The 72,089-nt window shown below is 39.4% G+C and overlaps 1 protein-coding gene across 1 annotated transcript; it reads right to left on the reverse strand.

Annotated features, from left to right (window-relative positions):
- Positions 1-13,031: 13,031 nt before the first annotated feature.
- det1 (DET1 partner of COP1 E3 ubiquitin ligase) lies at positions 13,032-22,085 on the reverse strand. Its single transcript, XM_053505128.1, has 6 exons — positions 21,969-22,085; positions 19,598-20,364; positions 19,018-19,371; positions 18,725-18,915; positions 17,978-18,169; positions 13,032-13,371 (listed from the first exon to the last, which is right to left on the reverse strand). The coding sequence occupies exons 2-6, from the start codon at positions 20,324-20,326 to the stop codon at positions 13,182-13,184; spliced, it is 1,656 nt and encodes a 551-aa protein (XP_053361103.1). The 5' UTR covers positions 20,327-20,364; positions 21,969-22,085; the 3' UTR covers positions 13,032-13,181.
- Between the last annotated feature and the right edge of the window lie 50,004 nt (positions 22,086-72,089).

Genomic DNA, 72,089 nt, shown 5'->3' on the forward strand with positions numbered 1-72,089 from the left:
TGCTGTTGTATGATTTGTTTTACACGACTGTGAACTCATTAGGGATCATGAAGACATTTCTACGATGTCACTGTTTGTCCTCCTTTTATGATAGAAAAGATATGGCGGCTTAAAAGCAGGAGGTAAGACGTCTCTGGGTTTCTCGACATAGCACGCGATACGCTGCAAAGATAAAGTCTTCATCAATCTATCATGTCATCCCTGTTTTTGCCGTATACATCCTCATCTCAGTGTGTGTTATCTATATCACTGTTTTGTAACCAGTCCATATTGCTCTTCTTCGACTCAGTAGGCTCTCTGTTCTTCGCAATAAAAAGAACGCTGTTCTTCAGTACGTATACGCGGAACAACCTGCTGTGTGTGGTGCTGCTGGGGTAAAACAACCAACAACATGGCGATGAGATGAGACAGAGTTACTCTAAAGTTGAGGATTTTTCTACATTTTACACTTGAGCATTTGGCAGACGCCCTCATCCAGAGTGATTTACTTTTTTTTTTTTTACATCTGAACAATTGAGGGTAAAGGGCCTTGCTCAAGGGCCAAACCACTGACTTGGTGGTGCTGGAGTTTGATCCTGGGACCTTCCGATCACAGGAGTCCAATCCCTGCACTACCCCTGAGCCCTATTTTTATGTTCAGCTCATCTAGAACATCTATCTATTAATCAATTTTTTATCTATGAATTAATTTATCTATCTATCTATCTATCTATCTATCTATCTATCTAATCTCCACATTAGAACCCATCAGGAGTAAGATAGCATTTAACCATATAGTAAAAAAAAATAATAATAATTAGAACTTTATTAATTCCAGAGGGAAATTGCTTCTTCGCATATCCCAGCGTAACTAGGGTCAGAGCGCGGGGTCAGCCATGATACGGCGCCCCTGGAGCAGTTTGGGGTTAAGGGCCTCGCTCAAGGGCCCAACAGCGGCAACCTGGTGATATATTATTTAACCTTCTCACTTGGGACACCCTTAGGGAAATGATTTACTAGCCTTCTAAACGTCTTCTTTTAGTAAAACCTTACAAAATAGTATGTTCTTATTAATAAAGATTTTATGTAAAAGCCTTATGGAAGTGAATTACCTGCAATTATCCAACATATCCCTATAGAACCCCTGAAGAGCCCTGTGTGTGTGTGTGTGGTTCTTTAAGGGTTTGTTTGATAAGTGACGGTCCTTCATGGACAGAAAATGTTCCCAGTTCATTCAGACAGTCATAAAAGAAGTTTGTTCTTTAAGCGGTCTTTAACCCCTCAGCACTTTGAGTCACTGTATCTTAATGAAAAATGTTTTCAGCTTACAATCTTTACCATTCCGTTGAGGTATTTTGTGCTAAGGACCAAATACTAGTTGTTGTGTCTTTAAATACTGTAGTATTAGTTTTAATTAGTTTGTAGCATATGATGAGAAATAAAGTGGAATTAATATCCAAAATGTTGCTCAATTACACAAAACATTAACATTTTATGTGACCTTTGTATTAGTAAATGTATTGATGTCTTTTACCATAAAGAAGGTGACAAAACATTATTATTTAACGCTTTTCTTTCTTAGTGAGGAAGTGAAAGAGTTAAAGTTCTACTGAATAATTAAAAGATTCTTAGCTTATAAAAATGGTTCCAAATTCATACACACACTCATACAGATTTTTCAAAGGTTCTTTGAGGTTTCATTGGATAATTAGGAAGTTCTTCGACTTTCAGAAAGGTTCTTCTTGGAATATATTCTGCTAGGAAAAACATTATTATTATAGGGATTAAAAAGTTATTTTTAGGATCACATTTTGATTTACATTCAGAGCTGGTTTAAATTCAGATCAGATTCCTAAAGATGTCTTTTCATCCTGGATGTTCTATCTGCTAAAATCAGATGTGAAACTGTCCATTACAACACTCACAAGACGAGGAGGAAGTTCAGGTCCATGGTATAGGACATAAAATAAAAACATTCTAATGTTGTATAAAGTGAAGTTGGCCTCACATTAACCTTGTGTCCATGAAGATCAGCTTAACCACAGTATGGAAATGACAAGACATGTAGATTAGGTTAATTGGCATATCCATGTTCCCAATAGTGTGTGTGTGTGTGTGTGTGTGTGTGTGTGTGTGTGTGTGTACTTTTGTGCCCTTCAATGCATTGGCACTTGTCCAGGTCCAGGTTGTCCCCTGGCTTGTGCCCCGAGTCCCCTGGTAGTTCCCGCGACCTAGTACAGGGTATAGTGCTATATACAGTGTGTGTGTGTGTGTGTGTGTGTGTGTGGTGTGCGTGAGTGAGTGAGCTTGTGTTTTAACTGTAAGTAATCAAGCAAGAATGTGATAGAAACTCAACTAAAATATTTTCTTTTTAGGGGTACATTTTTCAATGGATTGATTGTGCCTAAAGAGCAATGAAGGTTATGCTGCTTTTGTCTGAGGCTCCGTACCAGGACCGGGTTCTGCTGCGTATCATTCTCTGATTTGGATGAAAAATATCTTCCAAAGGAACGCGTAAAAAGTTTTAATGATGTTGAAATGCTGTTTTCAGAAGGTCACAGAGGCATTTGGTTTTTTGATATGAAAAATAACCCTATGATTAGCTTCCATGCTCGCTCGCTCGCCGTCCATCTGAGTATGTCAGGCAGAACCAATCAAAGTTCTCTCGTTCATCAAATAACATCCAGTTCATAAATGACTGTCATTTGTACAATTTCTGTGTCCTGTTCTCTCAGTGCCACGCATGTACTGGCGCTTGATTGGTGCACTTACCCTCGGAGCATGCTTTAGAAGGAGCGCACGGGCGAGTCTGAAGCGTTCATCCTCAGCTTAATAGTGGCGAGTCTCGGTAATGAGGACATAATGATTTTACAGCACGCGGCGAGGACCGGAGGTGGAGCGCTCGGCATTAACTCTCACGGCGATGTGAGGAGCGCAGGATGGAGCTAATCAGAGAAAAGAGGAAGCTTCACCAGAGAAGGATGAAGATGTTGACATGATACAACAGGTTTCTCATGACCATCTCAGCTTTGAAGATGTTTATAATGTCCACTGATGGAGCTTCTTACCAGAACCTTCTGATACAAAGCTGGGATACAAAACTTATTTTTCAGTTCCTAGAGAAACCTGTGTATGATGGGTTGCGAAAAAAGAAAGTTAATATTTGATTTCATTCTGACGTTTATTGGAAACATCCCATCTTTCCTTGATGTAGAGTGCTGTGAATAAATATTTACCCCTTCCTATTAGTCAAACTCGGTTGAGATCATCAAACAAGTTTTAATATCACACAAAGATAACCCGAGTAAATACAAAATGCAGTTTTAAAACATGATTTCATTTATTAAGGGGAAAAATCTGTCCAAATCTACCTGGGGGAAAACAGCGCCGTGCAAAAGTATTTATACCCCTTTAACTTTTCCACATTTTGTCATGTTACAAACCACAAACATAAATGTATTTAGACACAGAATCTCAGTTGGATTTAGGTCTGGGCTTTGGGCTCTAAAACATGAACATGCTTTGATCTAAACCATTCCACTGTAGCTTTGGTTGTGTGTTTAGGGTCGTTGTCCTGCTTGAAGGGAAACCTCAAGTCTCAAGACTTTTGCAGGTTTTCTTCTAAGATTGTCCTGTATTTGGTACTATCCATCTTCCCATCGACTCTGACCAGCGTCTCCGATTAATGCTCTCCTCGCCCGGCAGGGTTCTCATTTTAAAAGATGCTGAACTTTCTGAAAGTTGGGAATTTGAAGCAAAGGATGTCGACTGATTACCAAACCTTCCCAGCATTGGCTCATCTGCAGGTGATGAAGGTCTGGTGTCTACAACAGTGAGGTCTAATGATGACACTCGTTCAGTGTGTAAAGGCCAGTTCTTAATTTCAGGATTTTTGCTACAGATTTCACCAACTTGTGACACAAACTTCTAATCACAAACTTGTGAGGGGTCATGGGTGGTCAGGAGGTACGACTGTGGCTTCCCCTGGTATGTCAGGGCGACATGGTGTTTCTCAGTTTGGCAGGGGCTATACATTTTTTCATATACATAAAAAAACACTTTATGACAAGCTACTGTTCATGGCCTATCTGTGATCACATGTGGCCTTCTGTAGTCAATCTCAGGCACTACAGCAGCCCCGTGTTTACTTTAGTACTTGTATGTACATCAATCAGCCATCTACACACCAGTAAACTGGTGATGGCACCCAAGAATCAGCCATGTCCAGTTTGATCCCACAAAAGAGCCAATGTAGCACACATCACTGAAAAAAGCCAATGCCGGCTATAATTGAAAGAAACCAGAACTCCCAGTGAGCCACAACCTACCGCACACGGGGTCCAGAAGGCACAAAGTCCTAATTCCCTACATTCCAATCTTATTGAGCTTCCATGGGATGCACTAGACAAACAAGTCCCCACAATTCACGGAACCCAAACGATCCGCTGCCAGCATCCTGTGGAGCCACGCCCCAAGAGGCCAGAGCTGCCCTGTGGCACGAAGGGAACCCAAAACAGATTTAATGTTATGGTTGATCAGTGTAAAAATGATTTTTAATATTATTAGATAATATTTATGCAGGGTTCCTGAATTGTGCCCAAAGTCGCCTATAACGGCTCCTGACCCTCCGTGACCCTGTACAGGATAAGAGCTATAGAAAAGAAATGGATTAATCTAATATCTATCAGGACAGAGGAGTTTACACATTATGGTTTCTTGATAACATGACAATTGGTCTTTTTTGTCTTATTAACTTCTAGAATGAATTTATTTTAAAAAGAGAGCCTGAGAAAATGACTGTATTTGGTTGCTATAATGTAAGCTTATATAATTTAACTTAAGTTAAATATAAATGTATACAAAGTTCAACATGATGTTCTGTACTGTAATTTATTAGAAGTATAATACTTCTGAAAAAGCTGTGCGGTAAGTGGAATGAAACACTGCTTTATTCCTTACATGTTACAGTATCGTGACCCCGTATGACCCTGTAGGAACTCGGACGGTGGAATAACATCCAGACGGAAACCTGCAGACCTGACGAGTCGTGTGAATCATCATCCATACTCAAGTGTCAGATCAGACCTTCTCTGCTTCACATTACCGCTCCCGTTCCATAGTAAACACCTAGCAGGTGTCACTCGGCCTAAAATTAGAGCGGGCGCACGAGGTCGAGCGTGTTGTCTCGCCTCCTTTTAGCTCCAGAAACCCCAAACCAGGCAGAAAGAAAGAAAGAAAGGTCACATGACTACGCAGATCAAACCGAAGGTCGGTTTTCTGTGTCCCAGGATTAGGATTGCATGGTGCTCCTGGTTGCCTTGACAACGGCCGTCAGCGAGGGAAAACCGAGTTACCAGGCAGACGGTGATTGTGCCATGCTGTCGCTATGGCGACCGGGGTCAGGGCTCAGAAGAAAGGCGACGTTTAGGCCCGGTGCGTTCATAAACACACATTAACTCCATTTATGTTGCTCGGCGTGTCAGTGTGCGACACTTTTAACCGCGTAACGTCTTGATTTTATTTACGCTGCTCTTATTCACATATACCCTAGGTTATGTCTGGCTTCCAGTACGGTAATTCAGTTACACTTACATTGTTAGAGATTATTTTTTATTTTAAATGCAGCTTTATAAAAATGGGTTCTGGGTATAATAAAAATAATAATAAAAAAAAACAGAATTATTTTGGAAGAAAGTAGATATGATATGGCATAAGCATAATTGGGAAATGCAAACACTAAAAAAGAAAGTAGTGAGAATTTTGTAAAAACATTATGGTCCAGTCCTGATGCCTAACAAACTGGCTGTGACAAAATGCTGTGTCTTTCTATCAGAGCCAGCACCTGTTTTCTGTGCGATCGAACCGGGGGGACCTGCCTGACCTACAGTACCTGACCAGTGACCCCGGGGTGCCCAGCGACAGGGTCATGGTTTTAGGCACTACCCACAGCAGACCTGCTTTTTTAGAGACGTCCAGTCAGTGGTTTTAATGTTATGTGTGAACGGTCTGTATACATCAACCCTGCATTGTGTACGTTCTCATTGTGCCACTGGGGTTTTGAGGAACCCTGATGTTGGATTTAGGGGGGTTAGCTGTGGTGTCCGGCTGTGTGTTGTAGGGCGGGGCGTCTGATCAGTGTATATGTGCGTATACAGAGTCAGCCAAAAAATGTATACATACTTCAGAAAAAGAAAAACTTTTAATGCTAAATTTATTTCTCTACGTTATAGATTATATATACAATATATATATCATAATATAATTATTAACACTATATTAATATAATATGCATCATACTATTATTAAAAAAAAATTGGCTATATATACTGTATAATGTACACACACACACACACACACACACCTGATGTCGGAATGATTAGATATTACAAAGTGAAGAAAATCACACAATAATTAAATCACACCTTTTTCAGGTGACCTTATCAATCACTTCTACCTCCCAATTAAGGACACACACACACACACACACACACGAGCTGACCTGTTGAGCTCTGCTGCCCTGCTGTCACCTCTCCTGATTGAATGTGTTCAATTAAGCTGTGTAACCAGATTCAGGCTGGACAGTTAATCCTGCAACACCTGCAGCCTCACAGGTCGAGTCTCTCTCACACTCACACACTCACACACACACGCACACACACACTCACACACACGCTCGTGAACCTATGAAAACCTGGATGCCTAATTAACCAGTGGAATAAAAAGTCAGATGGCGGCTTCAGCTTTCCAGGTAGCTCCGGATCACACGGCAGGGCGGCGACTCGACTCGGCTCGGAGTCATTAAAGGAGAAAAGTTTAAAGAATTATAAAGTTCTAAGACTTTACATCTGTTTCAATAAAGGTTCATTTTTGGAAGCAAACCAGGACGTCTTAATCAGTTATATGGCCGTGTAGGAACGACAGCATGGAGGAAGCAGCATTTGTGTGGAATGATGGAGGAAAATCACCTGCATGACACAAACGACTTTGTGGCTAAAGTCACACAAATCTCACCATTCAATTTTTATTTTATTTTACAGGACTAATGAGTTCAAATCAAATCAAATTCAAATTTTATTTGTCACATACACAGTCATACACAGTACGAAATGTAGTGAAATGCTTATACGACCCCCAGTGACCTTAAAAAGAGAATTAAAGCTTATAATAAGTAATAAATATCAATAGAAGAAATATGATAGAAAATTTAAATAAAAAATAAAATAAAATTTAACTAGAAAAAATAGATCTAAAAATAGAAACTGAAAATAGAAATATACTGTACAAATAGAACTATAATGGTGTACAAATACAGTATGCATAGAAAAAGTGACTAAAAATTCTTATAAGCTTCTGTTTGGATAAAAATACAGAAGAATCAAAACCATGTTTACAATTCCTCCAGAAACAACTGGACAATAATAATAATATTTATAGAAAAAAAATTTTTACAGCATACATTTTTAAACAAGAGATTTAATTATTGTACTGAAACATATATTTTTTAAATCAGTACATTTATACACTTTGAATTATGTCTAAATATTGAAAAACAAAAGAACAATAAAATTTTATTTTTAGAAAAATATAATGAAAGCAGAAAACATTCACATATTCAGACTTTTTTTGTAATAAATTCAGGTTATATGAGAGTGTACGTATTACATGTAACAACAAAAAGAAGGAAAAGAGAACAACTGTAATTTCCCTGCGCTGGTAGACCAAATTTTAGAGATAAAGGTTTTTATTTATGTCTCACTGTCACCGTCATACCTACTTATACCTACTTATACCTACTTATTTGCAATTGTAATTAGTTTCCAAACCAATCGTTTTCTTCAATAATTTTACTTTTAAACCTTCTTCCTGTGCACTTCCTGATCCTGATCCTGGTCAAGGAGGCCAAGAGCTACATCTGTCCTCAAACACAGCTTTTCTTTCTTGTGACACGGTGTTCATACAGCTCACTGTTAGACCCTTTTAATCAGATCTCAAAGGGATAAAAGTTGGATTCTGCGTCTCACACAGCAGGAAATAACGGCTTTAACGCCCTACGTATTGTGCCGTCTATCCAATAAGGAGCTGTTAGGATTGACTCACACTCGCCTTTAGATGCCACCTCCATTTTTTCCTTTATTGTAGGTCCTCTATGGGCCGGTAATGGAGTTTATTTCATTAGGCTGTGGAAGCGGAGGCCGTTAGGCATGGTGGGAGCTAAAAGGGGGCATTTGCAGAGCCCAAAATAGTGCATTAATTTTAGAAAATTGCACTGTGCTTCGTGAGTGTGGAAAAAAAATCTTGTCCCACTAGGCTACATTTAAAAAAACATCAGCAGCAAACACGATGAAAAACAGGAACAATTTTGCCATTACGGCAAATCAGTCAAGACACGCCAAGTCTTCAGTTCTGTACTTTACCTCCTTTATTGGTTATGCTAACAATCTTTCATGTAAATTACTGCCACAGATGGAAAAAAGTCAAGAGACACTACACTTATAAGAAAATAAAAAAAAATTATGTGAATTGTGCCTAAATTCTTATTTACTTATTTGCTTATTTACCCAAAACCAATATCACAATACATCATTAATATTCTTTGGGTTTCAGTGCAGATACACAGCACTCACTAATGATATGGACGTGAACCTGAAAGCAGCTTTTACAAAACATCTTTAAAGAAATGAAAAAAAAAAAATAAAAATCAAACTCTTGACTGCAACAACAGCTACCACCAAACGTTATCTTTCTTCTTCCTTCCCTTTAAAAAGCAACAATAAAACCGGGAGAAACGTCAAACCGTCCCTTTCTTCTCCGAAGTGCTCTTACAGTGGCTCGTAATTAGGCTCCCGACTCGGCCCAGGAAAGGGATTTGCACCTCAGCAGGAAGATCAGGTTGACCTTTAGGACTTCCAGTCCGCCTGCGTCAATGCCGCTGGGAGAACCCACAGCGAGAACAAGTCCAATTCAGTCCGAGGCTAATGCTCAGTCCCTCACGGCCCTGTATTTCATATGAAGTGCGCTGCATAGGGGAGGAAATAATGGCTTCTGCAGCGTCTGGAGTGCTCTGGATGTCCTGTAGGGAGCTTTTGGGATTGAGTCACACTTCTTTTTTTTTTTTTTTCTTTTTTTTTGCCTTAAGGCGGTTTCTTATTCTTTGTAGAAGTAGAAAAGGGAGCCCAGATTGATTCGAGGTCTGGTTGAGCTTGTGTTCAGACTAGCGAGGGACAAAGCGACAGGCGATCGTTGGTTTTCAGAGACCGAGCTGCAATTTCAGCAACAAATGACAACTGAATAGAGATGTTCTCAGTGCTACGCTAATCCGTCAGGACTTCGTAAAGAAGGGACACATTTCACAGACCGATTCTAAAGTCACGTGTGGATCGATGCTTGGTTTTTTTTTTTTTTTTTATAGTTTAGTGTATAGAGACATTGTCAGGAGGGCTGGAGGTTCTGGGGTCATGTCCTTAGCTAGCGCAGTTAGCTCACTTTGCTAATCTGCTGTAGCTTTATGAGAGATGAATAGCCATTACCGTGTCTCTTCATAATGACACACAGGCCACGCCCACCGGCGACCGTCACAGGGGTTTATTTTAGTTTTTTTTTTTTGTCTGAGACTATTAATGGACTGTGACCTACCTATGTGCTACCCCTGTCTCTTACACACACACACACACACACACACACACACACACTGAGAGAAGGTAATAACGAATATAGCTGAATAGCTGAATAATGCAATCGTGTTTACTGTTCGATCACTGAGCGCATTTCACCCCATCGTCTCTCTCTCTCTCTCTCTCTCACCTCAACAGTTTCCTGTTTTTATCTTTCTCACACATTTTTCTTATTCCATTTATTCTATCGTTTCTTCTTCTCTCCTTATCCAATATTTTTAAATCGTCCTTTTCTTCCCCACTCTCTCATTTTCTTATCGTTCTCTTTCTCTCTCCTTTCTTCATTTTTTCTCTTTTTACATCTCTTTTTCTCTCTTCCTCGCTCCATATTCTGTTCTCTATAACTTCACATTTATTTCTTTTTGTTATTTTCCCCCTCACTTCTCAAATTCTGTTTCTCCTCTTCTGCCTTTTTCAGTTTTTTCTCTCTCGTAACTTTCTTTATTCCTGTCTTTCTTCCTTTTCATCTCCTTTTCACTTTACTTGCCCTTTTCTCTCCGTTCCTTTCTCATATACTTTATCTCTCTCCCTCTAAACAGAAGCGATTGTGATGTAAAATTAGAAGCCTGGTAGATGTTTTTCGGTTTGTTGTTTTGTTCGGAGCGCATTAGGGCTGAATGAAATGAGAGTGAAGCCCCGCGGTCGCTCGTCCGCCTACATCCAAACCTCCTGTGTGCCTAAAAGCATTTTATTCCCGATCCGCACCCTCCGCCTCGAGTCCCTGGATTTCGTTTCTCGCCTCCCAAAACACACCACCACCGCTCCCAGCCCCCCAACACCCCCTCCTACACTAACACTAACACAGGAGGCAAGGAATGTCTGTTAGGAACTAACCATACACCGCAGAAACTATTTATGAAACCTGGAGAAAATTATTCTGCATGGCCGACAGCAACTGCACTTAGCGGTATACTCCTGGAAAAAAAAAAAAAAAAAAATGAATAAATAAATAAACAAACCCTAAAATGGCATGTCTGAGAACTTTTAAAGCACAAGATGCTTTTAAAAGCAAGATTTTATATATTTTTTTTCCCAGTCCACCCTTTTCCCCGGTGGAACTAACAACCTGAAATCTGTGTCTTCAGTTTAAGGTTTATATATATAAAAAAAAAAAAAAAAAGAAAGAAAAGAATGATCGCGGCTCACAGCTTGTTCTAATCAGTGAAGAAATTTCCCCCCAAAAAAACATGCATTTCCTTCCACCTCTGCATCGTCTCATTTATTTTCAGGGCAATAGGGCAGGTATTAGTTGTTAGATCGGGTACAATAAATCTGTTTCACAATTAGCCATGGTGCGTGGAGAAAAACGCAGATTCACACGGGGGAATATGAAAATGATCAGTTCCTCCCTCTTAAAAGTGAAGCACACAAGTACAGGTGTAACATTAAAACTTTTATAATAACGTTCTTTCATATAAATATGTCTTATCCTACGGGTGGTGTAGCAACGGGCGGGGTGAGGGCGGTGCCACTGTGAGGCGTCGATCGTCGAGTTGATCCAGCTGGCAGAGGAACATCTGGCAGCACAACGAGGGGCAGATGAAACCCCGTCCTCTTCTCACTTCCTCTTTCTTCAGTCCTGCTTCACATGAGTCGAAGCCCAAAACCAGCTCCGCCCTCTCCTTCCCCATGCTGGTCTTTACCTCACACAAGTGGATGAACCGGGGGTGAGGTGTTCCGGCATGTCTAAGGAACTTGGTGACTTCATGGACCAGTGCCGCTGATGAAGGAGAAGTGTTGGTCTCAAGGTCTAACACTTTACAGGGTCCTGGTGCCCAGATCAGGCAAGGACAAACCACTGACCGGTGTCCAAAGACTGATTCAAAGCTTGGAACGCAAAGTTGAGTAAAGTCTTAATTTGTCCACACAGTGACATTTCTTGGTATATCTCAGCATCGTTGGAATCAGAGCGCAGGTCAAACATGATACGGCACCCATGGAGTGGGACGTGTCAAGGGCCCAACAGCAGCAACCAGGCTAAGCTAGGGCTCGAATCGCCAACCTTCCGATCAGTAAGTCAGAGCCGTAACACACTGAGCCACCACCGCCTCAGGAGTAGGTGAAGGTGTGATGTGTGCATGAGAAAGTATCCATGTTAGTATCCATGATTATTCAACTCCGAGGACAAAGTCATAGACAGATGTTATTCCCCACAGCTCACCTTCCACTTACTCTTATGGGTCGCAAACATGATTTGCAGGTTCCTTCATGTCCACACATGGAACTGGCATAAGTGTTTAGAATCCCTGTTAAGTGCAGTACGTGTACAAGCACAAGTCCAACAAGCCTCTACAGGTTTTTCTGTTTGAATGCTCAAGGCAGTGTAGATTAAATTCAATGTGTTCCTGACCTGCATGCAATAACGCCACACATTGGGCAACGTTACACAGGTCAAGGAAACATCCAGAACGTCAATCCCAGCTTTAATCCAGAGGGACTCGACCAGGGCTCTCTGACATCGATAATTCCCAAGAGGGGAGGGGGTGGGACTGAAGGGGAGACTAAAAAGTGTGGCACGGGTCACTCCAGGCCTGTGTATAGACCATCTCTCACCAACACAGAGAGCACAGGTTGCCAAGTTACAGAAGGATTTTTTTTTTTTCCACTTCTCTCTGCCAAGTCAATACCAAGTTCTTAGAAAACAACTATGAGACTCTTTCAGGTGTGGCTGAGCCACTTGCAAGAACACACACACACGTTTGGGATGAAATTGAGTTCAAGCTCAATCTGGCGATAATAGTGGAGTCTCACAGCGATTAGAACAGCTTAGTGGCCTCAGTCCAGTAGGTTAGTCCGGTTCTACTTGAAGAGTTCGATTGAATTCAGCACAGGATTTGACACAGGGATACTGGCCCATTCCCAGGACTCTAGTGTCCCGGCTTCTCCACTTCCGTTCGACTTTGTTTGAAGGTTTCTTAATTTTTAAGTGCGTCATGGTAAGAACCCTCTGTCTAAATGCTGCTTAGGCCATGTGGTTAATATGGTCATATGATATGAAGAGCAATGATTGGCTGAGGAACATGCCACAACTGAAGGCTGTCCTGAGATCAGCGAGCCAGACAGGATCACAAGCAACACGCAGAAGTGTGCAGTTAAACAGGTGGAAGTTCTGAACCATGGCTCCCAGACAGGTGCAACTCTAAAGTGAAAAACTGCAGCGATTGCGACCCGTCTGAGACCCAGGACCAGGAAGCAGGTCAGGTGGTTTCTGGGTCTGGCTGTTTTTTTATCACAGGTTTGTACCTCACTATTCAGACATCACCAGCCTGCTAACTGATCTCTCTCTCTCTCTCTCTCTCCTGACGCACATCTGCACACACCACATCCCTTATTACTTTCCCACACCAAAGAACTCATCTGGCCGAGTAATATGTCAAAAAGTTTTATTTACAATAAAAAAATAATTTCATGGAATAAAGTGGTCATATTGTATTTACAATAAATAGAGATTTAATACAAAAAAAGAGAAAATGATTTGTAAAAGTACAGCATGGACGTTAGTGTTCTCTGAAACAGACGATGTGCGCTTTCTCACGAGCAGCTGTGGCGCATGTGGAAGTTGACGACGTACTCTGCGTTGGTGCGCTGCACCGAGATGGCGAACGGTTCGAACGGGTGGAAGGTGAAGGCGACCAGGCGGCGCACGGTGTGGTTAATCGGCCGACCCAGGAGACCGGCCTGGATTTTAAACTTCAACAAGCCAGAGTCTCGGGCATAAAACCTACATGCATACGCGCACACACACACACACACACACACAAAGAATGAGATCATGTTGTAGTTGCAAAACAACAATGATATTTTTTTCCATATTAATTATTACATCAACTAAAAAAAGCTTTATTTCCTATTAGGTTTAATATTTTGGAAAAATTTATAAATATATAATTAAAGATCTGTGAGTTAAAAATATCCAAAAACAGGGGCAGCATGAGGAAGTGGAGTTATGATCAGCAGGAGGACTGGACAAGGTATAATAGATTATGCTACAATATACATTTCTAAAATATCATTAGTATCCTGAATTCATTTATTATTTAAATAATTAGCCCTGAACAGAACCAGTGGATCTGCTTCTTTACATAATTCTGTAGGTAATCTCTAAAAAAAAAAAAATAATAATAATATATATATTTTTTTAAATAACTAACTAACTAACTAACTAACTAACTAACACTAACATTAATTTAAAATGTCCATTCTGAGTCAAGGCGTTTTTTGTTGTTGTTGTTGAAAATGTTTGGAATATTTTAGTGACACATTTGATTTAGTTCAGCTGAAATCATCGGTTAAGATTCATTTCACAGTGAAGCCTGAGTTTAACCGAATAAAAACATAAGGTGATAATGTTAGTTTTGCATCTATTTCTCCGTAGCTCATATGTCTATTGTGTACCATAACAAGGCGTGTTTACAGTTCAACCAGTGAAGCCTATTGATGAGGACAATGCACGGGCACAACGTGTTGCTTATTCACACCCATCGCCTTATGCTGTGTTTATTCATTTGGTCTGTTAAACTACATCTCTTGTTCAGTGTAAACTTGAAAAAAATATTTTTTTTGCAGAAGATGAAAGATGAAGATGGGGTTTAAAATCGCAGAAGATGAAAGTGGATTTATGTTTCCTGCTAAAGCTTGTGGTGACTTGACGCTTTAATCGAAACTTGAAGAACAAAAGATCAATTAAATTCATAAGTGATCAAATCACTCCGTTCTATGAATTAGGGAGGACATTAGGATCTAATAACATTGTGGATATTAAGATGGCTTTATTTCATTTCTCTTTTTTTTAAATAATTAGGCCGAGGAGAATAGAGCAAATTTCAGGTCAATTTTCAGCTAATCCTTATAACTGCAAATAAGTAAGTTAATAGATAAACTAATTATTGGTGCTTGCGAAGCAAAGCATCACTTGTATTATCTTGAAGACTTACTATTTATCTTTTTTTCATTTTTCCTCCATTAAAACTTTGGCACATAACTTGTCCTGTTTGGAATTGGGGGATGAAAAGTCCTTAGACTTAACACTGAAACAACTTTACCAGATTGTAATGCAGATCAAGAATTTTGTAGACATGTACAGTATTTATACAGCCTTGTTCAAAAGTTTAGGCCCTAGATAAATTACAGATTTTAGTGATTTTTTAATTGAAAAGATGCTGACACAGTCTCTCTTGGTCATGGAAAAAAGCAAACATTGATGCAGTTATTTTTTTGTCATAAACTGAACCAAGATAAAAAAAAAAACTGAAAACATTAGTTTGGGCACCCTATATAATCAGTACTTAGTAACACCTCCTCTGATATCACAGCTTGCAAACGCTTTTTAACACCAGCTAAAAGTCTTTCAGTTCTTGTACTTGGGATTTTCTTCCATTCTTCCTCATAAAGGCGTCTAGTTCTGTAATATTCTTTGGTCGTCTTGCATGCACAGCTCTTTTAAGATCTACCCACAAATTTTGAATGATGTGTAAATCAAGGGACTGTGATGGCCGTTCCAACACCTTCAGCTTGCGTCCCCTGAGGTATTCCATGGTGGATTTCGAGGTATATTTAGGATCATTGTCCTGTTGTAGGAGCCGTCCTCATTTCAGATTTAGCTTTGCTTTTTTTTCTTTTTTTTACAGACAGTGTGATGTTCACTTCCAGAATTTGCTGGTATTTAGTGGAATCCATTCTTCCCTCCACCCGTGCAGTGTTTCCTGTGCCACTGGCTGCAACACAACGCCAAACCGTGATAGATCCACCCCCATGCTTAATAGTTGGCAAGGTGTCATTTTCATCAAATGCTGCTCCTTTTTTCTCCAAACATGCCTTTGCTGATTGCGGCCAAAGAGTTCTATTTTAACTTCATCAGTCCACAGCACTTGTTTCTAAAACGCATCAGGCGTCTGTAGATGTTCTGTTGCATACGTACTTCTTACGTTGGATTTTATGATGGGGACGCAGGTAAGGTTTTCTCCTGCTGACTCTTCCATGAAGGTCTTGTGGAACGGTGCACCACCACTCCGGAGTCTGCTAAATCCTCTAGCAGTTTTTTTGCAGTCAAATGGGGGGTTTTGATTTGTCTTTCTGACCTGCATACGAGCAGTTCTCTCTGAAGTTTTCTTGGTCTTCCAGATCTCATCTTGACCTTCACAGTTCCCCTGAACTGCCATCTCTTGATGACATTTCTCACTGTGGAAACTGCAAGCTGACAACACTTTGCTATCTTCTTGTAGCCTTCTCCTGCGTTGTAGGCATCAATAACTTTCTCACACAGCTGCTGAGGGGAACCCATGGGTGTTGAGTGTCCACAAGTGAGTGCACAAGGTTTGAGTATTCAAAGTATTTGTAAAGCTTTGAAATTGGCATTTACTAATGACAGCTGTTGCCATGCATCAGATCTAACGAGCTGATTAAGGTCTGAAACCTTGTAAAAAGAATCTGAGACTCTGGAACTCATAAGGTGCCCAAATATTTGCACAGTGCCACAATAATGTTTTTACTTTTTATTTTTGTTCAATTTATGGCGTAAGAGGTAACCATGCATCAATGTTGGCTAAAAATACTGTGCACTTTTTCCCATTTCCAAGAGAGACTGTGTTAACATCTTTTTAATTAAAAAAATCACCAAAATCTGTTATTAATCAAGGGGTGCCTAAACTTTTACATAAGACTGTGTGTGTGTGTCTGTGCGTGTGTGTGTGTATATATATATATATACACTAATTACAGTGGGTACAGAAAGCATTTAGACCCCCTTAAATTTTTCAAGACTCTTTGTTATATTGCAGCAATTTGCTAAAATCATATATACACACTTTATTTTACTCAAACAACCAATCAGTCTCTAAGGATTGTGCCACGCCCTAGCAACCACTTTAGAGCACCTTAGCAACTGATTCTGTAGACCGTCATTAGAAAAGGCCCACAGACCCGAGTCTTCCACGTAAAGCACCGCTCACATTTTCACTTTAAAAAAATCTACCTGTCTGGTTTCTCTTTTGCAACAGCAATTTTTTTATTAAAATCTATTTTAATTATTGTAAAATATAACACTATTATAAATGTATTTGTTAACAATAAAGATTTCATATGTCTTTATTATTTTTTAACACAACAATTTTATTTGCTGTAAATTAAAATAACCACCAGTGAGGTAACCATGACAACAAGAGATCTGATACCGAGGGAGGAAAATACTGTTTTGGGTATATGAGCGAAAAAAAAAAATCTATATTATAAAATATATAAAAAATAAATAAATAAATAAATGATTGGAATAGGATTAGGGAAAACGGTATTTCTTTTATTTTTTTTTTTCAATTTAGATTTTTATGAAAAAGCATCTCCAAGGTTCCCCGGTACAGAGCAGCAACTCGTTATACATCAAAAGAAAAACACGTCCTGTTCCACTTTCCAATTTCTGCGAACGAGCAGTAGGTACGAATCAGGGAAAAGTTCCTCAGCCTGCGGAGCACTCCAGATGTCTCTCTCACACATCTTCATGCACATTAAAATCAGGAAGTCCTACAGTGCGACCTTCAAAAAAAATTATATTTTCTGCTGAAATTGTCCTTTCTGAAAATGCCAAGTCAAACACTCATCTCTCAGAGGAACATTTCCATCGCATGAATGTTTTACCTTTCAGAATTCTCAGAAGGGGTTGATTAATGCTCTAGAACCGCAGCTCTAAAAGTAGGTTTAAGCTGTGTGTAACAAGCGCCTGCGTCACTACCAGGGCTGACTGACAGGTGGCGTGTTCACGTCACACCCTGACACATCGCTTTGTATCAGAAGATTAAATCGTACGACTGACGAACCTCCGCGACAATCACAATCTATCTGTGATTCTCAACCTAATCAATCGTCCCAAGACTTGTACATGGAAAGAAAGAAAGAAAGAAAAAAAGAAAAACAAAAAGAAAAAAAAAACAGATGTTAGATTGAAATAGAAAATCAATGTGAGAAAAGTATGAAAAAAAGAAACAAAGAAAAATAGAAGGAAAGAAAAGGAAAGTGAACTATAAAAAATTAGATTAAACAGAAACACCTAAAACTATATTTAGTTTAAAAATAAAAGCATGAATAAATAAAAAGGAACAAAGAAAGTGAGATTTTAGAATACAGGAGGAATATAAATGTAAGAAAGGGATCAAATACATTGAAAGTATATTGAAATAATTAATAGAAAAGAAAAAGAAAAAAAGACTGTTAAACTATGATTAAAACATTAACAAAGAAAAAAAGTAAGTAAATAGAAGAAAGAAAGAAAAAAATATATATTTTATTTGTCTGGATCAGAATCTCATTTTGTGTGTGCGTGTGTATGTGTGTGTCCTCACCGTATGGGGTGATCTCCACAGGTTTTGGGGCGCTCCATTACAGAGACCCACTTGTCGTCATAGCTGAAGAGCGAGAGGTCGAGGTACGGGCTGCTGCTGTACGACTGAGCGCTGATGGGAAGCTGCCCGAGCAAACGCCGCACCGCCTCCGTGTGACCGCCGTACTTCGCATTCACTATAGTGTCCTTAAACCTACACACACACACACACACAGAGATAGATCTCTCTCTCTGTTTTTATTGTATGTCAGTGAACATTTGTTGGTGGTGGTGAAGGTGGAGGTGGTGGAGGCTCTATTGTTTTTATTAATAATAACCATGCTTAAAAACTTTTAGTCAAAATATTTAGAACATTTTAGTTACACGTTTGAATTAGTTGAGCTGAATAATTCTTTTAGATTCAATTCATAGATAAGCCTGAGTTTAAGTGATTAAAAACTGTAACTGATAATGTTTGTTTTCCATTTATTTCTCCGTAGCTCATACGTCTATTAAAATGTTGACCACAAGAGGGCGCACTTACAGTCCAGATGGTGTGCAGTACTGAGGTATTTTTTAGCAGCATAGCTAAGAGCAGCACTCACTCCCTACTACTAACTACACATGAAGGCTCTTTTTTAATGATTGCATGGTGGTGGAGGAGGAAGAGGAGGAGGAAGAGGTGGTGGTGAAGGAGTTGATGTGTATTAAGAAGGGGTGATGGTGGAGTAAGAGAAGGATGATGGTGATGATGATGATGACTGATCACCTGCGCTGGACCTGCCGGGCGTAGTTGTTGCTGGAGGCGGAGCAGGGGAACTGTACAGCCTCACTGTGCAGCGTGGCGTTACGGAACAGATCACAGAAGTTTTCAAACAGCTCCAGCAGCTGGTCCGAGGTGTTCTCAAAGACCGCGATCACCTCCGTGCTCACCATGTTATAGACCACGAAGAAGGACGGCTGAGAGAGAGACAGCGAGACAGAGAGAGAGAGACTCTTGACTTGTATCACAATCAATTAAAAACCTTACTGCGAGCTTATTATGGGATGGTGACGGAGTACCTGTGAGGGGTCGGTGACGCGCAGGGTGACCACGTCCTCGCTGGTGTATTTGATCAGCAGGTGATTCTCATCCAGCAGCTGCATTTTCCACATGCGCAGCTGCCGCAGCTGGTCGAAGAACTGGAAGAAGCGGCGCTTGGCGGTGGCGCTGCCGTCGCGCTCGGCTCGTCTCCACAGGAACACCAGCAGCCGGTGCTTCAGAGAGCTGATGCTCTTCTCCTTATAGAGCCGCGAGAACCCGGCCGGGCCCTCGGCCTGCGCCTCCGAGTACACCGCCGACAGCGTCAACAGGTCGTCCTCATAACAGAACCGCCCGATTGTACGCACGTCCAGGAACGTCCCCTCCGCCGTCACCTGCACACGTTAAAATTTGACAAAAATACTTGAGTAATTAATTAATGCTGACGGTATAAAGCGCTTCAATGCTGTAGAAATTCATTAGTCCTCCAGTTAAAGGGGCGTGGCCTCTGTGCCTGAGCCCTTCAGTGAAGAATGTGTGTGCGCCGTGCCTGTTACTCCCGCAGAAGGGGGCGTGGCTTATGTGACAAGCCACGTATAAGCTACGCCCTGGACTGCTCACCTGAAAGACGTGGATTGTCTGCTGCTGGACGGAGAGGACGGCGAGAATGTTCCTGTACAGGTAAAGTCCCTGATTATGCGAGAGGATGATTTTATCACACTTAAAGGCGCGCGTGTCACAGAGGCGTCCCGTGTGCAGGTCGACGATGTGGAGCGAGTAGTCCTCGAGCGGCGAGCGGGGGTTGGGGGTCACCGCCTCATTATTGCGATAAACCTCAAAAAAGTGCGGTTGAGGCTCGTCGGGCAGGTACGCCGCAGAGCCCACGATCACGTAGCGCCCGTCGTCCGTGAACAGGCTGCACTCGCGGTTCAGGTGCTCGCCGTTCGACGCCACGCTGGTCACGTGAAGCAGCGAGAAAAAGCGTGAGAACAGACGCGCTCGCACGTTCTCGCTCAGGACCTCGTCGTCTCGGCCCCTGTCGTGCTCCTGGAGCAGATCCTCGGCTGCCTGGCAGCCACGGAACCCATAGATCTCCAGCGAGGTCTGGTCCGAGGAGAACGCGACGAAGCAGTGGCCGTCCGGAGAGAACTTCCGCAGGAAACACGGCGGCTTCTCAACGTTGACGGCGGTGAAGTTGGGGAAGAGGTTCTGGTGGAAACAGCGAACGCGGTACCAGTGAGCGCCGGGTCGGCCCGAGCTGATGCGCCGCAGCTCCAGCCTGTGCACCACGTTCTGGTTCTGAATGCGGCGCGGCTTCAGGGTCGGGAACTCGTCTTCTGAAGACGCCATGAGAGAGAGAGAGGGAACGCCTAGCGCTCCTGATGGAGCTGATATTCAAGAAAAAATTATATTTCAGTAAATCATTAGAATCAAGCAGCATGAACAGTGTTGTTTATGTGAAAACAAAAACTCTGCTTTATTGTTTTAAATTGAAGTTTTTTGTTGAGCCAAAGGATTTGTTCAGATTCATGTCTATTCAGTTTCTATTCACACATTGGTATTATATTATTAAAAATCACACACATGTTGAAATCTACGCTTCTCTCAAAATTCTGTAAGTGAAAAATTTTAAACTAACAAAAATCAATGTCATTTATAATCGGATATTTATAAAATAGTGTTAGAATCACAATTTTAATCAAATCGTATAATACTGTATCGGCTGGTGACTGCTGATTCCCGTCCCTAATGTATACACCATATTAATATACAGATCCGCCTTCAGTTTGAATTCAGTGGCTGAAAGCTGCATCATTACCTGCATTAGTTCATATTGTCTGCAAAAGGTAAATGTAATTATTGTGTTATTAATACATTTTATGTACATGACTTCTAGTTTAATGCTCCGTAGCTCTCGTCCTGTTTTCAGAGTCTCTGTGTAACAGCTAGAATCAACACACCAGGTTTAAACTTATCCAGCATATTCCAATACTAATGCCTGACTTTGTTCAGACAACAGTTTATATTTTTGTTTGTGTGAGAATCTGAAGTTTTGTTGAAGACCAATAAACTATAGTATGTTTTTCTGTAACCTGCTAAATAAAATGTGCCTCGTCACTACTGATGTAATGTGTTTAAAAAGCATGTTATAGTGTAGAAAACATGTTCAGCAAGTGGAAAAGGTCCTAAACTCCTTTAGTTTACTGTAAACACATTTGCAATACAGTAGTAGAGAAGATGTTGTGGACTGTGTGATCTACTTCTGTACTATGGATCTCTTTTAGTTCTGCTGCCATAGTTTGTGAGATGAGGATGGGTTCCCTGTTGAGTCTGGTTCCTCTCAAGGTTTCTTCCTATTACCGTCTCAGGGAGTTTTTCCCTCAGACGCCCTCGGCTTACTCATCAGGAACGATCTGATCATTCTGATTCATACTCACTTTTCATTATTTTCTTTTTTTTTTTATTGTTGTGTAAAGATGCTTCGCGACAATGACCATTGTTAAAAGCCCTAAAGCATCACAATACTTTTCTACGATAATGTATCATAGAAAAGTATTGTGATATTTATTTTAATCGTATCATCACCTTCTACTAAATCATGTAATTAACCAGATTATTTTAAACTGCAATGGGTTTAAAATAAAATAAAATGTAAAGAACATTATATTATACTATACTATATTATATTAAACTATATTACATTATATAAAACTATATTATATTATACTACATTATATTATACTATATTATATATTTAGCTTATATTTTAAAGCATTTCAGGTCACAGTTGAAAATGTAATATTTATTTTAAAGCCTAAAGTAATAGAATTCACAACACAACACCAATTTAAATAAAAACAACTTAATACATTTAATAAAAAAATATTTATACAACAAGAAATCACGTTTAATTTCAATTATTATGATTTATCTTATTCTCATCATAAATAAACAATTTCAAGAGCCAGTTATCAAATAAACATGAACTTACGTGCATTCGTTCAGTCAGAAAACAGATTTATTTATTTATTCCGTTTATGTTTTCGTGTCTTTTTAGAAATTCGTTTATTTTTCAGCTACAGCACTGAAACGCCTCAGGAGCTTCCGGGTTGTAAAACTGCGCATGCGCACAACCTTTTGTTTCGGGACCAGGGAACACCGCTGTTCCTCTGTGCAGCGCCATCTACAGGAACGGAGGAGCATCAGACTCGATTATTAGCAAAAATGAAGATTATACAGAAACAAGGCTAATTCTTATAAACAAAGATCAGATAGACACAGAGAGGGCCAATATTTAAAAAGTAAACGTATTATAAGTTCATTCGATTATTAAATATTCTTATGTTTGAAAATATAAAAGATTCAAGGTTCAAAGAACTTTATTAATCCCAAAGTGAAATTGTTTATTCAGTTGCTTACAGTTTTTTTTTGTGAGAAAAGGAAAAGAGTAATAAATTAGACAGTGAAAAAAAAAACCCCACAGTAAATCCCTAGTTGCTCACTAAACATACTTGAATATACAGGAGTTGCACGTGTGTGGGGAAAAGGGAAAGGTACAAAGGACATGCGTTAAACAGAAATAGCACTTGGAATGGGTCCCATGGGCCCAAGAGCACTGGTTAATACTGCACTAATGGTCCAGGTATATAATAAGATTTTATTATTGTTACTGACAGTCACTCTCTCTGTAGTGTACACATTACGGAAAGGAGTTGTATAATTATATGGCCATTGGAAGAAAAGATATAAATATATATAGTCCCTTAGACATACGTCTCTTACTGTATGTCTGTAATATTAAAGAAACCCTCCCTAGTGTTATGGTCAATAATAAAACTGTGGTATTATCTTTATATCATATCTTAATTAAAAAAATATTTTAAAAGTTCTGTAAATATTGAAGATAAATCTTATTCTTTATCTCAATCAATTAAAATGCTCTCTATAGTGTATATGTTCCCTTGTTTTGTTTTTTTTTGTGTGTGTGTGTGTGTGTGTGTGTGTCTAAATTACCATCTCGTTAACAATCAAATTTTATAAATTTTTATAAAATGTATTTATTTATTTATTTAATTAATTATTTGGATTAACATTTTTACAGTAACTTGTGATTGTTCATGTCGCTGTAGGAGAGACAGTATTAACACCACAGCACTACTGAATTCTGGATCCTGGTTGGTCAAAAAGTCTTGAATCATTTTCTACAACAGCAGCTCTGATGGTTTAAAGGGCAATATATCATCATTTCTATAGTAACAGCTCATATCTATATTTATCGCTTTATTTATCATCCATGGAAGGAGTCTCCAGTGTCAGTACTGCGTCACAGTCAGAGGTGTAAGAGCTGTAATGTAATCAACCTCAGCATGACTCCATTTCTCTAAACATGTGTAAAGTTATATGGGAAGGAAATAGATTTTTGTATGTGCTTCAGTATTGTTTGTTAATATTAATCTTAAAACTCACTAAACAAACAAACAAACCAATAAATAAATAAACAAATAATTAAAAAAGAATTTACAGTAAATGCAGGCAGTGTGTATTGTACAGCGCTGTACGGTTTGACCAAAAAGTAAAAATTAAATATTTATGTAGCTAAATAAAATGAGCTGAAATTAAAAATAATAATTTTACCTTAAAATATTAAAATAAATTAGTGAATAATAGCGACCACTATTCTACAATCTTGAAAGAAAAGGGGGAAAGGTTTCCATGACTCGAGATATGTATGTATATAAATTTTTAAAAAGCGAAGCATCTGCACAGCAGCTTCTAGAGACTCTCGGAGCGTTTATGTTGTATGGGGTTTAATCCAAAGAGCATCAGGAGCGAAAATTAAAGTCAAAAAGAGGTCTAATGCACAGTGAAAAAAGCTCCACCATTAACAAATTACACTGAAAAGGTGAAGCAGAGGAAGAAGAGCACCACGTCCTCCTCCTCCTCCTCCTCCTCCTCCTGTTCCTTTCTGCTACTGATGGAGCAAATGCAGGGACGGATGGACGGACGGATGTTTAAAACATTTACGTTTTGTAAATAGACCTTTTCATACGACTGCTCGATGGGGCACGAGCCCAATTTTCCACAAAATTATGAAATTAACACACCATTTCCAAATGTCAATTGACATCCTCCGACAAGCCTATTTCCATAATGATTATGAAAAAGGTCATTCTTTTAAAACCGAACATTAGCCATGGAGATGCTTTCATGTCAGAAAGTACTGGAGCTTCACCGTGATTCGGCAGACGTTATAATTTCAGGAGCAACGATGACATATTTTTTGTGTGTGTGTGTCGAATATAATTAGCGAGAAAGTTCTGGAGAACAGCATGAAAAAGAAGGACGTCAAGAAAGAAAGGGCTTCGTGTATCATTAATAAATTGTATTTATTATCTTATATGTTGTGTGGAAATGTCTAATATATGTTAAATAAACCATATTACTGTAATTAATTTACATTTATTATTAATGTTAAATAAATGGAGAAAATAGACCTAGAGGTGTTTATTCACCTGACTCTTTTCTTTTTATTCGATTTATTGCACACTGTTTCCAAATGAATTCGAATTAATGCATTTTGAGGACACCAGTTAAACTAACCTGCATATCTTTGGAATGTGGGAGGAAACCGGAGTACCCGGAGGAAATCTGTATTTTATTAAATAAAGTTTTAAACCTGCATTAATTCTAGTATTTGGAAAACAAAAAAATTGTATATTTTAAATAATTTAATTGAGCCATGATTTAATTTAAAAGATTTTTAATATATATAAAATACAATATAATAAATCTGGATGTTTTAAATTCAAAAAGTGACTCATGATCTGTTTTGCTTGTGATGCAAATTCAGCGTATCGTTCGGAGAGTCAAATCATTTGATTCACCATTAAGAGTCGACTCTCTCAGCTTACAAATGACTCGCTGCTGATTTGCTACAGTACGTCGAATAATGCATAATGATAATTTTATGTAAGTCATGCGTTTGTAAAGTGCTGTGTAAGTTTAAGCGCTGTATTAAAATTATGAACATGACTGAAGAGGAAATTTATGATCTAATTGATGAGGTAATGATGATGATGAGGTTTTCTTCACTAGAATGCTTTGGATTCTGGCATTTAGACTAAATTACAGGGCAAAAATGACACTTAATATGTAATATTAATAATAATAATAATAATAATAATAAAGAAACCAAAACAGCACACAAACCTGAGTCAGATCTTACTGAGATAAAATAAAGTTTTTTATTTTATTTTTATTTATTTATTACTGACACGTGATTAATTGTTAACAGGGGGGCGTCTGTGTATTGGGGTTTTCGCATGTCAGATAAAACTAAAGTTATTATTACTTTACAAAATGTAAATTTTGCCACTTCTAAAACATGTGAATGACATTGCACACATTTCAGAACTCTAGAAATAAGTATATTATTATTATTATTATTATTATTATTATTTAGCCCTAGAAATGACTAAAAACATCCATAAAAGATGCAACACTTTTTTATGCGGTTAAGTTGTTTAAAACGAACTAAAATTCAGTTCATCGTTTTGGCTTTTTTGTGCTGAAACTAATGAAATGTCACTCAACACTGCACAAACATGTTTATTTAAAAAACAGCGAAACATGCTAATCGCTCGGAGCTTTAAGGGCTCCAGACTTGTGTTTTCTGGAACAGTTCTTACAAGAACAGTATTGTCGAGTGAATCGATGAAACTGGCTCTCATGAGGACTTTTGACTGTAAACACATTTGGTGTAAATATTTTTTTTTATCCCCGGCTGTAGAGATCCTGAGTCGCGTTCCAAGCGTTTCGGTGACATAAAATTTTTTGTGATAAATAAACTTGAAACATCCTCTCGAGCTGCCGTGTTACTCGAGACTTTACTCTAACTCACTCACAGTAATTTGACCTTTAAATGTTCGAGCAAATCCGTACACGTGTGTGTCGCGTGTGTGAGGTCGATCTGCTTAAATTAGAGAAACGCATCCAGTGAAGAAGCTGGAATCACCTTGTGGAAGCATCTGCAGATATCGTTCATTACGTCTCACGGCGTCTCCGCAGTCTGAATCTGAGGATCGACACATCGGCACATCTCACACCGCACAGTGTGTAAGGTCTCGTGTGGAGCAGAAGTCTATCAGAGTTTCTCTAAGCTATTCTACAATAAAGAAAGAGTGTGAGGTGTAAATGGGATTTATGTGTGTATAAGTATTTTGGTATAACAAACAGTAACTGTTCTCATGCGATATAATGATGAGATTTCAAAGCTTTTATTTGTTACTGTCATGTAATTCGAATAGGTTTTGTTTCGTTTTTGCACGACGTAGTGAATACAAACATAGTGTGAGTTTTGGATTAGCCTTCCAGTGAGAAGTTTTATTTTTTTATGCAAAAAATACATTTATTAGCTTGTTAAATAATTATTTAATTGCTTAATCAATTAATTGATTAATTGATTGAGGGTCAGGATTTAAACAGCGCTCTAATGCATGTTATAGTTCTTTTCACTCCAGTCCATTTTCTTCGTGGTCCCTGAGAGGACAAATATGAAGTGTAGAGAGGGAGAGAGGGAGAGGGAGAGAGACTGGAGGGTTAAAGCTTTAGAGTGGAGCTGAAATAGTGCCTCAGTAATTCTGATGAAGATCATCAAAAGCTATACGACATCAGCTAAAGTCTCATTTTTGTCCAAAATTCATTTAGGGCTCTTTTCTTCAATATGGGTTTTGAGTGCTTGGAAATTGAAAAAAAAAGAAGAATGATGAAAGAAAAAAGAAGGAGGAAAGGAAGGGCAGAGCGGAGAAGGAAGCCTGTACTTGGCCTTGAGAGTATGGTAATGGCTCTGTACCCAATTATCCTGACCCGAGTACGTCGAGACCGGCTCGGCAGAATTATATAAGTTGTAATTTGCAAATGGCACGCTGTGACCATGAACGACGACGAGTGAATAAAGAAATCCCGGTTAATGTAATATGTCTGAATTTGGAGCGCTTTCTCTCTCTCTCTCTCTTTCTCTCTCTCTTTTTCTCTCTCTTTCGCTCTCTCCCTTCCTCTCTCTCCCTCTCTCTTCCTTTCTTTCCCTCTCTCCCTCCATCTCTTTCTCTCCATCTCTCTCCCTCTTTTTCTCTCCTTCTCTCTCTCTCCCCTTCTTTCTCCACCCCTCTCTCCCTCTCCCTCATTCCCTCCCTCTCCCTATCTTTCTCTCTGTCCCTCACTCTCTTTCCATCTTTCTCTCTCTCTCTCTCTCCCTCTCTCTCTCCCTCTCCCTCTCTCCCTCTCTCCCTCTCCTTTAGAGGTAAGGTGCTCACCAAACATGTAGAAGATGACAGCGTGAGCTTCGGTCCTACGGTTTCCAAAATAACAGGCTTTCATTCAAGCTTTTTTTTTTGTTGTTGTTGTTTTTAACATGATTCATCGTCTTTCCTTTTAGCCCATTTTCCTCCTCTCATTTCTTCACAGAACTCTCGCGGCCCGCTCGGGCTTTTAGCGGCCCTCGGCGAAGCATTAAGAGCCGAGAAGCAGGAGCCTACTTGAGCTCCATTTGCTAACTCTCACCCAACTTGCTCTCCATCGGCCTCGACCCTTCACCCTTCCGCTCGAACAATACAGCGTCGTCCACAAGGACTCAGGAAGCCCATCTCCTCTCTGCTAAAACACACTCAAGAGTCCTTCAGGCTGTTTTTTTTTTTTTTTATTATTGCAGTATTAGACGTAATTGAGCGCTAATTCTGTTTTGTACATTTTAAAGTCTTTTTCATCCTCATCGTCATCTTCGTCATCATCATCCTGGTGCTGGTCTGTAAATCTGTAATTGGGCGAAAAATGAGGTTTTTTAAAGGCTCCTTATTGCAAAGAAACAAAAATGGATTTCTGAAAATCCTCATGATTAAAAGTTCATGTGTTACGAAGAAACTTTTTAAACTTTTCCGTACAAAAATAAAAGCTTAGAAAATTATGGTTTAAAAACTAAACTCTGATTCTCAGAACACACACTTACAGAATAAAATGAATTTTTATTTTACCCTATTTTTCACATGATATATTTATTTATTTATTTATTTTACATGATATCACTTTTTTTTTTCATTTTATTTACACAATCATTGTGTTATTTTGTTCTTTTCATTCGCAAAGGATTTTTTCCCCAAATAGTTCTTAACTTTTGATATTTTTTGAGACATGATGTGTTTTTTTTTTTAATTACATGATCAATGGAATTTAATGAGATTTTTCACTTGCTACATGTTTTCTGTTTTTATTTCCTTTTTATCTTTGTAAATGCTTTTTTACATCATTTTCTTATTGTCACATTTTTACATGTACTTTTCATTTTATATACTGTAGATAGATAGATAGATAGATAGATAGATAGATAGATAGATAGATAGATAGATAGATAGATAGATAGATAGAAAAAAAACGGAGATCACTTCCAGCACCACATGTGATGCAATCGAGGTAGGTACAGTATGTAGGTTATTGTTTTGGTTCAGATTGCTTCATCATAGCAAGAGTTATTACAGAATATTCAGGGCCTCATTCAAGTGAATCATGGATAGTTAATTTCCCTTATGAAACAATAAAAATCAGGGTTTATGACTTTCTTCTCACCTGTACTGTACCTGTCTCCTACATCATTTTGCTGCAATATATTTAGGCTTTTTTTTTTATTTTATTTTGCTACAAGTCATTTTTTCACATAATTCATAACTGTTGAACCTTTTACATCTAACTGCTGTTTTATGTGATCCACTTATTTCCCTGATTATTTATTAATTTATTTAATCATTTACTTATTTATTTATTTTGTGGTTGTAGAAAATAAAAATTGCAAATAAACAGTATGCAAATCATATGGGAGACCAAAAAACATAAAAAACATAAGTGCAAAAAAAATCTAATAAATCAGGGAAATAAGTGGCCACTTCACTTAAGATCTAATTTTTTCCATAATACTTTCACTATTATTATTATTATTATTATTATTATTATAATAATAATTACTCCTTGGATTTCTTGTTTCCTGTTTATACACAATGAATAGGAACTGATCAGAACTATGGATGAGATTTTCATGACAGTGATTGAAAATGCAGAGAGTAAACACAAATTATTTGAGGACTGACAGCCGGAAACTGGACAGGAAACTCACATTCACACTGGAAGGTCAAAGTTTGCAATGTAAACATGGGAACAGCGCCTTGGTCAGAGCAGCGTGAGGAGGAGTTACACCCCCGTTACTCTACACCTCCTGACGAGGGCCGTCTTGGGCGTAGTGACGTGACGCCTCGGTGTCTTGGGCTGAGACCGTTCCGTAGCCGTATAACATGTTTAATCCACATGGTGATGTATTAGACAGCAGACAGTCGTCACGTGCATGAACGTCCTGAAGCATCTACAGTTTGTTCAGAGGAATGAGACTGATCTGTGACGATGTGCAGCGCGGTGACGTGATGATGTGAAGCTGCTCCACACCTTTCAGCTCCTCATGTGGTTAATTGAGGAGCGCGAGGCTCGGGGATCATCTCGAACACAGACTCACGTCCATCACACTTTATTTACTGAAGTCTCTCATACAGCACCGACACGGCGTCTTCTGTCCCACTGTCTGCGTCTCTTACATAGATAGAGACGGGTAATAGGTTGATCAATTGATTGATCGGTCATTTTATAGATCGATTACAGACTGACATACTATTTAATTGATTGATTAATTGAACAATCATTTGATTTATAGATAGACAGACGGACTTACTAATTGACAGAAAGTTAAATAGATTGATTAATTGATTGACTGATTGATCAATCAGTTTATAGATAGACAGATTGACATACTAATCAACCTGCAGATAAATAAACAGATAGACAGACGTGACTCCCTTATGAGGGGAGATTAGACAGGAGATTTGAGACGAGGCCGAGAGGAGACACTCGGTGTGTAAATATATACTCACTACAGCCGCCTCTCTGAACGCTGGTCTGCGCTCTGATTGGTCAGCTGGGATACACGGCCGGTTTTGACTGGCTGCTGTGGATCAGCTGACAGGATGCTGTTGCCTAGTAACCTTGTTTCCTACCAACGCCGGTCCTTTAAGCCTCGCTAATAAATAGAGACTCAAATTGATAGTTTACAGCCTCGGTTCTGTGTGTGTGTGTGTGTGTGTGTGTGTGTGTGTGTGTGTGGGGTTCAGTGGACAACGGGCTTTGTAGCACAGTTGCTCAGAGATGAAATGAAGTGATCAGAATGTAATGATGTGTTAGATGTCAGTATCAGTAGAGCTGCACTCCGCTCCCCGAGCGCTCCGGTCCTGACATTCGGGACATGCAGCACTCACATGTGTTTCATCATCATCATCATCATCATCATCATCATCATCAGGTCGCATGAACTCTGTGGCCCAGAGCACTCCTCACACACACACACAGTCTCTCTCTCTCTCTCTCTCTCTCTCTCACAAATGCTTCTCAACAAATATTTTTTCTTCCTCTCTGTGTATCAGACGAAATTGTTATGCCCGTTTCCACGGAAACCTCTCAGGACCAAACAAAAGATGAAGGGGGAAGAGGAGGCGCGCTGGAGGACGCTGAGCTGCCGTTTAGTGAAGCTGTGTGTGTGTGTGTGTGTGTGTGTGTGTGTGTGTGTGCATATGCATTCGGGTGTATGGCCAGGCATGATTGCTTGTGTGGTCATGTGTGTGAACAAATTAATGTGCGGTGAAAAGGAAAAGAAAGAAAGAAAGAAAGAAAAAATGTGAACAAAAGGAAATTTTTGTGGCTTCGTACAAACTTCATTTTTAGAATAAAGAATAAATGAATGAAGGAATGTGTGAATACAGAGATGGATGGAGAGATGATGAGTGAATAAGTGAATGAGTAAATGGAAGGAGGGATGAATGAAGGATGGATGGACGAATAAGAGTGTATACATGGATGGATGAGTGAATAAGTGAGTGGACAGGTGGAAGGATGGAGGGATAATCGATAGATGAATAAATGGTTAAGCAAATAACTGGATGGATGGAGTGAGTGAAAAAGTAAAACTATGGATGGGTGATGGACAGATGGATCTTTCTTAATTTTACCCTTTCGTCTGTTTCTCTTTTCTTCTATTTAGTCTCGTTTTTATGTTTTTCTTTCTTTCCTTTTTGTCTCGCCTCACACACTTTCTCTCACACTCAAGTCTTTCTTCCTCTCATGTCTTAGGTGAGTTTACATTGAGTGTACATGCACAATCTGTGTGTGTGTGTGTGTGTGTGTGTGTGTGTGGGAGGAGGAAAAGATTGCTGTTAGAGCGAGAGAGAGAGAGTGAGAGAGAGAGAGAGAGAGCGGTATATCAGGGGAATACGTGTGAGTTGTTCGTCTTCACGATGAGGGCTGAGTGAACGTCAGAAGCCGGAGGTCATGCGGAATCACGCAGCATCTCACACGTATATTCTGTTCTCTCTCTCTCTCTCACACACACACACACACACACACACACACACACAGCTAATTTCCCTCCTCATTGAAGTTCTGCTTCTGGCAAAAAAAAAAAAAACGCTGACTTCTTATTTGTAAAAAGATTCTGATCCTGATTTAAACCTCACACAGCGAACATCTCGCACGTGATCACGTGTTTATTCTACGTGTTTATGTGAGAAGAGTAACAAAGCTTCTAAATAAAGAATGATAAACTGACAGAGGAGTGACAAAGACAAAGAGGAACTGATTAAAAGGGGCTACGGTGACCTGCTGCTGCAAAACACTCACAGGTGGCGCTATAAACCCTGTATCTACATGTACAGGATACAGAACACGTCAGGACTCACAGCAACACTACAGCGCGGTACAGAACCAACCAGAACACAAAGGGACGGTCTCGCTAGAGACACATCCAGAGGAGGAGACCTCGTGTGTTCCACTCGCCCCCGGTTCTGACAAATACATTTGAAAAAATAACAAGAAAAAGAAAGAAAGAAAAAGAGGCTGTTTTAGTTAAGGATGTGTTTTCAGGTGTGTGTGTGTGTGTGTGTGTGTGTGTGTGTGTGTGTGTGTTGTTGTTGTTGATCATTCCTTACACTCTCACACTGGTTTGAAGAGCTGAGCGTGACCTTTGACTCGAGTGTCAAAGGGACTGTGTTGTGTCGGCTCGGGTCCCTGCGGCATGATTGCTGTGCAAGCGTCTCTCTCTGTCTCTCTGTCTCTCTCTCTGTCTCTGTCTCTCTCTCTCTTTCTCTCTCTGTCTCTCTCTCTCTGTCTCTCTCCCTCTCTCTCTCTGTCTCTCTCTCTCCTCTCTATCACCTTTCCCTCTCGTCTCTCCCTCTCGTCTCTCTCTCTGTCTCTCTCTCTCTGTCACCTGTCTCTCTCTCTGTCTCTCTCTCTCTGTCGCTCCCTCTCTCTGTCGCTCCCTCTCTCTCTCGTCTCTCCCTCTCGTCTCTCTCTCTGTCTCTCTCTCTCTGTCACCTGTCTCTCTCTCTGCCTCTCCATTTGTCTCTCCCTCTCTTTGTCTCTCTCCTCTCTGTCTCTCCCTCTCTCTCTGCGCACCCTGAGAGGAACCAGACTCAACAGGGAACCCATCCTCATCTGGGTGATAAGAGATAGCGGGGATTGATCTGCACTCATACTGTGTGTTAGGAGGCTGGAGGTTGAGTGTAACAGTTGATGTTAATTGATGTTAATATGGAGTCCAGGTGGTTATTGGTGGTTAATCTGAGTATAAAGATGAGTTAGTTTATTTCACAGGATTGTAAATCACGGCAGGGTATGAGTAGCAGTTTGGTGGCAGTTACGAGACGGGTGCAACCACACACCACGGCGGCACTGGAATAATCACCCAGAAATTGTGACCAGATCACTTCTGAAAGAAGGAGTACAGATAAGTAGTTAGTTAAGACTCTTTCTTCTTACTTGTTCATAGGAGGTTGAGTCCACTCTGATAAATACGGGCCCAGACACTGCCTGAGGCGCGGTGTGTGTTTTTATGTGCTAGCGCTGATTGGCGACAGGTGATGGTGATTAATACTCTGGAGATAAAGGGCGTGGTATCTGATTGAGTTCTCAGCCTGGTCCGACTGTGACACAGGTAAACTTGTAGGAAATTCCAGAAGGGGAGAGATAACAGTAGGTCTGGTCACAGTCACATAATGTACAGTGTACATGTCTAACTATGACATCATAATTAAAAGGGAGAGCCAGAAGGAAACACAGACATGAGGGGGAACTGAGATGTAAAGTGACCAATCACTTCACCATCAACAAACTATCAATGAGAGTGGGAAGGACAACATCTAAACATACCAGTTCACCATAATACTCTACGTCTATGAGTCCCCCAGATCTGCTCCTTTACCTAAGGCTAATCTATTTATAAAAATGCTTATCTAAATAAATAGGTTTTTAGCCTGGACTTAAACACTGAGACTGTGTCTGAGTCCCAAACACTATTTGGAAGACTATTCCATAACTTTGTAAGAAAAAGCTCCGCCCCCAGCTGTAGTTGTAACAGCAGTACTGATAGACAGCCTGCATCCTTTGATCGAAGTAGGCGTGGCAGATCGTAAGACACTAGCAGTTCACTCAGATACTGCGGCGCAAATCAATGCGAATGCTATTATCTACATGTGCTTCAAATTAAAGGATGGAATCTATAATCACACCGAGGTCTTTTACTGTTGCACTAGATAGAATAGAAAGGCTATCTAAAGTGATATTGTGTTTTAAAATCTTGCTTCTAGCTGCATGCGGTCCTATGACTAGAACTTCTGTCTCATCAGGATTAAGAAAAAGGAAGTTAATTAGCATCCATTAGCACTTCCTTTACGCATTGCTCAACTTTAGTAAGCTGTTTTTTCTCATCAGAGACATATAACTGTGTGTCGTCACCAAAACAATGAAAACTAATACCATGCTTACGGATTATGTTGCCCAAGGGAAGCATGTAAGGGGAAAAAAGCAGTGGACCTAAAACTGAACCCTGTGGAACACCAAACTCCACTAGAGAACATGCAGAATAATCACCTCATCTACAGTACATACTGATAACGATCGGTCAAATGGGATTTGAGCCAGGGGAGGACTATTCCCTTAATTCCTACTACTAGATTATTTTCTAATCTGTAAAGAAGAATATTATGATCAATGGTGTCAAAAGCTGCACTGAGTTCAAGTAACACAAGCCTGGTGATGCAACCCTGATCAGAGGCCAATAGGAGGTCATTAACTACTTTAACGCGTGCTGTCTCTGTACTGTGATGAGGCCTAAATCCTGACTGATACAGTTCATGTATGTTATTTCTATGTAGATATGAGCATAGCTGCTCCGCTACTATCTTTTCCAGAATCTTAGTATGTGTGTGCGTATGTGTATATATAGTATGTATGTGTGGGCATAATATGCACAAAAAAACAAAAAAAAATTAAATAGTCTCATAATAAAGGGTGTATAAAACTCAAACTCTCTCTTTCTCTCTCTTCTCTCTCCTCCCTCTCTGTCTCTTCTATTTGAGGACCCCCCCCCCCCCAAAAAAAAAAGACACTGAACCAGAATCAGAAAGTGACAGATACACATCAGACTCCGTGTGATTCTCACCCCTGAGGAAGAGAAACTACCAGTCATATACAGCGAGGAGTCCATACACAGTTGTTTAACAAGGACAAAAAGGGGACAACATATTAAACTAGAAGACCACTTCCCAAACAAGAGACAGTTTGTTCATGATGTCAAATATTTCAAAAAACAAAAAGTGAGACTGAAATATTCAGACTATTCAGACTGAGGGGAAATTTTAGAATCATTTTTCCTTTGATCTGAACACTGGTATGTGTTTCTTATATATAAGACTGTTTTTTTTTTTTCTATAAACCGTTTAATAAATTAGGTTAACATTGCGAACTTAAACATACTGTAAATGGGGCGAGAACATATGAAAAAAGAGCTAAACTCTATGAACTATTAAAACAGAAGCACATTGATGTGGCTCTAATCCAGGAAACACACAGCGACGCCAAAAACGCTGTGGACTGGTCAAAAGAGTGGGATGGACTCGCCACAATACACCACTGAGTGCTGGAGTCGCACTGCTCTTCGCTCGCAATTTTATACTGAACTCTTATACAATAGAAGAATTTTTAAAAGGGAGGCTTTTAAAAGTTAAAACTTATTATGAGAACGAAGCCTTTGTCTTTATTTGTGTGTACACTCCCACCAAGGCAGTAAAGAGGATGATGTTTTTTAGACAAATTAAACAATGTAATTACTGACTGTACCTCTTTTACGAAATGTTTTATTACCCCAGTAGGCATCTCCATAGCATGGTTCAGTGTACAGTCAGTAGGAAAAACCTAAAACCTAAGAGTGCCTACTGGCATTTTAATACTATACTTTTAGAAGATGTCAATTTTATTAAGTCTTTTACCTATTTATGGGCCAGTTTTAAATCACAAAAAAACTGATTTTAGCGCTCTACAGCAATGGTGGGACTTAGCTAAAGCACAAACAAAAGGTTTTTGTTAACAGTACACTCTCAATGTCACAAAAGACATTCTTAGATCAATGAGAGCTCTAGAGGCTTAAATAGTGGAACTTCAGGGTTTGGAGACAACAGAAAACAGAGGAAATACTGAAACCCTCAAAAATAAAAAAGCCATAATGACCGACCTGCTGGGCACCGAAGCACAGATTAAGTTTATCATCCTGTTGATTTTATCATCTGCTAAAATCAACTGGAACAAAAGTGAAGCCATTTTAGTAGGGGGAGAATGGGGAGGTGAACAGCCCACACTACCAGGGGGTACAATGTGGGAAAAGGGTGGTTTTAAATACTTGGATGTCTACCTGGGCAGTGCTGAGTTTTTAAACAAAAACTGGGAGGGTATTGTTGAAGGCATAAAAGGCAGACCAAGCAGATGGAAGTGATTGGTCACAAAAATGTCTTACAGAGGACGAGTGCTGGTCATCAACAACCTAGCAGCATCGTCCCTGTAGCACAAACTGGCATGTATGGACCCACCACCCGTTCTTCTGGGACAAACTGCACTGGATACCACAAAGTCTTCTTTACCTGCCTAAAGAGGAAGGAGGACAGGGCCTGGTGCAGCCTTCCACCTGCAGTTTATCCAGAGACTTCTCACCAGAGCTAAGGACGAAGGATGCAGAGCGGCAGCCTTCACACTCCTACGCACGGTGGGAGAACTCTGGACTGGACAGAACTCTGTTTTTAATTGACCCCACAGCACTGGACACTACTGGACTACCTGTTTTTTATCAAAGACTTTTTAAAATTTGGAACTTTGAAAAAAAAAAAACAAGGGAAACAGAACCTTACACTGGCTACTGGAGGAGCCCCTAGTCTGTGGAGGACATCTAGACATCTCTAGCGAAACCACCCCAGCACTATCCAAGACCCTGGTCTCCGTAGGGATCTGGACACTTCGGCAGCTGGTAAATATCACTGGAACAGACCTGTCTCGAGCAGAGGACTTGGCATCACATATGGGACTACGGTCTCAACAGGTCGCCAACCAACTCCTGCATCGATGGAGAACCACCCTAACATTGGAGAAACGAGTTCAGCTGATGGAATATACAGGAAACGAGACCAGCTCTACAGAAGAGGAACCCTTTCCACAGCTGATCATAACTCCAGACCTAGAGGGATACGGCGGCCCCCTCCTGGAGCACAAGGGTGAGGACGAGATGAACTTTGAGACAGTGTCTGGTAAGGTTCTGTACAAAGCTTGCGTGAAGGTTTTAAACAAGGAAAAAATTAATGGGAGGGTGGACACCCCATGGCGCACTGAACTGGGTTTTAATAATGATATTAAACCAGAGTGGAGAGCACTATATAAACCACCATTAACCAAAACGTCTGCTGACCTCCAATGGAGGATTTTACGTGAAATTGTCTCTGTGAACTCTTTTATCTCTTTTAAATCCAGAAATAACACAAGAATGCCCCTTTTGTTTACAGAGAGAAACTGTTTTTCATGCTTTTATACATTGTTCCAAAATGTCGCCCTTGTTTAACCTTTTAAAACGCTTTTTTTTTTTTTTACCACTGCATGTAGATTTTAATCATCAGCGTTTTATTCTTGGTTTTAAATATGTCCGGAGAAACAGTTACAAATGCCAGCTTATTAATTTCACCATTGGTCAAGCCAAAATGGCAATATATATAAGCAGAACAAAATAAACTGGCACAAAGTACAAACTGTGACCCCCAAAAGATCTTCTCCAGACTTATTAAATCAAGAATCTTAATTGATTTTAATTTCTACGTGAACATGAAGGACACAGACATGTTTAAGACAATATGGTGTTGTGGGGAGACCCTGTGCTCAGTAGAAGAAGATGAATTAATCTTGGCCGCAAACTTATACTGAAGAAAGCACAATAACTATATATATGTTTTAAAGAATAACTATAATGTCTAAAAAAGATTTTATTTTTTATTTTTTTACTTAATTTCTATTCCATTTTATATAACAAAATTTGTAAAATAAAGGATTGTAGAAAGTCAAAAAAGTCTCTCTCTCTTCTCTCTCTTCTGACTCTCTCTCTCTCTCTCTCTCTCACTTCTCTCTCTCTCTCTCTCTCGCGCGCGCGCGCGTAGCGTGTGAAATCCAGAGCGTGTCGAGAGCCGCTCAGAGAGGGACAAAGCCAGAGGTGATGTTTTTTCTCCTCTGAAGCCCCGGGGTCAGCGCAGATGGAGGAGAAATTTGGGAAAAGAAATCATTTCAGCAGTTTATATAAAAAAGCACTTGTGTAAAAGGAGGCAGAGAGAGGGTCCGGGGCGGGGGTCAGGAGCGGGGGCAGGAGCGGGGGAGCGATTAGCCCTTTTTACCCCCACGCTGGACGTTAAAGCACCACACAGCATGGAGCAACGCGCAAAGCTGCAATTTTGGCCACTCCGAGGACGGAGGGATAGAGGAAGAGCGATGGAGGAAGAGTGCTGGAGGAAGAGCGATGGGCACTTTACTGTCATTATCACTGCGCCGAGTCGAGCAGCACAACATCATCAGTGACACGAGTCGAGTTCTCCGCCCGAGAACCCACAGCACATTTCACTGCTCCACTACACACTAACTGACCTGCTGCTTTTAGTGTAAGGGAAATACACCTCCTCCCTGTGTTCACACACACACACACACACACAACGTTCAATAGAAAACAGTGTAAGAATGAAAGAAAGAACTTAAACATGGATAATGCTAAACTATTATTATGGGATACGTTGTCATTTCTAGACGATGTTTTATTTTACACACTACCAGGCCAAAATAAATCCAGTCTATCCATGATTCCTCGTGCTCCCAGAGCCGCGTTCTCACACTCTGAGTCCTGGGATATGGCGTGTGCCATCAGGGAAGAAGAAAACCTCCATAGATGTGATAAACTGGTGATTCAGTTTAACTACATTTTACTATAAATAATTATTATAAGCTCATTTAATTTATAAATACTTAAAAAATTATGATTATGGTGTAGCGGTTAGCACTGTGGCCTCGCTCCTCCAGGGTCCGGATTGTGTGTGTGTGTGTGTGTGTGTGTGTGTGTGTGTGTGTGTGTGTGTGTAGTTTGCATGGTCTCCCCGTGCTTGGTGGGTTTCCTTCAGATACTCTGGTTTCCTCCCACAGTCCAAAGATATGCAGGGTGTAACCTGTCCACTGCCCCAAGTCCCCTAGGATAAGCTCCGGGCCCCACAACCCTGTACAGGATCAACAGTACAGAGAAAAATACTATAAATCATCATTTTAAAGTAAAATTACAATTATGAGATAATTTCGAGAAACTATACATTCTAAATGCGAGATAAAATACTATATTATACAAAATTTTTATTCTAAGATGAATTAACCTTTTTTTTAAAAAAAAAAAAAATATATATATATATAAATCATAATTCTGAGATAATCACATTTACGAGATAATTAATTTTAAGGTAACATAAATTATAATTATTAGATAATAAAATAGTTAAAGTTTTAATAAACCTTTTTATTCTATTACAAGTTAATTATTTATTGTTATATGGTAATAATTATTAATAATAATCAATAAATGTTATAAATTATAATGTGATTATTCAAGATAATATACATCCTAATTATTAAATAATGACTTAATTTTAAGATACTAAAAAATCACGATTATAGGATAATATTCTAAGACTATAAAATCATAATTATTTACTCAGCCTGGTTCCTTTAAGTATGTTTCTCTCATTATCTCATAATTCTAATTAATTATCTTAAAATTGAAAGTATGCCAAAATAATGGTTTTGTAATTTGCGCAACGTTAAACACAGGTCGCACAGTGTGTGTGTGTGTGTGTGTGTGTGTGTAAGTGTGTTAGCACCCAGCTGTGGGTCTCGTTAACTGATTAGCGAGTTTACCTGGCGCAGGGTTTCCCTCCCGCTCTGCAGGGGCGGCTGGCAGATGCTGACCACCATGAATTACTCACAGGGTGATTAGATAAACATGGACTCGCTCTCTCTCTGAGCAGGTGGAACTAACACTTACACACACACACACACACACACAGCCATCTGCCAGCCTGACCTTTGAACTACGCGTGTAATCTGACTCTTATCAGGGTGCCGTGAGCTGTACAGGAGATTAGGACTCGCGACACACACACACACACACACACACACACACGTCCTGCTGATGAGTAAAGTAAACACATCTGATCCTGTGCCAAAAGCACCTGCAGGTAGACCTGAAAAATCAGTACAGCGTCTCATGTTCACGATCCTGATTGGTCGGAAGGAAGCTGTTGATTAATTCTCTAAAACAGCAGCCCGGACAGTAGTGCGGGTTGATATTGATATTTATTACGTTACCGTTGCTATAGCAACCGCTCGTTCCCAGGGCCGTGTACAACGTTGATGCGGTGAAGTTTCGTTAATCGCTGGCTGTTTGCGTTTCTGTAAAAAACCTGCGTTAGCATACGAGACCATCCTGGCGGTCTGAACTGCGGCAGAGATCATGTGAGCGTTTTACTGGGATCTGACTAGCTGGACGCTCCTGTTGTTAACCTTGGCGAATCCCGTGTGTCCGATCGTATTAAACGCGTATGAAATGAAATGTTAATACGTACACAAGCGCTGATTGTACATCCTGGTTCGAGATTATGAGAATCCCGGAGACGCGTTTGTTTTCACGTCGCCATCATTTTTATCCCCGAGCGATTCGGAATCCGTGGCAGTCCGGCTACGCATGGAGCGCGACGATTAGCCGCTAATTGCTGTATAACATGATTTGGGTGTGGAATTGACTGTAATGAATTGATTGCTATGTCCATAATAAAAACCCTCTTTATTGGCATCATTGCTGGTGTGTGTGTGTGTGTGTACGCAACAGTGCGCGTGTGTGTGTGCGTGCATAAACACAGATCATTAAGATGGACGTGGTTAAGTTAAAGCATTAACACACACACACAACACACACACAGTTATGGTGAAGAACTAAAACTGTCAGGTTACAAACTACACACTGTTCTGTAGTAAATAAATAAATAAATAGAATAACTGACAATGTCAGTGTTAAATATAATAATCATACAATGCACACACAAACTGCAGATCATGATTTAAAAAAAGGGAAGAAAGAAAGATGTTTAAAATAAAAATGTAATGAGGAAAAGAATAAGGAAGTTAAAGAAAGACAAATACAAACAAATGCAAAACACGAAAAAAAAAAAAAAATCAAAGTAGAATTGACAAGAAAATAAAAGAAAAAAAACAAGAAAAACAGAAGGTCAGTGCAAAGCATATGGAAATGAAGAAATAACTGGAATAAAAATAGAAACTGTGTACAGTTTATGAAAATACAGGTATGAAAAAACAATAAGGCAAAGTAAAGACAGAAGAAACAGAGCATTTCATAGAGAGAAAGAAAACAGATCTAATCTGTGAGGGTCGGCACGGCGGCTTAGGGCTTAGCATTGTGGCCTCGCACCTTTACGGTCAGGGTTCGATTCTCAGGTCTGTGTGTGTGGAGTTTGCATGTTCTTCACGTGCTTGGGCTTCATTGATTTTCTTATGATTTTACAAAAACAAAAGTTCGTAAATGATCGAACATTCGTTGAATGATTTGGGAAATGGATCGCGACCAACGCCAGGGTGGTAATCCTGTTGTCGCACCCTTTCAGTTCTCCTGCTGCATCCATGATTGCGAAGAAATAATGTAAGAAAGCAGAGGCTCAGGTGAGTACAGTTGAAACTGTTGTCTTTTTTAACATAAGGCAGACAAATTCAATCTAATGCTCAAGGCTTTTATTTAAAAAAAAAATTGCAAATGGTTCAGCAAATGGTACACACATCAGGAGAACTCGGACAAAAGGCATAAATGAGACAAAGAACCCGGCAAAGTCAAAAAAGGAAAAAATACACACACAACACCGAGTGTGTTCTGTACATCAGAGCGAAGGAAGATGAGGGTTTAAATAGGAGTAAATAATGAGCAGGGGGCCGCGGGTGAGAGAGATACTGCGACATCACGGAGAAAACCTCTGAGAAGACCTGGGCCGGAAGAGGACGTGAACCAAAGCACACATGGCAATAAACACTTAACAATACACATGGATGTCTGAGCTGCATGAAGAAATGAATCTGCCTGTCTGTCTAACATCAGTGAGCTCCTGTGCACTCTGCTCGTGCTTCATTTAAAAAAAAAAAAAAAAAAGTTAAATATCACTGACTGGACAGTACACACACACACACACACACATTCCTTGCTGTTGCGAAACGCTCTAAAAAACCCTCCTGCGTTGAAAAGTGGAGGTAAAACTGTCACATTGCACAAAACACACTCATTATTGTACAATGTCACGAAAAAAGCGCAAAAAAGCTGCTGAAAACGCTTCGAAATACAACAATCATGCAAATGCACAAATGTGTACAAGACAACACACACAAACACACACACCACACACAATAGCAGAACAACATGTGAAAGCGGGACTCGGCACAATACCGCTGCTACACAATGGGGAAGTAAATAGTACACTCAGCTCAGAAAAGATCTTCCTCCTGGCTTCTTCTCTTTTTTTTTTTTTCATGTTTTGAGCAAATTATGGAAATGTAAAATGGCAGCCTGTGCATCCCTGCAGCCGCCATCATCCCCTAAGTGGAAAACATTAACGCTAAAGCAAAATCTAACGTCATTTTCCAATTTCTTTGTTGAACATAGACGGCAATTTAACCGCACTTATTATTGCTCGGGAGGAGACGCTGGCATTTAAATCGGCTCCGTCCTACAAAGGTTTCGGCCCAAATACGACTGTGTGTGTTAAATTGAAGAGAAAGAAAGTGGTGCGTTTTCCCACAGCTCACAAAATGTCACGGATGACACGCTGGAGTGCTGAGAGTGTGTATTGTTAAATCTCTACACAGGTGGAAAAAAACAGCACATGTCCTTGAACACATTTGCATCCCGGACTGGGACGATACGATCGAACCATCATGAGATATCAGTTTATATATAACCTACAGAAATTCCCTCCTGATGTCACTGTGTCCTCGTTCACTATAAGGAGTTTATATTAATGATATTGCTTTATTGTGTCTCTCTCTCTACAACGTGAGGATGCAAAGAAATAAAGAAAAAGAAAGAAAAGAAAAAAACAAAGAAAAAGAAAACGTACAAATTAGTAAAAGGGAAAAGAAAGAAAGAAAGAATTATGCAAAATAAGAAAAATATATATAAGAATAATTTTATAATTTTTAAAATCTATCTATCAAAGACAAAATATTAATATACAATGTTTATTAAGTTCAGACAAAAATTTAAAAAATGACAACTTAACTTTTGTATTTTCTGTGTGAACTTATTATCAGTTAAATTACTTATAAACAGTTTGTTTCTAATTTTGCATTTTTAAAAGCTAATCACAAGATAGATAGATAGATCGATAGATAGATCGATAGATAGATGGACGGGTGGGGGGGTCGGTGGGGGGGGTGGCCATGTAAATCAGTTACTTACTGTAATTCAACAGCCAGCTGTCATAAAAGTGGTGCCAATTAGTGGAGCCTCTGTGTATGTGTGTGTGTGTGTGTGTGTGTACTCTATGTGGGCGGACACTTTGCATTGCAAACACTTCCTGCGCTGCATATTTGTAAACCTGTTTAGCGTGGCTGCTGATGAAATCTGACATATATTTACAGTGCTGAAAAATTTTTCAGAAGCTCACGGTGAGGCCTGAGATGCCCTCTGGTGCGTGTCCTCCTGCTTAGGTAAAAAAAAAAAAAAAAGGCTCAAGAAAACGAGTCTGCCGCGGCTAATACACGAGGGTCATCAGAGTCAGGTTTAGATGTTAGAATCCAGCACAGCGTGAAGTTTAAGGATGATGCTCTTGCGGTAGATCTGATCACCACAAAATATAATAAGATTAATATGGATGATGTTGAGAGGTGGATCCAGCAGTGCCTGCTCCTAAACATCTACAAAAACTGCTTATGGATGCTCAGAAATGAGCAACAGAGGACATAAACAGCTCTCAGGATCGAGTGTGGAGCTTCACATTCTACATTTCTATCCTTACTAGGAAAATCATGTCAGTGCTGAGGACCACAAAGTCATGCAGAAGGTCACCAGGTAGTGCAGGAGACCAGAGATTTAAAGGATTCCACAAACACACACACACACACACACACATACACACACACCAATACTGCAGATGGTTCTGATGTCTGGAAAGAACCTTAGCAACCACCGTCAGTCTCTATTCCATGACCCATTCATTTCACAACCTGCGTATGCTAACTAGCAACTAACATTTATTGACAAATTGGTGGTAAAATAATCTATACTATGATGAATCGCAAAATGATTGTTTAATATGTATCACATTTTATTTTGATCAAACTGTGTAAACTAAAAATCCTTTTCTAATTTTTTGTCACTGATAAAATCATGGTGAACATTGGCTAGCGGTATCTCTAGCTAACGGAAAGCTAACACTGATTATTTTTCTTTGCTAAACGTCACTACGGTGGGATTTTAAAGTTTATTATTAAAAGGAACAAAGCAACAAACAAACCTGATGCTAAACTCAGTCTGTCAGATTAGCATTAATCAGTTAGCGATAGATTTATGCTCAGTTTATTTTTCTTCATTAAGCGTCTCCTTATTTAATTTTTTGTGTATTTTACACATTTTGTTTGTTCAGAGGAAAGCTGTAAAATCTGGGGTGAGTTTTTGTTTGGAACTATGACATAAAAGTATCTCCCAAAAGCTTTTACACTTTGATTTGGCCATTTTGTTTTTCTTGTTGTTGCAGAAAATATGCCATAAACATTTCAATTTAGTTAATTTAGTTTAGAAATTATCATTTTAATGAGAAGTTACGGTTTGAGTCAGGCTTTTGTTCAGCCATGTTTGAAATTATTTCCTCAAACGATTCCAGGCTCGAGTCCCGTCTCTGTGTGTGGGCGGGTTCCAGTCCAAAGACATGTAGTAAAATATGTAAATATACAGGGAAATAGTGTGGTACATAAAAATGAATGAATGAAAGAATGAATGTGAGAATTATGTACATTTCTTGATTTCTTTACCTGTCCTAACCTTTAGACTTATATTTAACACGTGAAGATAAAGATGAGTGAGTGAGTAAGTGAGTGATGAGAGTGAGTGTGAGTGAGTGTGAGTGAGTGAGTGATGAGTGTGAGTGAGTGAGTGATGAGAGTGAATGTGAGTGAGTGAGTGTGAGTAAGTGATAAGTGTGAGAGTGAGTGTGAATGAGTGAGTGATGAGAGTGAGTGAGTGAGTGATGAGTGTGAGAGTGAGTGTGAGTGAGTGAGTGATGAGTGTGAGAGTGAGTATGAGTAAGTGAGTGATGAGAGTGAGTGTGAGTGATGAGAGTAAGTGTGAGTGATGAGAGTGAGTGAGTGACTGATGAGAGTGAGTGTGAGTGATGAGAGTAAGTGAGTGATGAGGGTGAGTGAGTGAGTGAGTGAGTGAGTGACTGATGAGAGTGAGTGTAAGTGATGAGAGTAAGTGAGTGAGTGAGTGAGTGAGTGATGAGAGTGAGTGATGAGTGAGTGAGTGAGTGATGAGAGTGAGTGAGTGATAAGAGTGAGTGAGTGAGTGATAAAAGTGAGTGTGAGTAAGTGAGTGAGTGATGAGGGTGAGAGTGCGTGTGAGTGAGTGAGTGAGTGATAAGTGTGAGAGTGAGTGAGTAAGTGATGAGAGTGAGAGTGAGTATGAGTAAGTGAGTGATGAGAGTGAGTGTGAGTGATAAGAGTGAGTGAGTGACTGATGAGAGTGAATGTGAGTGATGAGAGTAAGTGAGTGAGTGATGAGGGTGAGTGAGTGAGTGAGTGATGGGAGTGAGTGTGAGTGATGAGAGTGAGTGAGTGATGAGAGTGAGTGCAAGTAAGTGATGGGAGTGAGTGAGTGAGTGAGTGAGTGAGTGATGAGAGTGAGTGAGTGATGAGAGTGAGTGAGTGATGAGAGTGAGTGAGTGATGAGAGTGAGTGTGAGTGATGAGAGTGAGTGAGTGAGTGAGTGAGTGAGTGAGTGAGTGATGAGAGTGAGTGATGAGAGTGAGTGAGTGATGAGAGTGAGTGATGAGAGTGAGTGAGTGATAAGAGTGAGTGAGTGATGAGAGTGAGTGAGTGAGTGAGTGAGTGATTAGAGTGAGTGAGTGAGTGATGAGAGTGAGTGAGTGAGTGAGTGATAAGAGTGCATGAGTGATGAGTGAGTGAGTGAGTAATGAGAGTGAGTGAGTGATAAGAGTGAGTGACTGTGTGAGTGAGTGAGTGAGTGAGTGAGTGAGTGAGTGATGAGAGTGAGTGATGAGAGTGAGTGATGAGAGTGAGTGAGTGAGTGAGTGAGTGATGAGAGTGAGTGAGTGAGTGATGAGAGTGAGTGTGAGTGAATGAGTGAGTGAGTGATGAGAGTGAGTGTGAGTGATGAGAGTAAGTGAGTGAGTGGATGAGTAATGAGGGGAGTGAGTGAGTGATGAGAGTGAGTGATGAGAGTGAGTGAGTGAGTGATGTGAGTGAGTGATGAGAGTGAGTGAGTGATGAGAGTGAGTGAGTGAGTGATTGAGTGATTAGAGTGAGTGAGTGAGTGATGAGAGTGAGTGAGTGATAAGAGTGAGTGTGAGTGAGTGATGAGGGTGAGAGTGCGTGTGAGTGAGTGAGTGAGTGATAAGTGTGATAGTGAGTGAGTGAGTGATGAGGGTAAGTGAGTGAGTGAGTGAGTGAGTGATGAGAGTGAGTGGGTGATGAGAGTGAGTGAGTAATAAGAGTGAGTGACTGTGTGAGTGAGTGATGAGAGTGAGTGAGTGAGTGAGTGAGTGAGTGATGAGAGTGAGTGACTTTGAGAGTGAGTGATGAGAGTGAGTGAGTGAGTGAGTGACTTTGAGAGTGAGTGATAAGAGTGAGTGATGAAAGTGATGAGAGTGATGTGTGAGTGAGTGATGAGAGTGAGTAAGTGATGAGAGTGAGTGAGTGATGAGAGTGGGTGAGTGAGTGAGTGATGAAAGTGAGTGATAAGAGTGAGTGAGTGAGTGAGTGAGTGAGTGAGTGATAAGAGTGAGTGAGTGATAAGAGTGAGTGAGTGATAAGAGTGAGTGAGTGAGTGATAAGAGTGAGTGTGAGTAAGTGAGTGAGTGATGAGAGTGAGAGTGAGTGAGTGAGTGAGTGATAAGTGTGAGAGTGAGTGAGTGAGTGATGAGAGTGAGTGAGTGATGAGAGTGAGTGAGTGAGTGATGAGAGTGAGTGAGTGATGAGAGTGAGTGAGTGATGAGAGTGAGTGAGTGAGTGAGTGATAAGAGGCATGAGTGAGTGAGTGATGAGTGAGTGAGTGAGTAATGAGAGTGAGTGAGTGTGTGAGTGAGTGATGAGAGTGAGTGATAAGAGTGAGTGATGAAAGTGATGAGAGTGAGTGAGTGAGTGATGAGAGTGAGTGTGAGTGATGAGAGTGAGTGAGTGATGATAGTGAGTGAGTGAGTGAGTGAGTGATGAAAGTGAGTATAAGAGTGAGTGAGTGAGTGAGTGATGAGAGTCAGTGTGAGTGATGTGAGTGAGTGTGAGTGATGAGAGTCAGTGTGAGTGATGAGAGTGAGTGAAGGAGTGAGAGAGTGAGTGAGTGATGAGTGTGAGTGAGTGAGTGATAAGAGTGAGTGAGTGAGTGATGAGAGTAAGTGTAAGTGATGAAGTGAGTGAGTGAGTGATGAGTGTGAGTGAGTGAGTGATGAGAGTGAATGTGAGTGATGAGAGTGAGTGAGTGATGAGAGTGAGTGTGAGTGATGAGAGTGAGTGAGTGAGTGAGTGAGTGAGTGAGTGAGTGATGAGAGTGAGTGATAAGAGTGAGTGAGTGAGTGATGTGAGTGAGTGATGAGAGTGAGTGAGTGATGAGAGTGAGTGAGTGAGTGATTGAGTGATTAGAGTGAGTGAGTGAGTGATGAGAGTGAGTGAGTGATAAAGTGAGTGAGTGAGTGATGAGAGTGAGTGTGAGTGAGTGAGTGAGTGAGTGATAAGTGTGATAGTGAGTGAGTGAGTGATGAGAGTGAGTAAGTGAGTGAGTGAGTGATAAGAGTGCATGAGTGATGAGTGAGTGGGTGATGAGAGTGAGTGAGTAATAAGAGTGAGTGACTGTGTGAGTGAGTGATGAGAGTGAGTGAGTGAGTGAGTGAGTGAGTGAGTGAGTGATGAGAGTGAGTGACTTTGAGAGTGAGTGATGAGAGTGAGTGAGTGAGTGAGTGAGTGAGTGAGTGACTTTGAGAGTGAGTGATAAGAGTGAGTGATGAAAGTGATGAGAGTGATGTGTGAGTGAGTGATGAGAGTGAGTGAGTGATGAGAGTGAGTGTGAGTGATGAGAGTGAGTGAGTGAGTGATGAGAGTGATGAGAGTAAGTGAGTGAGTGAGTGAGTGAGTGAGTGATAAGAGTGAGTGAGTGATGAGAGTGAGTGAGTGATGAGAGTGAGTGAGTGAGTGATTAGAGTGAGTGTGAGTAAGTGAGTGAGTGATGAGGGTGAGAGTGAGTGAGTGAGTGATGAGTGAGTGAGTGAGTGATGAGAGTGAGTGAGTGATGAGAGTGAGTGAGTGAGTGATGAGAGTGAGTGAGTGATGAGAGTGAGTGAGTGATGAGAGTGAGTGAGTGAGTGAGTGATAAGAGTGCATGAGTGAGTGAGTGATGAGTGAGTGAGTGAGTAATGAGAGTGAGTGAGTGATGTGAGTGAGTGATGAGAGTGAGTGAGTGAGTGATGAAAGTGATGAGAGTGAGTGATGAGTGAGTGAGTGAGTGATGAGAGTGAATGTGAGTGATGGGAGTGAGTGAGTGATGAGAGTGAGTGAGTGAGTGAGTGAGTGATAAAAGTGAGTGATAAGAGTGAGTGATGAGTGAGTGAGTGATGAGAGTGAGTGAGTGATGAGAGTGAGTGAGTGAGTGTGAGAGTGAGTGTGAGTGATGAAAGTGATGAGAGTGAGTGATGAGAGTGAGTGAGTGATGAGAGTGAGTGAGTGAGTATTGATTGTTTAGTCAGGATTATAATAAGTGAAGTTCATCTGGTTCATGTTTATGCAATTCAACTTTATTTATTTATTTAATTTACATACTCATTATTATATTATATTATATTATATTATATTATATTATATTATATTATATTATATTATATTATAATTACTACTACTATTATCATTATTGTTGTTGTTGTTGTTGTTGTTGTAAACGCTTTTCGCTTGTAAATCACAAAATTCGGGCTAAAAAAAGGAGCCTGTTCTGTAACCATGGCAACACGCTACTCCGAAATCCCGCGCGGCTTTTATTTTGAAGAGCACGCACACACACACACACACACACACACACACACCGCGCCACACTCCTCCTCCCTCCCCCTCCCCGTTTGCTCTAATGTGACGTCACGTAAGACGCTGCGCTCTGATTGGCTGCTCTTAGGGACGCAGTGGAGCTTTAAAGGGGCCGCAAAGACGGAGCTCGCGCATCTGTCTTTGATCCGAGCCGCCTCTCCGTCTCTCTCTCTCTCTCTCTCTCTCTCTCTCTCTCTCTCTCTCTCTCTCTCTCTCTCTCTCTGCCCCTCATCACCGAGCGCTCCACCAGAGACGTAAGACCTTTGTACATTTCTCTTTGTCTATTTATAAAGTAATATACATTTATTTATAATTATTCATATTTGTTCTGTGTGTTAGAGTGCTGTATGTACTGTAGAGAGATTAATCCTAAGTGTATGAGAAGAGGGTGTGTGCTTTTCCTTTTTCCTATAATGGTGCCATTATTATTATTATTATTATTATTATTATTATTATTATAAACATACACGTGTTTGAAAAGCTTAATCAGTTCGATGCTGTTGGTCTCTCCAGCACTGTGTGTGTTTATAAACATAATTTTATCATTTATTGGACAGATAAATGTGTGTGTTAACAGTAACCTCTGAGTGAAAGACAGTGAGAGTAAATGTAGTCAGACTGCAGTAAGACATATTTAACATTCCAGAATAATGTATCATGTTTTATCCTATTCTGAGATATGAGATATTATGTGTGTGTGTGTGTGTGTGTGTGTGTGTGTGTGCGTGTGTGTGTGTTTGAGTCAACCCAAACTTACTGACTGAGCGGTGTTAGGAATATCAACAGGTACGAAGGGAAGGAGATGAGATTAAAACCCACAGAGAAGTAAAATTGATTCTTAACCTTTTTATATTCTTACATTGGGAATGTAAAAATTAACGGTTTATAAAATATGTAGTAAAATATGTATATATACAGGGAGATAGTGTTGTACATAGAAATGAATGAATGAAAGAATGAATGTGAGAATTATGTACATTTCTTGATTTCTTTACCTTTCCTAACCTTTAGACTTATATTTAACACACTCTTAATGTCTATTTCAGTACAGATAATTAAAAAATAAATTAAGGGTATTAATTAGGAATTATTTTAACACTAGGCAGCTGAATTCTTACATTCTTATGGATTTATTCTGTACGTTTATATCCTTAAACACTAAGAAAATTAAATAAATTTTTAAATGCGCTATATTTGTAGTTGGGCGGTTGATGCTCAGCGTTGCTGAATAGAAGGTCAGGGGTTCGAACCCCGCCGCTGCCATGTTGCCTCCGATGGGGCCCCTGCTCGAGGCCCTTCACCCGATGTCATTACGGCATCACTCCGCCCGGATAAGAATCGAGGAGGGATGGGCATCAAGATAGCGACTCAACCCCGTAAAAAAAGAACAAAACATTGCTATAGAAATGACAGAGCGCGCTCACCCCATGCTCCACACCGCGGGAGGAAAAAACACACAAGTGGAGTAATTGTAGTTCATTACAAATAAATAACTGAAATTGTTAATAAATCATTTAAAATTACAGCAGATCATAATACTTATTCTTGATTTTTTTTTTTTTAAAGAAAAAAAATAGAGGACTGTCTAGTTTAATACCAACGCACTAAAAAAAATTAACTCCTAACTCCTAATTAAAAAAGAATTTCATTTTTACATTTGGAATTAAATTGTGCATTTCCTCTGCGCTCTCCTTATCTTTTATACCTCTTTAAACCTGTTCGCTCTTTTCCATCAGGTTTTTTTTGCATTAAAACCTGTATCTATTTCAAAGTACTGATATTTTGTTGCACGCTCTGTTCGTTTTTCAGAAACTTGTTTCTTTATTTCTTTTCTTTATTTATAATTTTTTTCTTCTCCTTTACCAAAACAAAAAACTGTGACTCAGGTGCCGTATGGTGCAAAGTGTGAAGAGACACGGAAACTGATTGTGATCGGAGTTTTTTTGTTTGTTTGGCTGTTTTTACGAAGGTAAAGCTGTAACTCTGCGTAAAATAAAATAAATGAAAGCAAGAAAACATATTAGCTGAAAGCTGAAATGGCGACCTGCTGAATGTAGAAATGTAGCTTAATGAAAAATAATCGTAAATTGGGAATTAGTTGAAACTCAATTTTTTCGTCTTTCTTAACAATTCCTTACTCGACCTGTTTAGTCTGTCCTCATGCATGCCTCGTCTCTCTTCCAGACGTGCTGTAGATTAGGGCTGAAGCTGAAGCGCCCCTCCAACACACATAATTCCCCAGCTGTGTGTTGACCCAAATGACTACAATTAAGGCTGAAGAGCTCTCTATTATAGTTATCCTCGGTTAAATCGAATAGCCAAGCACCGCTCTGCATCTCCCCGATGTCTTTTCTGTCACCATAATGGTGGAGAGAGATAGAGAGAGAGAGAGAGATGGAGAGAGAGAGAGAGGGAGAGAGAGGGAGAAATGGAGAGAGAGAGAGAGATGCAGAGAGAGAGAGAGAGGAGAGAGAGAGAGATTTCTGATGGCCTTCCCTCAGGCTTTTACTCCCATATATTCCACTGTGTAATGAAATTGCCTCAGCCAAACTCTAACACCCTCCCTCAGGGTCGAGCTAAGGGTGTGTGTGTGTGTGTGTGTGTGTGTAAGTGTGTGTGTGTGTGTGTAAGTGTTTATTTCAGCCCCGCTGGACTTGCATTAAATCAACACCATAAGGACTCATTTGCATCCTTACGCTCCTTCATCGTTGACTCTGTGGATTTTTTCCACAACAGGAATAATATATTTTTATAGGTTTTTTTTTTTTCAAACATTAACGATCTATTTGTCAATCAAGGATCATTATCTATTTTCACCAAAGCAAGCGATTTCTTCTTTAGCAACAGTGTTTAGATTATTGATGTGCACACTTTCAACGTCTTTCCAATTATATGTAAATTTTTTTAAATAAGTTTTATATATTAAATATATATTATTAAGTAAATATAGATAAAAAATCAATATAAATCTCCTATTACCTGCAAAATAAAAATCTCTCCACAGCAGACCATTACAAATTTTGTCTAAGATATTTAATTATTTTGTATTTTATTTTTTTAAGAAAAATGCTTGTTTTATTATACCTGCTTTTTTTTTTTTTTTACTTTTTTGATACTTAAAAATAAAATTGTAATTAAAAAATAATTACCTATAAAAACTAAAATTGTCCTAAATTGGAGTTTTAGTTTGATCCTGAAAGATGTTTTTTGTTTATTTGTTTGTTTGTCGTGACACAGTGAGCATTCCTTTCTTCTCACAGAGACTGCTTTAGAGAGAGAGAGAGAGAGAGAGAGAGAATCGAGTTTTATTGGTACTAGTAGTATTTTTAATTAAGATGTTTCTTCACCCTGCATTTATTCAGCTACACGTCCTTCTCATGCCACTTCCTGTACGTCGACCCTGACACATCTAAACCTGATCTCCTGGAGGTCCTTTTTCTCCCCACCCGAAAAAAACCTTAAAGGTTCAGTATTAATTGTAAAAAATAAATCAATGAAATTAAAAAGAAGTGTTTAAAATCTTTCCTTAAGTTGCTGTACAGATGTGGAGTGACCAGAATTAAATCTCTTTGAGGCAGAAACCAGAATTTGCGCTAAAAAAAATAAATTAAAGACAGACCACGATTAACAAGTGTTGAGGACGCGCTAAAAAGAGGTTTTCCTCATTTGCATAAATGATGAAGCTGATCTGTTAGAGCTAGCGTTAGCAGCTGTTGCTTCACGCTGGCATGAATTAGCCTCGAGCTGCGCGTGTTGGTTTTTCTTCTGCTTCGTTTTTGTTTAGTTTTTTAATTTCCAGCTATTTGGACGGGACTCTCTGTCCTCAGTGTGATCACATCAGCATCCTGTGTTTAGGGGATGTGGAGCTCTGTACATACTGTATACAACTCATTACTGAGGTTTTACAGATTATAATACGCTTTTTACTTTTTTTATTTTTTATATATAAGTTCAAGCTTGGGCTTTCAAAAGAGCACAGATTTATTATTATTATTATTATTATTATTATTATAAATAATATTTTTATTAGTATCATTAGTACTGTCAATACCATATAATATATTTAATATATAAAAATTCTCCTCAGACACACTTGTTTATTAATTCTTGTCTTAATATCATTGTTTGACCTTTAAACATCACAAAAAAAAGAATTCATTAAAAAAGGATTTAAAAAGTAAAATAATAATAATAATATTAATAGTGACAGTAGTCAGTGTTGGCGTTTCCATGGTGTTTAGTGAGCGACAGACTTCACGTTAGTGTCGTGTCGTCTGAGGTTCATCAGAGCTGCAGAATAAACACATCACAGCTGGAGGAGCTCTAAGGCCTCCTGCACACATCACACACAACATCTGCACAAAGCTTCACCCAAACCTGCTGCAGAAGGATAGATAGATAGATAGATAGATAGATAGATAGATAGATAGATTATTTGTATTATTTAATAATAATAATAACAATAATAATAATAATAATAATCAAACATAAAAAGAGAATCAAAGGTATGTAAATAAATAAATAAATAAATAAAGTCTGGTCCTGAAAGATAGAGGTGAACACAGAATTTTTTTAAAGACAAATAGAGAGACAGCAAAATGTAAGAAAGAATGAAGGATAGAAAGCAACAAAAGTGCATGTAAACAAATAAAAAAGATGTGTTAAATAAACATTGTGTTGGATAAATATTATAGAAACAATCTCTCAAGAGATTAACTTTTAAAATGGACAGTGAGCCACGGAGGTGATCATGCTGACTCCGCGCAAGATAGCGGTTAGCTAGACTTATAGATGCGCTTAGAACAGAAGCAGAAATATTACTGTTATAATAATTAAAGATCACTTATTGTAAAAATAAATAAATAATAATTATAACAATAATTACTTTTAAATGAGCAATAAGGCTAATGTCATCTTTAGAACCACAGACACACACACACACACACACACACTGCAATGTGTAATGTGCTAATGGGTAAGATGGAATTTTGGGTGGGGATGGGGGGGGTATTGTTGCTAGGCAACCGCGGAAGGTTAGGGATGCTGAGCAAATAACCGAGGTTTTAGAATCTAGCTAACACAAATGAGATGAGCGCGAAGCATCTGGAATATGAACTTTTCCCTTAGATGCGATGAGAAATCAGAAAGTGAAGAAAAATCTTCTAATCGAAAAATAAAACATAATAATAATTATTTAACTTAGCAAATAAGACTATTAACCAAAGAGTGGAGCACTATTTAGCATTGTTTCATAAACAATCAGTTTAAGTGTTTTATCTAAAGAGAAACGAAAAATTTTGAGGTAGCATAAATTAGCCTGCTAGCATAGCAGTGTTGCTAACGGCCAAAGGTGTAAAATATTAAACACAAATACTCTTAGGTGTTTATCAGCTGCTGCAGTGTGTGAGACAGGAACAGTGGTGTTAGGGGAATGTAGAACAAAAAGCTTTTCTTCTCTTTAACCCGTAAAGGCAATGCCGCTAGCATGCTAGCTCTGTCAGAGATTACACGCGGTTAGCGGCTCGATTGATGACTTTTTCTCATCAGGTGGTGGTCACAGCTTCAGAAGAAAAAATTAAAGAAAAAAAGAAAGAAAGAAGGAAAGGGAAAAACACACAAACACACACACGCATGCTGAAACGGCAGCACAAATGGTCGAGCGTGCGGCGCGGCGCAATCCTTTTAGAGCAGGTGTTCAAACAAGCCGGATTAACGAAATGAGACGCAATTACACGCAGCCTGGTTACTGTTGCTCAAAGTCCACAGTCAACTTCTGGAGAAGGAAAAAAAAAAACAGGAGAACTAACCGTGAGCAGGACCCGGGTCGCTTTACAAAACACCACGTTTGCACTTTTTGATAAAAACACACACATACACACAGGGGAAGCTAAATCTACACACACGGCAAACAGAATGCAAAAGCATTTCAGCGGCCGTTATGTTCTTCCTCAACAGATGTTCTTATGATCACGCGCTTGACTTCAGGGACAAAAATACAGTAGAATATATATATATATATATATATGTGATGTAACATAAATACGTTAGCCTTATTTAATCCCCTTTCTCAGTATAACACACACACACACACACACAGTCCACTATATAGAAATCATGACAATCTCTTTTGTAAATTCGTGTTTTTTTTTTCCAGATATAAATAAATCTATTGTTTTCATGACTACAGAGTAACATTTGATTAATTTCCATTAAGGCATCAATGAAACAAATTTATTAACCGAATGCAACTAAACTGATATTAACTGATAAATTGCAACCAGAACAGTGAGGTAGGGTCACGCCCTCTGAGCTGTAACCATAGCAACACTCGTACATTTTTGCTAGATTCGTTGTCGTTGCCTATAAATCATCGCAATGAGAATTAGTTTGGCTCATGTGATCCATTTTGTGTGTCTTCGAATTTTAGGATGAAAAAATTTGAGAAAACAAGCCATTAAAGGTATTTAAAATAAAAAAAATTAAAATATTTTTTATCTTCTCAGTGTTTAAAAGCCAAATATTCACAGCTCATATTGTGTAGCTCATACCATCTCTACTGTACAGCGACATCATTCAGCTACCTTTACATGACTGTTTCCATGGCAACATCTCAACATCCATTCTTATATCTCTGTCATTTATTTCTATATTTATTAGAGTTGTTATTCATCACGTCTGTGTCGTGGTTACGTTGTAACATTATTACAAATTAATCGGGTGTGTAGATTTATGACTTATTTATGACAAATCATATTTTTTAGGAGACTAAGCACTGGGCTAAATTTCCCAAATAGCACAATAGTTTATTTTGGAAACTTATAATAAAACAGTTTCATTTCTTTTTAGTCAGACCATCAATTAGATTTTTTTATGCTGTATTGATATTAATACAAAGTTTAAAAACGCCACAATTCTGTCATGTTGATGCTTTTATCATGTCACCATGGCAACAGGCATTAATAACTGCTTTGTATTTGCGCATCTCTGAACATAATTAAACTGATAATAATTGTACAGAAAATTAGTGGGGTTTTTTCAAAATTAAAAGCAACCGGAAAAGAATGCGATAATGTGATTTGACATGTAACCATAGCAACAGCCATCCCTGTTTATGATGCCAGAGCAGTTTGTACGTGTAGTCTGCATGTGCTACGGTACATTTCTCAAATAACATGGTTCAAAACATTCACTCAATTAACGGTAAGGCTTCACCTGTGTGTTAAAAGAATGTCCAGAATTTGTTAAATCCACAGCATGAGAGCAAAAAGCATTCTTTGTTTTTAGGGGAAAGTACACACACACACACACACACACACACACACACACACACACACACAATAATATATAATCAAGAAAGAAAGAAAGAAAGAATTTAGTGTTCAAGTCAAAGCAGGACTTTTGTTTGTGCAGAATAGCAGAAGACAGTTCTGAGAGTAAAACATGTGGAAATGTCTCGGAGCGAGGTCAGGACTGTACGGGGGACGTGCCGATAACTCCCAGCCAGGTTCCTGTAATGTGCGAGTGGGTTTGGTGAATGAGTGAGTGTTAAGGATCTGAGTAACATAGACAAGGGGTATATTGTGACGTCTAGACGACAGAGCAACCTCCTAAACAGGCGTTTTTTGGGTTTTGCTTTTGGGCTGCAGTGGTCAGGACCTGCAAAAAGTGGCGCAATTAAGGATAAATGGTGACCGGGTGACAAGAGTCGGAACACAGCTGCATCACATAGCAGTTTGTTTGTGTATGGAGTTGCGTGGCTGCAGAGCGGTCGGGGTGCCCATGCTGACCCGTGTCCTTCACCAACAGCACCAACAGTTATGCTGTACGTACATGCCAGGTCCTGCAAAGAGCTTTCTATACAGATTCTTTTTTGTTTTAAACGGAAAAATCTAAAAAATTCCCCTTTAAGAGAATGCTTTTTTTTGAACCACAATCACCAACTGACAAATTCATGATTAAAGTAGCTAATGTCATGTAAACACGGTTGCTAGGCAACTAGGAAATGATGCCTTCCAAGAATAGGGGCTAGCTAATAAAAGAGCTCAGGGTAATCATGTAGTCAGCTAGCTTGTCATGTTTCACAGGCAATATATAAAAAGTATAATGGGACTGGGAACTACACCGTGATGTTGGAAATATCAACATTTACTTCAAATGTGGTGGTAAATTGTAAAAAAACATAAATATCACGTAAAACGACACATTACTTGACCGCTAAGCATTTAGTTATTATGAAATAACATGAAAATGTTAAATAAAGGCACTGACATCTACCAAAGACAAAGAAGCTACAACATCTTTCTTTTTTTATTTTGAACATTCTGTAATTTCATTATATATATTTAGTATTGTATTTAATATCTATTAGAGCACAATATTTAAACAATATCGCACTCCAGGTAGTGCTGCTGTACTGAACATCAGCATGGCTCTACTTATGAGATTTACTTTATATTTCCACTTATTCCACTTTAGAATATCAGCTCAGTTTAATTTAGAATTAAAAGGAAAGCTAGTGCACTATGTAGGGTGTACAATCCCTTGTTCCACACACTGAGTAGTGCCCTTGATCAGGGGTTAGAGAGGGATTAGGGATTCAGCCTTGTGTTAGACGCTAGTTAGCTTTGTAGCTAAGCGTTAGCCGTGAACAGAACGACGCGGACGGTTCAGAGGCGATTCAGAAGGACTTAGAAGTGATGAGTGCAGAGACGGCGTGTTGTTTAAGACGCCATAACGTTATCAGATGTGTGTTCTTACTGAAAGTGCTTCTGTGTCTGGGTGTGAATGTGGGTTTAGTCAGACAGCTGCTCTCTCCTCAGTACTGCGGACCGTACAGACCTACTCTCACCCACGCTGAGACACACAGTTAGTGTCATTAACCACTGGACAACACCTGGGACACGCCCACTCATACATAGAGTTACACGGCACAGTGCTGTTACTGTCTAATATCAGCACTCTGGGAATAACACCACTCGTCCAATCAGATTACTCGCTCAGGACTAATTTTGTATAGTTCGTTGTTTAATGCAAAGAGTCTGATAAACTCATGGCTTTCGTATCTATTAAAGTGTACTATTTAGTAGTGTGCAGGGTGGGATTCTCTAATAAGTTAGCAATAGTTCTGCTGCCGTTTATCCAATGATAGCTTGCACATCATGAGACGAAGTGATAATCATTCATCACAGCTTTCATGCGGAGCGTTCTTACATGTAGCCTAGCAGAGATCCTGATCTGAGAGCTGCATCAGCCTCTATCCATCACTGTCTATTTCTCTATCCAAATTATACAGATAACATCAGTGCACATTAGTTTCTTGTAGCCTAGCTGAACTAGAATTTCAGAACAGATGTTAAATACACATGCAGATTAAGACAGATTTGATTCCACGTACCTCTGCTCGAGTGACTTTGTATGCACAGTATGGCGGCGTGAAGATGTGTAAGTCCTGTACCTTATATTAGTGAACTGTACAAGTGACTCATGGGATTTATAATGTCTGAACTGCTCGGCTTAATAAGCGTTAATACTGCACACAAGATAGGAAAACCCATCATGCGTATTTAGCAGAGATATCGTCGGGATAAGCGGGAATCTTTTCTGATTTTTGGTCCTTGTTTAGATCCAAACCCTTTACAAGGGCTCCTCTGTTCCCTCCCTTTGTCCACTTGTCTCATTAAATTCTGCTCTTATTCTTGCATTTTCAGTCTATTTTAGAGTTTGTTTGTGTTAGTGTGTCCAAATTTTCACAACTTAGTTTTTTCCTTGTAGCTACCAAGAAGGTCACCACGACCCACAGCCTAACACGGTTTCAATAGTTTAATAGTGTGCAGGGTGGAAGTTATCTGTGGATTTAGTGTCTACTGGTGTTAGTACGTGTCCTTGGTGGTTAAAGAGTTTGTAGAAACAGTTAAATTGTTAAATCTGGGGTCTCCGAGTGGCGCAGTGGTAAAGTGCTCGCCCTATCATCCGGAGATCACTGGTTCGGTTTCCGGGTGATGCTGTAACCTCTCACAGCCGGATGCACAGAGAGAGCTGATTGGCCGAGCCTCTCTCAGAGGGGGGGGATGAGAGGTACTCAGTGCTCCCACATTAATCACGGCTCTACAGCCAATCAGGGGCGTCAATGAGCTCGCGCACGCGGAAGGAGCGGCTAGCGCTTTCCTCCGAGTGTGTTACTCCGCCCCTAATGGTGCGACAGTGAGCAGTTGGAAAAGATGCGGTCGGCTGACGTCACACGGTTTAGAGGAAACACGGGATAGTCTTCGCCCTCCCGGCTGAATGGTAGTAGTAGCCTTAATGTGGAGCCCCCTAGTGACGGGGTAGAATTGGCCACGACTAGATTAGGGGAGAAAATTGGAAAATTCCAAAAAAACTTTATCTTTTCTAATTAATATCTATTGGTGCAGGTGTTTGTTTACATTGAGACAGTAGCGCATTAGTAGATTATTTTACAGTAGATTATTAAATCCCACACATAACTGTTCATAACATCACTTTTACTCCACATTTAGATTCACTGATGGTGCAGATTAAACTTCAGGTAGAGATCTAAGGACTGCAGGAGATTCAGTAAAGTCTGTCCTGAGACTGGTTTCTGGTCCTCCAGTGTATGAAACATAAAGATATCATTGAATGAATAAGTTCTGATCCAATGTACAGATAAAATCTTTCTTTTATTTATATAGATTAGTGTGTACTATTTAGTAGTTTAGTGCGCAGGGTTGGATTTATACAAACTATAAAACTATAAAAATACAAACTGCTGCAGTGTTGTTGTTTTTTTGGTCCTTAATTATTGTTAAATGTATTATTATTATTATTATTATTATTATTATTATTTCTTCTGAACTATCATGATCCGTACCAAACACTAACTCACTTCCTGATGATCTTCTTACAGCTTCCTACGATACTAAGATGAACTTGGGAACGCACATTAAGAACTTGTTATTAGAAAATGTAATGGTTTCCATCACACTAATGGGAATTCTCTTATTTAGCTAAAGGTTTCTATTAGGAATTCCAGTGGTCGTGTTAAATCCCACCAGAAGGGTATAACCACTGAAGTAAAGTCAGGGTGAAATTTAAACTCTCATTACAGACCATCAGGAATTTGTTAGTCATTAGTTTAAATCTCTAATGGTTTCTACTGGTGTAGGTACGAACTCCTGTTTAAAGAACACGGAACCTGTAGCTAAAACTGAAACAAAGAGAAAACATAAAGCTAGATTAAATTTACTTTAATTAAAGTTCATAATAAGATTTATGAATAAAACCTACAGTATATAGCAGTAACCAGTGTAATTACTATATAAACTAAAAGTACACGGAATAAGAAATTGTAAATCATTGAAATAAAACAAAGCTAACAATGTTTAATGAACATTTATGTGAAAGAAAATGTCCTGTCCTTTTATTCCATTTGGTCATGTAGAAAGTTATAGCTGACACTGGAGACTCCTTCCATAAATCATAAAAAACTCAAACCTTTTTTAAACTCATCCACTACACGTCCTTTATATATTTCTATATTTTTTATTGTAATTATCAGTTTTTGTCTTTTTCTTGCATTCTCACTCTTGCTCTCGCTCTTGCGGGTCTCTGAGAGCGAGCAAACACAGTTTTGTTGTATAATTACGATAAGATAAAGGCTGTTATCTTATCAGTGTACATGTCCCTGTAAGGGAGCTGTTACTATGGAAACGCAGCTGCACTAATGTCAGAGCTGCTGGTAGAGAAAATTAATCAACGCCTTCTGACCAATCAGAATGGAGAATTCAGCATGAGGATGATGATGATGATGATGATGAACAGGTTCATAATGTAAGAGAAGAAGACAGAGAGAGAGAGAGAGAGAGAAAGTGAGACAAATGAAGAGAGACAAAAAGAAAGACAGAGGACCAGAGGAACAGTCAGGGGAAGAGAGAGAGAGAGAGAGACTAAAAGATAAAGACACACACACACACACACACACACACACACACAAATTCTGTATATTTATGTGAAACGTAATGTTTATTAATTAACAGTATAAAACATCACTCTTTCTTTCTGTCTTTCTTACAGTCTGTTTTTATCTTTCTGCCTTTTAACTTTTCCCGTGTCTCTGATTCTCTTTCTGTCTCTCTTTTATTTCTCCTGTTCTCTCTTTCTGCCTCCCTCTCCCTCTCTTTGTCTCCCTTTTCTTCCCTCCTTCTTTTTATCCTCCTTTCTCTCTCTCTTTTTCCCTTGGTCTGTTCTTTCTCTCTATCATTCTCAATCTTTTGCTTTCTGTGTCTCTTTGTCTCTCTTTGTGGCTCTATCTCAATCTCTCTCTCTCTCTCTCTCTCTCTCTCTCTGTCGCTTTCTCCCGGTTGCCGTGGTTACATCCACTCGTGGTAGATAGGAGAAGGTGGCGGAGATCAAACAGCTGTTATGTCCAGATGTCGTTCTCCTTCTCCCGTTGCTATGGACCTTTGTTCTCCTCTGAGTACAGGTGCAGCAACCCTGAACACACACACACACACACACACACACACACAAAGAAAACATGATGAGGACATGACGGCCGGCTTTGTGCTGTACACATCAGCGCATCAGCAGGGGGAGAGAGGAGGGTGATGGGGGGAGAAAATACGAGTAAATAAAAGAGAGAGGGAGAGAGTGTAAAAAATAAAATCAGGCAGGTGAAGAGGTTCTGAACGGAAGAAAATATAGAAAGTGAAACATAAGAGACAGGATAAAATATGATGAGAGACGGGAAAGAGGAAGAAGAACAAGAGAAGGTGAAGTAAAAGAACAAAAAGTATATAAGAGGTGGAGAAAGAATAGAAAAAGCTAGAAAGGAAGAAATAGAGAGAGAGAAAAAAGAAGAGAAAAAAAGGATGTGAGATAAAGGAAAAATCTAAAAGTGTTCAAATGATAGTGAGAGAGAGAGAAAGAGAAACATGAAAGGGTTAAAGGGAAGACAAATAGAGGGAAGGATCGCAGGAATAAAGTAGGGAGAGAAAAAGAGAGAAAAGAAAGAGAAAATAGATGAACTGAAAATACAGAAACAGAAGTAAAGGGAGAAATTAAGAATAAAAGAGAAAAAGAAAAGCACAAATAAATTGGCATGAAAGGTAAAAAAAAGAATAAGAAAAGAGAGGGATAGAGGTAAGAATTATAAAGTAGATGAGAGTAAGACAAATTTTAAAAACGGGGAGAAGAAAGACATAGAGGAAAAAGAGAAAGAGGGAAAGAGGGAAGTGCAGAGAACTATGGCGAAAAAAGATGAAGAATGAGCTGCATGAGGACAAGAAGAAATAACGAAAGGGATAAAGAGGAAAGAAGAAAAGAGGACATGAAGAGAAGAGGGAAAAGAGTGTGTGTGTGTGTGTGTGTGTGTAAGAGAGAGAGAGAGTTTATTTTTATACATGCACATGTGTCATTGCCATTATACACACATATACACAACTGTGTCTCTGTTACACACACACACACATCATACAGACATACACAATCATGCACACAGCTGATGCTGAATTCTCATTCCTCTCTCTCTCTCTCTCACACACACACACACACACACACACACATATTGATTGAACACTTACATTAAGGTGGGACATGATCAATTTTGTCTCCACCATCCATACCTTTTCCTGCCAAAACACACACACACATCATCATCATAACACCACACGTCTCTGGAGAAACAATACTCTGACGTTCTGTGGGGATAAAACCCGTCTCACCAAGTTAGGACGAGAGAGTGAGACAGAACTAGGGAAAAGTGAGAGAACGACAATAAGGCAGAGAGCAAGTAAAGGAGAGACAGAGACAGAGGGAGAAAAAAGATGTAGAATAATATGAAAAACGGAGTAGTGTAGAAAAGGATAAATAAAAAACAAAAAAGATGGGGAAGTGGGAAGGAGTTAAGAAAGAACTTCAGGAAAATGATAGAAAAGATAAAGGGGATAGATAGATAGATAGATAGATAGATAGATCGATGCAGAAGTGAAAAATATAAGAAATTAGAAAAAAAGATGGAATGGAGGAAAAATAGATGGATTATAGAGAAATTAAAGGATGGATTGGTGGATACATAGATGAAGGGATGGATGAAGAATTAGATCCATGAATGGATGAGTGGATGGATAGACGGATGTGCTTTGTTGATCCCTGAGGTGAAATTTGGTAAGTAAAGTAAAAGGTAGAATAAAGGAGAGTTTTGAGAGAAAATTAGAGAGAAACCACTTCTACTAGTAATATCACTTGTAGTAATGATAATACTAATAATGATTTTACTGATACTACCATTACAAGGCTGCTACTTTTACTAGTAACACTACTTTATAACATAAGTAATATGTCATAAGTAATATTAATAATAATATTTAATAATACTATCAATACCACTACCACTACTATTTCTGCTACTAATACTAATAACTGCTTTTATCACTACCATATATACTACTATATATATACTAATATTACTACTAGTAATACTACTATTACTGCTACTACTAACATTGCTGCCATTAACACTATCATTACTGCTACTACTACCGTTATTAATGCTACTACTACTATTACTGCTACCACTACTGCAGTATTGCTACAACTACTAACAATACTACAACTAATGCTACTAATACAATCACTGCTACTAGCAGACATACTGCTAACTAGTTTGCTGCTAGTTAGTGTTAAGGCTACTAACACTACTATTACTGCTGCAACTTGTACTAATAATACTAATTTCTAGTGATAATAATATTAATACTACTAATACTGATACAACTACTATTACTGCTTCTACTACCAATCCTACTACTCTTACTAGTACTTCTACAACTACTACTATTGCTACCACTACTAAAACTACTACTACCATTACAGGGGGGTCTGCACAATGTGGTAAATGTGAGTCTGTTAATAATGCTACTGATGCTGCTACTACTAATACTACTATTATTTTCAATAGATAGATAGATAGATAGATAGATAGATAGATAGATAGATAGACTTTATTAATGTTACAGCAGTAGCAGGTTACACAAACAGTAGTAAGGGAAGGGGAAAAGGGGGGGGGGGGGCAGAATGCTACTACTACCATTATTACTACTAATAAAGTTACTGCTACTAACTAGTACTAATACTACTGAAACCAGTGATACTACTGACACTGCTAATACAACTGATACTAATAGCATAAATTCTAAACCTGTGGATGCTATTAATACTAATAATAAAGCTGATATTACTTCTAATAGTAATACAACCTGTGATGTTCCTTGTACTATTACTATAAGTGTTTCGAACTTCTGCTACCAATATTACCACTAAAGCACTGCGGCTGCTACCGAATTTTATTATCTATATTAACTATTAGTACAACAAGTAACAATAGACTATTAACAATGCTGCTGGAGCTGACTATACTGCTACAACTACTCTTAGTAATTTCATTACTAATACTGCTAGTAGTCTTAGCATGCAACTACTGCCAATACTAGTACTCCTAATAATACCAACTACCAGCACTACTAGTAATATTAGAATCTGAATATTGCAGTTTCTAATACTGCCACTAGTATTCTACTCAATTCTACTACTGTTAGTAATATCACCTACTAGTACTACTAGTAAAGTAAGAACGCGACTACCTATTTCAACTGTTCGTAATATCAACTTTTAGTACAATTAGTAATATTAGAATATTAATACTACTGTTGCTGCTAGTAATTACCTACTAGTAATACTAGAATACCAATTCTGTTGCTGATAAAAAAACATTTCTGCTACTAGTATACTAAAATCGATGAATAATATAGTGTGTATGTGATTTTTATATGAAGACTGAAGTAAGCTGCACAGATTTTCACACGTGTCGACGTATTCAGTTGAGTTTTCTCTCTTTTTTGTGGAAAAATAGGAACAGTAGAGTGTAAATCCTCCCACACAGCCCCTCAATTCTAGTCAGGTAAAAAAAAAAGAGGGGTTTAAAAACCAGCGTGAAAAAGAAGGCGGTAAAAGGCCGCTCCCCGCTGTGCGCCTGCGAGCGAGCGCGCTCAGGTAATTAAGCGCTGCTTCGCTCGACCCTTCATCAAGGCAATTACCTAAAATCATATGCTCTTAGCTGCTCCAATTACGGGCCAATCTGGCTGCACGGCGCTGACTGACAGCTCGGCTCGATCCGCCGCGTGTTTACGACACTGACGACAAAACCAATTACAGCGTCTAGTGTTACACACGGTCACAACACACACCACAACGCAAACACGCAAATCAGGCCAGAATCTTCCTCGACACGGACACATCAGAGCCACGGAATGATCGGATCCTGCGTTTGGGACCGGACAGGAAACAGGAAGTGGCATTTTACTTTGTAGCATGAAATGCCTTATGGGATAAAACACAGTCTTGTCCATGTGCTACAGGAAGATAATAAGAGTAATTAAAAAAAGAGAGCGAGAGAAAGACAAAGAGAAAGAGGACGATGATAGAAAGATGGAAAGATAAAGGCTAAGAAAGACAGAAAAAAAACTGAAGAAAGACAGAAAAAGAAGTAAGGCAGGAAGAAAAGGATAAAAGGGGGGGGATTTAAATTAATAAGACAAATAAAGTAAGATAAATGAAAGAGGGAAATGGTAATAAGAAGATGGAGAAAGAGGAGAACAAATGAATTAGTGTAAACGAGAGAAAGAACAATCGAAGGCAATATATAAGCTGAGATGAGGGAAGTGAGACAGAGAGAGAGAGAGACGAGAAAGGAGTGAGACAGCATTAAAATAACGAGCTGTGTGTGTGTGTGTGTGTTTGCGTGTATGTGTGAGCAACTGTATGTATGTGTGTCTTGCCTCAGGGGTAACACTCGCGTACAGGTGACGAGAACGGAATTAGTGAGAGACGAATGTGGACAGAGAGAGAGAGACAGCATGGAGTCACACACTCTGAGTGGACACTTATTAAATTAAAGGCACATGGTGTTACAGCGAAGGGCATTCTGGGAAAATGTGATCGGACTGTGATGTTCCAGGAAGTGTGTCTACACACAGCCGCCGGGATCCTTTTCTTTTCTCTGTCAAAACATTCTACTGAAGCTAAGGCTAATACCGGAGTAATACGACCAGTAACCCTCCTAGCAATACCGCTAGATAGATTAACACAAACACTTCTACTACTCCTGCTAATACTACTATTACTAACACCCCTACTAGTTCTACTGTTAATACCACTTGGACTATTAACCTAGCATGTATGGTATAGTGCTACCATGAGTAATGCTACAACTACGGCTTTGTATGGCTATTACTGCTGCTCTTACTAATACTAACACGACAACACTATAACAATAATACTAGTACTGCTAGTAAACAGCTAATCCTAGCTACCACTTGCTAAGTGATACTACTAGTACTATTAAACTAGCACTTACAGTACTACTACAAATATCACTACCACTACTAAGAGCTAATATACTAACACAGCTAATCCCACTTACTACTACATATTACTATTACGGTTATTAGTGTTAGCATTTTACGAACAGGTGTAGTAGGTTTGCGAGCAGCCATTAACGTTATTTAAGACCACATCTGAGGAAAGTGTTGATGTTCCAGATGTTTCTGTCTCACTTCAACTTGTGATTTTTTCATATTAAAGACTTAACAGAGATGTTCTAGCTAGGTAAATCGTTAGCCCAGGGGATTAGCCTAGCCTGCTAGTACTCAAGAGTCACATTGCCCAGTTGCTTAGCAACAATGTTCTTGTGATATTTAAGCACTGGAAAAGTAAAGCCTGTTTTTTTTTTTGTAGAATTAGTGCGTATTTGTAAAATAGAATAAATGCTAATTATTTATGATATAACTTTGTCAACTAACCAAATGCTAATGCAGTACTAGAGTGGTTAATCATTAGTGAGCGTAAAATGTAATTAGCCCTTTCCTGTTCGGCGGACGCTGCTAACCCTGTAAAGTGAAGCATTAAAAAATGAGATATTTTTTCAATTTAAAGAATTAAACTCCCTCAAGCATGGATTGTCACGAAAAGGTTATGATCCGCTTGTTAAAAGAAAATAATAATTTTTCATTGCCACATCATATTCAAGTCAACAGCACTGACGGCGTAATTGGACATTAGTCTCAATTCAGATGGTACGAGAGTCGAGCTAAATGCCCGGACGCAGATCTTTTTCTTTCTTCACTCCGTACATTTCATTTCTCCAATTGTCGGGAATAAAAGGAGTCCATCCTGTAGAGAAGAGCGTAATTTAACCGCTCTTAATAAAGCACTGCTGTTCATTACCGAGCCCATTATTTCCAGGCTGGACGAGGGGAAAAAAAAAGGCGACCCGTCTCACCTCGCCATCACTTTTTTTATTCCTGGAAATCTCTGGTAAATGTGTAAGTGCATGCAGAGACAGGCTCGGCTGCTTAGCGAGGGAGGAGAAGACGAGAGCGGAGAGCTCAGACGAACCCAGAAGCCTATTAGAGCTAATATGTTTTTTTAATGGGAAAGCCGCAGTTGATCTGAACTCATTTGCTTCGTCCGGGGCCGAGCTCTGAAAGCAATCCGTCACCTCCGTGTGAGGCCGAGCCGGGCTCCTAATGAGGCTCTCGGTCCAAAAAGAGCAGCCCGGAAGAATTGAGCTGTCACGGCTCTCAATGGCGACGTCGACGCAATTGTGGCCCGGTCGCTCGGGCACTGCCTGCGCTTTGTGCGCGTTAAGCCAAGCAAGGCCTTATACAAAATGAATGGGCAGAATGTAACCTTAACTTCACGAGACGCACGCGGCTCTGACCGGCTCGGCCATGATCAAAACATCAAAACGTCAAAACACAGCTTTAAAAAAAACGTGTGTGATTTTTTTTGTGGGAACAATCAGGGCAAAAGAAAAAAAACAGGAGGTGAATAAAGTAAGTAAAACAGAAAGCAATAAAGAGAAGGTGTGAGACATGTAAGAGAGACAAAGAGGGAGAGCAAGACATAGAAATAGCGAACAGGACAAAAGGAGAGAAAGAACTATTAAAAGAAAACTAGAAAATAGGCATAAAACGTAAGAAAAAGACAACGAGAAACAAGATATATGAAATGAAATGAAATAATAAACATGATGAAGAGACATGATGAAGACCTAAATCAGAAGAGAAAAGAAGAAGTAGACGAAAAGAAAACAAGCCAAGGAGATTGAGAAAAAAGAATAAGAGAAAAAGAACAGGCCAAAAAAAATTTTTTTTTTAAGTTGGACAAAGATAGACAAAAGATAAGATAGCTTAGACAAAGATAGATTCTTTTCAACAAAAGAGAAAGTCTGAAAGAGAGACAAAAAGTGAATAGAACTAAGACAGAAAAAAGAGATTAAAAGAGATTATGATGATAAAAAAAACAGCGAGCATGAGAGAAAAAGGGGTGATGAGAAAACGGGACTTAAAAGAGTAGGAAAGGGTGAGACGAATAAGGGATGAAAAAAGAAGGAAAAGGAAATAAAAAAGTGAAAGAGAGAATGTGAAATTAAATGAGAGTAAGATGGAGAGAAAAAGAAAGAGAAGAAATAACGAGTTGAAAACAGGTATTAAAAAGTATAGAGAAAAGATAGAGAGAGGCTATGAGAGAAAGAAAAGAAGAATATGAGATAAAGAAAGGAAAAAAGAGTGAAGAGGAAGAAAAAAGCTGGAGGAAGACAGAAAGAAAAAGGAGTAGATAAAAGGAGAGAAATATGAGACTAAGATAAAGAAAACGAAAGAGAGAGGGAGAGAGAGAGAGAGTTGGTAAAAGAAGAAAAAGGAAAATGTTTGTCCAGTTTAAATGTAAACATTATAAAGTTAAGACTATTAGCAGTTTAGCAATTAAGCCATAACTAAGCCTATTAACTTTCTTTAATGAATTTCGAGACATTTAATCAGATCTGTATGTCATGTAGATTTACGACTTTGGTAGCGCTCCAGCCTTTATGCTAGGTTTAATCTATAATCTGATGAGCGCTATGATTAGCGCCCCCTCCATGTTGAATCTGCAGGATGAAGCACCGCCTCTTCCGAGGTCAGCACACAGAGAGAGCGCGCACAGCGCCTCGTCATTTCCTGCGCAGGATTTTACTGAGACACAGCCGGCGTGCTCTCGTCCTGACTCAAATAAATAAAAAACAAAACAGTGGTTCTTTTAAAAAGCGTGCAGTACGCGGAGGTAAGAAACCTCATGCGCAGGTTCTGAGACGCAGGAGCGGGAAGGGTCGAGGTGTCAGTGTGTTTGTGTTGTGTTTCAGGACGGCGTGATGGAGAGAAGAGACAGACGGAGTGTGAGGATGAGAGAGGGGAGGGGAGGGGAGGGGAGGGGCGAAGGACAGAGAAATGTGTCTTTGAGAGGAACAACACACTCATCCATCCTTACACTTATGTCAGTATTAAACATCATAAATGTGTGTGTGTGTGTGTGTGTGTGTGGGGGGGTCTTTAAATAAAGATGTGTCCTACAGTATCTCATTCTCTCTCTCAGCCTGTGTGTCTGAAGGCTTCATTAAAGGAGGCGTGGCCTGTGTGTTTAAAGGTTTTAGTAAAGAAGGCGTGGCCTGTGTGTATGTGTAAGTTTTAGTTAAGGAGGCGTGGCCTTTGTGTGTAACCCTAAATAAAGAAGGCATGGCCTGTGTGTATAAGTTTTAGTATAGGAGGTGTGGCCTGTGTGTGTAAGTTTAAGTTAAGGAGGCGTGGCCTGTGTGTATAAGTTTTAGTATAGGAGGTGTGGCCTGTGTGTGTACGTTTTAGTATAGGAGGCGTGGCCTGTGTGTGTAAGTTTAAGTATAGGAGGCGTGGCCTGTGTGTGTACGTTTAAGTTAAGGAGGTGTGGCCTGTGTGTGTACGTTTTTGTATAGGAGGCGTGGCCTGTGTGTAAGTCTTAGAATAGGAGGCGTGGCCTGTGTGTGTACGTTTTATTATAGGAGGCGTGGCCTGTGTGTGTACGTTTTAGTATAGGAGGCGTGGCCTGTGTGTGTACGTTTTTGTATAGGAGGCGTGGCCTGTGTGTGTAAGTCTTAGAATAGGAGGCGTGGCCTGTGTGTGTAAGTTTTCGCATAGGAGGCATGGCCTGTGTGTGTAAGTTCAAGTTAAGGAGGTGTGGCCTGTGTGTGTAAGTCTTAGAATAGGAGGCATGGCCTGTGTGTGTAAGTTTTAGTATAGGAGGCGTGGCCTGTGTGTGTACGTTTAAGTTAAGGAGGTGTGGCCTGTGTGTATAAGTTTTAGTATAGGAGGTGTGGCCTGTGTGTATAAGTTTTAGTATAGGAGGTGTGGCCTGTGCGTGTAAGTTTAATAAACGAGGCGTGGCTGATTTGTGTACGTTTTAGTGTAGGAGGCGTGGCCTATGTGTCATTTTTAGTCAAGAAGACATGGCCTGTATTTATGTTTTAGTAAAGGAGGCGTAGCATGTGTATCTGAAATTTCAGTAAATAAGGCGTGGCCTGTGTGTAAGTTTTAGCAAAGGTGGTGTCACCTGTGTGTCTGAAGGTTTCAATAAAGGAGGTGTGGCCTATGTGTTTGAAGGATTCAGTAAAGAGGGCGTGGCCTGCGTGTTCATTAGGGAGTAAGGAGGCGTGTCCTCAGTGTTCATCAGTCTGAGTAAGGAGGCTTGACCTCTGGGTCTGTCATAGGGCAAGAGGCGTGGCCTGTGTGTAAAGTGGGCGTGGCCCTAATGTAAATCAGTGGTGCTTTAAGAATCCATGGCTGTCACGACTTTAAAGTTATGTAGCCTGTAAAAACATACATCTAAATTATGTTGCAGGTGTGTGTGTGTGTGTGTGTGTGTGTGTGTGTGTGTTACACTGTACTTCTGATCCCGGAGCATCAAGATGAAAACGCCGACCTGGACGCCGTGGAAGACTAGTGATTTTGTTGTTGTACATTTTCTGCTTTGACAACAAGTCACAGTCTACCTCAGCGCTCGGGTTATCACTCTTCAACACACACACACACACACACACACACACACACACACCATCGTACTCCTCTACTTGACGAGATGTCCTTCACTCCAGCGCAGAGGTCAGAAGGTTTGTGTGAAACCTGCAGAGTGCTGCAGCAGCTTTAAATCTAATTCATAATAAATATATAATAACTAATGTTTAAATAAACAGACTCTAAAGACCTTTTGTGTGGTTTTGTGCGAGTCCTGGAACAAAATATCAAGGTGGCCATCAAATGATACCATAAGCCTATGAGTTTCTGTCCTTCTCTCTCGTCGCTGTGTTTTTTCCTCAGTTAAAGGAAGATCCTGAAGAATTCGCTTTAAAACAGACTGAATTAATTCTGCAGGAGTGTTTAAAAAGCCCTGCTCGTAGGCGAGACCTCTGCGTGTGTGGGAGGCTGATCCGGCCTCCAGCTCCAAACCCTTCATTTACTCACAATTCCTTTGATGAATTTATTAATATTGTGGCAAAAAAATGCTAATCATTGTGTATTTGTTTTTTTTCAATAAAAGATTTATTTAATTAAATTAAATTTTATTTGTATAGCGCTTTTAACAATTGACTTTATCGCAGAGCAGCTTTACACAATCACAGTGTAACTACAGTTTATAATCGTAGATTGTCTTTGATTTCTTTTCTATAACACAGCATGATGTACACTCGTAAAATCATATAAAATCCTATCGAATTCAGTATGTCTGTGTGTGTGTGTGTGTGTGTGTGTGTGTGAGAGAGAGAGAGAGAGAGAGACATGTGAGGTCATGCCCAGCACCTGTAACAGCAATAAAAGAACTGAAAATAAGTTTCCTTGTCCTGTCGTGGTTATGAATGTGTATTATGCAGAAAAGAACAATAAGGTTGCGAGGGTTTTTTATATTGTAGGGCGTTACTATGGTAACCAGGGAAGAGAAGCGGCCATAAGGGGTCGAACTCCAGTTCATAAAGGCGGCCTTGAGGGTTAAAGCCGTTAATTCCTGAGAGTAGAACATGAATGACTAAATAAATACATTCATATTTGTATAGAAATTAATTAATGTAAAAGGTGAAAGTGTCTTAAGTGTGTATAAACTGATAACCTTCAATAATTAAAATCTCTTACAAAGGCAGGAAAAAAATCAGATAACCCACATTAACCGGAGATCAGAATCTCATTTTAATATTTAAATATCCTGCATTGATTTATTATATTTTAGATTATTATATTAAAAGTGTGACTACCTGAAATAATTATCTGGGTTTCTTTTTTTATGTAGAAATTTTTTTTTAAGTTAGCCTATATAATCATCTTTAAAAATATAATAATAATAATAAGAAGAAGATGAAGAAGATGAAGATGAAGAAGAAATAATACATAACTGAATTATTAGTATTATACAAAGAATG

Source organism: Clarias gariepinus, chromosome 10 (assembly GCF_024256425.1).
Source record: "Clarias gariepinus isolate MV-2021 ecotype Netherlands chromosome 10, CGAR_prim_01v2, whole genome shotgun sequence".
In the NCBI taxonomy this organism is placed as follows: Eukaryota; Metazoa; Chordata; class Actinopteri; order Siluriformes; family Clariidae; genus Clarias; species Clarias gariepinus.

Excerpts from the sequence above, each read along its gene's own strand:
- det1 (XM_053505128.1), bottom strand. The coding sequence starts at position 20,326 with ATGGCGTCTTCAGAAGACGAGTTCCCGACCCTGAAGCCGCGCCGCATT. Across the intron at positions 19,372-19,597 it reads AGACAATCCACGTCTTTCAG|GTGACGGCGGAGGGGACGTT; the intron begins GTGAGCAGTCCA and ends TAACGTGTGCAG. Across the intron at positions 18,170-18,724 it reads GCCCGGCAGGTCCAGCGCAG|GTTTAAGGACACTATAGTGA; the intron begins GTGATCAGTCAT and ends GTGTGTGTGTAG.